The sequence below is a fragment of the Nicotiana sylvestris genome, chromosome 2 (assembly GCF_000393655.2).
Source record: "Nicotiana sylvestris chromosome 2, ASM39365v2, whole genome shotgun sequence".
Taxonomy (NCBI): domain Eukaryota; kingdom Viridiplantae; phylum Streptophyta; class Magnoliopsida; order Solanales; family Solanaceae; genus Nicotiana; species Nicotiana sylvestris.
This window is the reverse complement of record NC_091058.1, coordinates 37,926,751-37,998,839: the sequence shown is the minus strand read 5'-3', so window position 1 is coordinate 37,998,839 and position 72,089 is coordinate 37,926,751. Positions and strand designations below refer to the sequence as shown.

Genomic DNA, 72,089 nt, shown 5'->3' with positions numbered 1-72,089 from the left:
AAAATTTCATGATTTTGATGCTAAATTCATAGTTTTTGATGTTATTGTAGTGATTTGAATCCACGAGCGAGTCCGTATGATATTTTTAGGTTGGTGTGCATGTTTGGTTTGGAGCCCTGAGGGCTCAGGTGAGTTTTGGATAGGCCACAGGGTGGATTTTGGACTTGGGAATATTGCGGGTTTCAGCTGATATGAACAGGTCTGCAGGCTTCGCAATGCAAAGCCTGGCTCGCAAATGTGAGCTCGATTATGCGAGATCTCCATCACAAATGCTAACAAAGACCTGGGCAGGCCTGATCGCAAATGCGGAAGGCCCCAGTCGCAAATGTGATGCCTGCTTCGCAAATACGAAAGTCTCATTTAATGCCATTATCGCAAATGCAAGCCCTTTTCTTCAAAATTTCCAACATAGCAGAGGTTGGGTTTCGTAATTGCGAACCCTGTTCGCGTTTCCCATACCTGCGACCTGTAACTTTTTATACTTAGCCAAAAATCAAGCATTTTTCACATCTTTTCAAAACATAAACTCCCTAGGGTGATTTTTCAAGAACAATTCTTCTTCCAAATCGATTGTAAGTCAATTTTAACTCGTTTTCTTCAATCATTAACATCTTTTTACATGATTTCAACTCAAAGTCAATGATTTCCATTGGGGAAATTGGGTGTTTTGGGTAGAACCTAGGTTTTTAAAAAATTGGGGATTTGGACCTCGATTTAAGGTCTGATTTCAAAATAAATTATATATCTGGGTTCATGGGGGAATGGGTAATAAGGTTTTGGTTCGAACCTCGAGTTTTGACCATGTGGGCCCAGGGCGATTTTTGACTTTTTGCGTAAAACTTTGAAAAACTCATTTTCATGCATTGGAGTTGATTGATTTAGCATTTATTGATGTAATTAAGTAACTTGTGGCTAGATACAAGCGAATTGGTGGTGAAATCAAGGGGTAAAGCGATAATTGAGACGTAAATTGTATTCGTGGCATTGAGGTAAGTGTTTGGTCTAACCTTAGCTTGAGGGATTAGGAGACAAGTCCTATTTGCTATGTAGTATTTGTCGAGTACGATATATAGGCATGGTGACGAGTATCTATACGTTGGTGTCAAGCATGCCCGCGAGTCTTATATTGTGATTATTATGGCTTCGTTGTATTATTCATGCTTTGATGATGATTTCTATTGTTGGGCAAAGTTTGTGGAAGTTATTGTGACATTTGAACATTGAGGAGCGTTGGCTCAAGTTGTACAATGAAATGTGAAAGTATAAGTGGAAATTGAACCTTTTAGAGCATTGGCTCAAAGTGGTGAAGTGAGTTGTTAGGTAAAAGTGAAAAAGAGAAGAGAATCATTATATTACCTCCCTTGCCGGGAAATTGTTGTTTTTTATATTATCTCCCTAGTCGGGATGTTGATGCTTCTTTTGATGTTATTCCCTTTGCCAGAATTCTTATTGTAATTTCATTTATTCTGTTGCCCTATTATTTGTGATTGTTGTTTGGGTGAGGAAGAGTGTTAAAGCACAAAGGGTGATGCCATGTATTGTTTTGGTAAGAGAGTGTTAAAGCACGAAAGGTGATGTCGTGTATGATTAGTGAGGAAAGAGTGTAAAGCACGAAGGGTGATGCCGTACCGCACGATGTACCATTCCGTGCAGATTATATTGATTATATGGTGAGGACGAGAGTAAAAGCACAAAGGGTGATGTGCACATTTTCATAACTTAATTGCTTTGGTGAGGACGAGAGTAAAAGCACGAAGGGTGATGTCGTGCACTTATTGATTTCGGGTTCTTTGTTCATATCCGGGATTTACTGTTTCTTTCAGTTACCTCTTGTCTTTCTATTCTGAATTGATATCTCCCCCACAGCATGCTACCCCTCCCATATTTGACTGTTTATTTTTGTTCCTCTCTTTTGCGGTGTATAGTTGAATTGCACAGGTTTATTTGGTAGTCTGGTCCTAGCCTCGTCACTACTTCGTCGAGGTTAGGCTAGACACTTACCAGCACATGGGGTCGGTTGTGCTGATACTACACTCTGCACTATGTGCAGATCCTGGAGCAGCTTTTGGACTGTAGATTTTGGTGGCTACCTTCAGTTCATGCAGAGATCCAAGGTAGACCTGCAGGAGTCCGCAGGCCCTGGCGTCTCCTCTATCCTTTATTTCCTGTTTCATTTCTTTGATTCGGAAACAGTGTATCTTTATTTTCAGACTTTGTATTTATTACTCTTAGGCCGTATATGGTACTGTGACACCAGTTCTGGGTGATTAAGGCTTAAACAGTTGTATTAGATTCATATTTCAGATATTTTATCGCTTTTCTTCCGCTTATTCTAAATTTTTGTTGTTCACATGTTATTGTTTTATAAATGTCAAAGTGTATAAAATGGGTAAAAAAGGTAATTGGTTCAATAATTTGCTTGCGTAGCTCACATCAGTAGGCGCCATCACGACTCCCGAGGGTGAAAAATCCAGGTCGTGACATAAATCCTCTCATCTCCTCTCTTCTCTCAACCTAACCTTAGCCCATTTTCAACTGCGTCACATCTCAAGTCTTCTCCGGTGACCACCCTTCAACCCCTAAGCCTCCAATGGCTCCTCCATTGCCATGCCCATCATCTCTGAGGCCTTCAAGGGCCCTGGGCTATGCCAACTTATATCTAGGGTTTGTTGTTTTGGCTGTTCATGGATACTCTGGTGTGATTTCGAGCAAATCACACTGCATCTGTTACGATCCTTGAGTTCCTACATAGGTTCCTCCATCTCTACTTGGGTTTCTTCTGAAACCCTAATTTTTGTCTACATCTTCTAGATCTGTGCTATTTTTAAATGATTCGAGTCTGTTCCTTTTATGTTTTACGCTATTCTTGAATCTCTTTTGAAAAAATCATCAATTTTAAGTTGTTTTCACTTTCTTCCAAAGTTAGGATTTTTCGGAACTTCTTCTACACTTTGTTTAAACCGATTTTTATGTTTAAACTTTTATCCTTTGCGCATCTTGACTGATTCTATGTTCTTACTGCTTTTTCAACTCGCCTATGTTTAAATCCCTAATTTTTCTAGATCTTCTTTGTTTGGTTCTATGTGTTAGCATGACTATTCGATTCTTGTTAAATTTCTGTGGTTACCTTGCTTCGAATATGTTTTTATTGAGTTTCTAGCCTAACTTTTACCACCTTTATGTGATTATGTTCATCTTGATTGTTCAAGACTAGCCACTTTCTATCGATATGGTTGACCCTGCCTGTTTGCTACGCCTATTTGTTCCAACTCAATTTATATGTTGAGTATAGAATCATAACTTCCTCTTGATTGATTCTGATTTCCTTATTTTATGGTTTGATTGAAAGATCTTCTTTTAAACCCTAAAATTTCTACATCGTCTGTTTAAATTAATTGATTCTCCTACCTTATTTGCTATGGTACTTTATTCTTACTGAACTATTTCCTTAATAGGAGATTTCTGAACTTAGCCCTAATTGTCTACCCTATACATTAAATATTTCTTTATTAGTTGTATACTGATTTCATTCCTAATTTATCACTTGTTCTTACCGTTTGAGTTAGTTCCCTTAACTTAAGTGGAGTATTTACCCTGATTTCCTGACTGACTGATTCTGAGTTCCTTTATTACTAATGGACTTTGACTTTTACCTTATTTTGCTACCTGCTTTCAAACTATAAATACCTTAGTCTTTCATTAACACAACACACGAACACTCTTTGTTCAAAAATTATCTCTCACACTTAAAAACTTTTTGCTCTTTCTTTTGTGCTACTTGCTACTGCTCTAAGTTAGTCGGTTGTAAGCCAAGTCTAACCATTGTGTTCTCCTGTTCTTTCACTTTACTTACTGTCCTCTTTATTGGTATGTTCTAGTTCCAATTCAAAGTTCCAACAACAATATGATTCTCTTATTGTTTCAGTTCATCATATTTCTAGTTTACTTCTATTTGTGGTTTTGTCATGAAACTTGTAGTGATGTTTACATTATTAGCATGTTATATACTTCCCTTCCTTAAAAATCAGTGTATTACCCCTCTATTTGTTTTTGAGCATGTCTACACCAATCATCTCTTACTTGTTATGTGTTTACCACCATGAATCCCCAAATCCTTATCACCCCTGCATGTGAGTTTGTTCTTTATGTCTGATTTTGTGACTATGTCTGGTCAGCTGCTTCTGAGCATGACTATATCAATTCCTAGATCTTTGCTTAATTATGTGTCCTATGTATCCCCAAACCCCCTTGACCCCTATTTGTGGCTACTAAATATAAACCTGTCCTATGGTGTTGTGTTTGGACGTTTGTTCATTTCTTCAATCTCTTTTCAAACAGTCTCTATGTTTTACTAAATTACATTCAGGCAGACTTCGTTTTATACAGTTTTTCACTAAAACCTTTTGTCAATCACTTTCACTCTACTCCTAGTCAATAAGTTCTGCCCCATCCAGTATGTGTACTGCCTTGGGATCCTCTTGAGAACCCTCTGAACTATAGCATATTGATGTTGGCCTTTCCACACTGCACTTGTTCAATCTTTGGTTACTAAGTCTAGGTGTAAGCACTGCCCGAGATCCTTGAGATCCTTAGGGAACTTTGATGCACCTAGAATCTGACATTGTCTATGGAATTGAGGCCATTGGAGGCTTTGGGCATCTGGGCCTAATTGAAGGCTCCCTATAGAATAGCTTCTTATTTTCTTATTTACTTATGTAATTCATTCATTGGTCTGTAATAACTTGTAAACAAATATTGGGGTATTTAGTGAAAAGGATGGGTAGATACATGTCTATGGGGTAATACGGGTAGAAATCATGTTCATAGGACTTTACATTTAATCTGATTACTTTTCCAAATAGAAATCATGCTTATAGGGCTTTACATTTTGCCATCTCACCATTCTAGAATCTGTGCCTATAGGTTCCAAATAATCATGCCCTCATTGTCTTAAAATCAGATTAACTAATAGATGCCATGCCTATAGGACTTAATCCATATTCTGTTATGATGAGTGTTTATGTATGCCTTCAATGTCTTAAAATCAGATTAACTAATAGATGCCATGCCTATAGGACTTAATCCAGATTCTGTTATGGCATGTTTTTATGTATGTTTTCATGTTTGCATGTCTTCAAATCAGATTAACAAAGTTAGATATCATGCCTATAGGGAACCATATTCGAAATTCTGCCTGTCAATTTCAACTAGTCTAAATGATTCAACCTAGTCCACGCCTAGTTCACTTTTGAATTGGTTCAATTAAGTAGTTTATATTTCTAAAACAAGTTTTTTAAAACTGGCTTAATCTGTTATTAGACATCATGCCTATAGGATTTTCAAAAAGTCTGTTTTAAAATCGACCCTGTCTTACTATACAATGCAGTCATCAATATTCCACGTATAGGCAAGCTTGTAGGGAATTTTCAAAACTGCGATCCTGAAACTGTTTCTATTGCTTAATGTTTTTCTGATCTTAACAGGCTTTTAAAGACTAATAGGAAACTGTTAGGTTCTTTACTTCTGGGTCTAAAAATAAAATGTTTGTCTTTTGCATATTCCCCTGGACATCCTGCTTTAAGATACTGTCTAATAAAAGCCCTTAATTGTGCTTGAGTCGTGCTATTTTTGTGCTTGTTTGAGGAGGAAACTTTGAGCCTCTATTTGCTCCCTTTTATGTGCTGAAAGTCCTAAGTGTTTTGCTTGTCGCCTTAGAATTTTCACCTTTAAAACCTTAGGGGTCCGTCTAGAACCACCTATAGATAGAGGTCCTAACTCCCTCCATGACCATTAAGAAGGGACGGGTAGCAGCACGCAATAGAAATCGTTGACGAAACACTCACTTTTCATGACCACTAAGGGGATGGGAAGGGTAGATATGGGATATGATGACTACGCGCTAATGTCACGTGTAGCCCCTCATCGAGGAGTGTTTACCGGACATTGTTTGGGGTGATCCTATAGGATAACCAACCTAGGACCCCTCATTTACCAAAACTCTCTTTTATTTAAACCTTTGTTTTACAACTTGTCCAAATCTTTATCTTATTACTTGAGTTATCCAACGTGCTTTACTCAACTGTTTATTTGTAATGGACTAATTTGTGAATATAAGTTCGGCCAGGACCCACAGTTGTGGACCAAAAGGGGTGCTTAACACCTTCCCCTCGAGGTTAATTTGAGCCCTTACCCTAATCTCTGGTAATGCAAACCAATGCAAGAGTTTATTACTCTAGGTGCCCTAACGCACCATAATTCGTTAGGTGGCGACTCTTCAAAAACCCAATTCCCAAAAGGAAACGAGTCATTACCCCTATAGAATGTCGAAACCCAGATCTCTCTCCACGAGGATGGAAAAAAGGGGGTGTGACAACATGGCGACTCTACTGCGGATACCTTAGGCTCTTACCATAACGAACTTATCTTTTTATGAATTAGTGCAAGTATGCTTCATCCCGTACCCCTTCCTTTATTTGAATTTAACTGTCTATTTTTCATGCATTTATGATTTCTTTATTGTCCCGAAACTAACTAGTCTCTTTGTTTTCTTTTACCCTGTAATTGTCTTTCAATTATGTAAATGTTGTATTTATTTATCCCTACGTGCAAATACTTGACTAAATGTTATTAGTTGCTGCATAAATCATGCTTCACATCATATTCCACTCGTGCGTATCAAATCCTATAGCAACGCTTTAATGAGTGGTTGTTCTCTTCCTATTTACTACCCTTAAATTCAGAAAGACTTATTTGTTGTAAAACCAGTCGATCAGCGGTGCAATCGACGGTTCTGTACCTTCCCCCTCGAGTTGTCTGCTTGAGGGTACCAGTCTAAAACCCCATAGTAAGCTTACTCTGATAGAAATTATGCATGCATCAAGGTCAGACCTAGTTGGATCAGTTATGTTGTCCACATAATGATCCTTTAAGATGAGCCTTATCCAAAGTCCACCGAGGTTTCCATAATCCCAACGGACACAACCACATTCTATGCATTAATTTGGAGAACTAATTACCAATATGCTAATCATGAATGTATAAATAGTTGAGTCTGGTGGGGGGAAAGGCCTAACCCTTTTATTTTGCAGAAAATGAGGCACGAGGTCCCCAGTTTCGGTATGGTTAGTACACCCTTGCTCTTGCTAGACTGGTGGAGGAATCTTCCATCAGATGACAAAATCAATGAATGGAAAGAGAGGGCCGCCAAATCCAGCGAGAAGTTGGAATATCTGGAATACATCCTGCTGGAATTGGAAGGAAAAGTAAGGAAGAGAGTCACCGATTGCCAGAACGCCGAGGGAAACGAAGGAGGGCATTTGGAAAAGGCGTTCTTACTAGTGAACCTACGCGAACTGGAGGATTTGATCAACGAGAGCATTCAACCTGAGGAAGGTCCTTCCGAGACCAAATTGACTAGATTTACTTGCTTTTCCTAAAATGTAATAAGGCCAAGTGTCATTAGTGATTTGTTTTATTATTATTATATTAGTGTCGTTTTGGTATGCGACTATTTTTATATTATGAAATGAAGCATTTATTGGCATTTAAAATTCTCCAAATCTATTTGTTGCTAGGCCTACCTCGGGCACAATGAGGCTCCCAAATTAAGACGCAAATTTACATTTCGCAATATGTGTTTAAATACTGCAAACATCTCAGACTCACTGATTTGTTACCTTTTTGTTTTTGCTTATTTATATTGTTATTCCCATCCCCTTAGGTTGGTTCACTCATACTAGCCTCATCAGCATATCATACCAGATCTAGAGGCTCTCCCCCTCATCCTCCTCCAAGCAATACAAAAGGCAAAGGAAAAACAATATAGACGACTTAAGTGGAATCCGAAAGGAAAATGTTGAGAACACAGAGACTTCAAATGGCCATAGTACTCCGGCCCCAAATGATCTGGTTTTGAGACTGGAGCAAAAGATACTAGAACTGCAAGGAGAACTTGAGCAGCTCCGCAACTTGTCAAACCTGTCACTCACCCTCAATGTCCCCGACATCCACCAACAAAATACCAAGAACCTGACACCTCCTCAGAACACACAAAATCAACAGCCACAAAATCCTCCCGTACCAAATCAATACGTAACTCCACCCCCAATAAAAACTCCACCACAACATCATCATCAACCAATTTAGTACCCACCAACCACCACTTACCACACTCCCTAAAATACACTACCACCCATTCCCGATCCCCAAAACTCCACCAATGACCATTATTACACTCAAGTCCCCGACACCCATCAGAGCAACCCTATATATGTGGAAATTGTACCTCACTCATATACACCGGAATCTTCCGAGAAGGACCTGCTCAATAAAAACATGGCTGAAGAACTCAAGAAGTTAACAAGCCGAGTTCAAGGTGTTGAGGGAGACAGAGGAATAGAAGGTTTGAACTATGAAGATCATACAGCGGGATGTCGAACAACCAGAGGGGTACAAACCTCCCAAGTTCGAAATGTTCGATGGTACAGGTGATCCCAGGGTTCATCTAAGGACCTATTGTGACAATCTTGTCAAGGTCGGGAAAGATGAAAAGATCTGGATGAAGCTCTTTATGAGGAGCCTTACTAGGGATGTTTTGTCTTGGTATATCAGCCAAAATCCCAAGAAATGGTCCAATTGGGTAAGCATGGCATCGGATTTCATGGACCGGTTCAGGTTAAACACAGAGAATGCACAGTATGTCTTCTACATTCAGAATCTTAAGAAGAAACCTACTGATACGTTCTATGAATACGCTACTAGTTGGAGGTCAGAAGCGGCCAAGGTCAGACCCTCTTTAGACGAAGAATAGATGAATAAATTGGGCATAGGATCCACAATATTATGAGAGGTTGATAGTTATCGAAAACCACAAAATTCACTGACATCATTAAACTCGGAGAAAGAATCGAAGAAGGAATCAAGAGTGGGATGGTAACAAACTTTGAGGCCTTGCAAGCCACGAATAAGGCACTACAATCAGGTGGCATATCGAAGAAGAAAGATGTTGGGGCGGTAATGGTGGCCGAGGACCCAAAATTCCCACTCACATATCAAACACCTCCGCCGACATATCAAACACCTCCACCCACATATCAAACACCTCCGCCTACATATCAGCCTTCATATCCCAAATATTCCCAACTAGCCACTGTCCATCACACCTATAATTCCCAACCATCCCACTTCCAATCACCACAACCTCGCTAAAAGTATCCAAGACCAAGACCCAATTTCGACCGCAAGACACCTAGATAATACACCACTATTGCAGAGCCCATCGACCAACTGTATGAAAGGTTGAAAGTCGTAGGCTACATCACTCATGTTCCCGTTGTGGCACTAGAAAATCCATCCCAATAGGTCAATCCGACCAAAACTTGTGCATACCATTCTGGTATGAAAGGGTACACCACTGCTTAGTGCCGAACATTGAAGGATAAGATCCAGACACTCATTGACAACAAGGTCATACAAGTAAAGGAAGTCGCAGCTAATGTCCGCAACAATCCCCTCCCTGATCACAGAGGTGATGGTATACATGTGATAGAAACAAATGAAGAATGGAACCCTAAAGGGTCAATCGGGCTTATTTGAGAAGGCGATGACTTCAAGGTTATAGTCACACTTACTCCTATTGTGGTTCAAACTCAAGAACCAATCGATGTTGAGGTAACTGCATCAGTTCCATTCGAAGTAGAAGTGGCTCCGTCCGCAGCCACCTCCGCTCCATTTGAAGTAAAAGTGGTCACACCTTTTATTGTGATGGTATCAACCACACCCCCATTAAACTCAAAAGCAATACCCTGGGATTATGTTGTCAAGGCTCGGCGAAAGGGGAAGTCCAAGATAAAGGAATGTGACGCTGCACAAGGAATGACTAAAACTGGAAGAGTCTATACACCCGAACACCTAGGAGGTTCAAGTAAGGATGCCACTGCTAGGCAACCTATCATTGAGACCGGGCCATATGACCTATGGAGGAAAGTACAAGCAAAAGAGTATTATGTTGTTGACCATCTGAACAAAGTCCTTGCTCAAATATCTATCCTATCACTATTGTAGAATTCAGAGGCACACAAGAACGCCTTAATGAAAGTGTTGAGCGAAGCTTATATGCCCAACAACATCACGGGTGGATAAATGGACAACATGGTTAGGAAAGTGCTGGAGAGCTATAAGATTATCTTCCACGAAGATGAGCTGCCACCCGAAGGTCTGAATCACAATCGAGCATTGCATATTATGGTACAATTTGAAGACAAGTTCATTGCTAGGGTCCTGGTTGGTGGAGGTTCGAGCTTAAATATGTCCATTGGACACCCTGAAAAGTTTGGACAAAGGTTTCCATGAAATACGAATAGGAAGCATGAATGTGAAGGCTTTCGATGGGTCCTGAAGGGCCACGATCGAGGAAATCAACCTTTGCTTGCAGATGGGGCCAACTTGGTTCGACGTTGAATTCCAAGTGCTTGACATACCAGCCTCATATAATCTTTTGTTGGGCCGCCCATGGATCTATGCTGCTGGAGCTGTGCCTTCCACACTACATCAAGTCGTAAAGTTTGAATGAAACCGCCAAGAAGTAATCATTCAAGGAAATGGAAGTAACCCCATCTACACTAGCCAAAACATCCCGGCCATTGGACATAGAAGAAGGCTAGGAGGGGAAACCTATCATCACATAGAACGGGTCAATGCCATCGAGAAGGATAAGTGGTGGAGTAACAAGATAGAAAGCATCCTTTGTCGGGTCCAGATATGAACCCGACAAAGGGTTGGGAAAGAAACTCCAAGGTATCACTAAGCCAATATAGCTGAAAAATCATGGTACCACTTTTGGGCTCGGATATCAGTACACATGGCAAGAGTACAAGGAGTGGTTTCGTCCATGGCGTGGATCATATTACCCTCTTGAGCAACCAGTGCCATGCTTGGAACAGGCTTTCCACCACGCTGACACAATATGGGGAACTGTAGAAGAAGAAGCATTAGCTGGGTTGAAGAGTTTATTCTTAGAAGATGAGGTCATGGACTGCGGTGCCATTATTGAGGAAGAGGAGGAAGAAGGTCTCACTATTCAGACTGTGACAAAGGGAGCTGTTACAGAAACTGGACCGCCACACCATCCTGAACCCGCCGAGTCCCTGGGTAGATTGGCAGAATTTACTTCTATAGCCGTTCTAGGCATTTAAGATTTTCAGTATTTTTGTTTTAAAATTTCCTTGTTTAAAAATAAATGCTCGATTCGTCGAGCCAAGCTTTGTTTGAACAATTTTCTCAGTTTTTATCAAATGCATTTGTCCTTTATCATTATTCATTACTATTTTTTACACTTTCCCTTCTACAGTGTTATTATTACTTTTCCTAATGAATCAGCAACTGTGACATGTAATGAGGCAACGCAGCATGAGAATAGTGACTCAGAGGAAGAAGATAAGATACCCGAGGAAATTGTCATAGAATTTGAGAGACCCGAAGCAGTAAATTTGGGATTGTCTATGGAATTGAGGCCATTGGAGGCTTTGGGCATCTGGGCCTAATCGAAGGCTTCCTATAGAATAACTTCTTATTTTCTTATTTACTTATATAATTCATTCATTGGTCTGTAATAACTTGTAAACAAATATTGGGGTAATTAGTGAAAAGGATTGGTAGATATATGTTTATGGGGTAATACGGGTAGAAATCATGTTCAAAGACTTTACATTTAATCTGATTGCTTTATCAAATAGAAATCATGCTTATAGGGCTTTACATTTTGTCATCTCACCATGCTAGAAACCATGCCTATAGGTTCCAAATAATCATGCCCTCAACATCTTAAAATCAGATTAACTAATAGATGTCATGCCTATAGGACTTAATTCAGATTCTGTTATGATGAGTGTTTATGTATGCCTTCAATGTATTAAAATTAGATTAACTAATAGATGTCATGCCTATAGGACTTAATCCAGATTCTGTTATGGCAAGTGTTTATGTATGTTTTCATGTCTACATGTCTTAAAATAAGATTAACAAAGTTAGATATCATGCCTATAGGGAACCATATTCGAAATTCTGCCTGTCAATTTCAACTAGTCTAAATGATTCAACCTAGTCCACGCCTAGTTCACTTCTGAATTGGTTCAATTAAGTAGTTTATATTTCTGAAACAAGTCTTTTAAAACTGCCTTAATATGTTATTAGACATCATGCCCATAGGATTTTCAAAAGTCTGTTTTAAAATCTACCCTGTCTTACTATATAATGCAGTCATCAATATTCCGCGTATAGGTAAGCTTGTAGGGCGTTTTCAAAACTGCAATCCTGAAACAGTTTCTATTGCTTAATGTCTTTCTGATCTTAACAGGCTTTTAAAAACTAATAGGCAATTGTTAGGGTCTTTACTTCTGGGTCTAAAAATAAAATGCTTGTCTTCTGCATATTCACCTAGACCTCCTGCTTTAAGATATTGTCTAATAAAAGCCCTTAATTGTGCTTGAGTCGTGCTGTTTGTGTGCTTGTTTGAGGAGGAAACTTTGAGCCTCTATTTGCTCCCTTTTATGTGCTAAAAGTCCTAAGTGTTTTGCTTGTCCCTTAGAATTTTCACCTTAGAAACCTTAGGGGTCCGTCTAGAACCACCTATAGGTAGAGGTCCTAACTCCCTCCAGAACCATTAAGAAGGGACGGGTAGCAGCACGCAATAGAAATAGTTGACCAAACACTCGCTTTGCATGACCACTAAGGGGATGGAAAGGGTAGATATTGGAGATGATGACTACACGCTAATTTCACGTGTAGACCCTCATCGAGGAGTGTTTACCAAACATTGTGTGGGGTAATCATATAGGATAACCAACCTAAGACCCCTCATTTACCAAAACTCTCTTTTATTTAAACCCTTGTTTTACAACTTGACAAATTTTTTATCTTATTACTTGAGTTATCCAACGTGCTTTAATCAACTGTTTATTTGTAATGCACTAATTTGTGAATATAAGTTCGGCAAAGACCCACAGTTGTGGACCAAGAGGGGTGCCTAACACCTTCCCCTCGAGGTTACTTCGAGCCCTTACCCTAATCTCTGGTAATGTAAACCAATGCAAGAGTTAATTACTCTAGGTGCCCTAACGCACCATAATCCGTTAGGTGGCGACTCTTCAAAAACCCAATTCCCAAAAGGAAACTAGTCATTACACCCATGGAATGTCGAAACCCGAACCTCTCTCCGGGAGGAGGGAAAAGAGGGGGCGCGACAGACCCTCCCCAAGATTTTACACATTTTAGCATAAATATTTAGATTAGGTTTAGTATCGCTATTCTAAATAGTTTTGACTCTTTTACTTTATTTTATCACAAAAATAAAAATTACAAAAATATTTTCTTTATTTAGCTAATTAATATTTTATCTAGTTACTTTTAATTTATCTATCTTACATAAAATTCAAAAATACAAAAATAGTTCCACTTTGTTTTCAGGAATATTATTTTAATTTTAGAATGATTTTCCATTTTTATTTTTTAGTATGATATTTGAAAAATACCAAAAATAGTTTTGTTTTAACGGTTAGTTTTATTTTAATAATTATTTTACTTAAGTAGGATTAATTAGTAAATGGTATAGTATTTTTGGTATTGTTTTAGAAGAAAGAGTATAAAATTTGAGGCTAATTTCATTTGGTCTTAATTGAAAAAGGCTCAATTTCAGATAGCCCAAAACATTGAGCCCATTCTCATTCTCCATTTGACCTAACCTAATTCCTACTCCCTATAAAACTAAGACCTAGCAAAAACCAAAATACCTACACCTAATTTTCAGCCGTTTCGATCATCTTCAACCCCAAAAAAGACCCCCCTGAACCTCTTCTTCTTCGACACACCCTTCAGCAAATACCTAAAAAAAAACACACAGCCGACACACACAAAAGTAAGAAAAGAAAACAGACGCAAAGATTTGAAATGTTGTTGCTAGAAAAGAATTGGTCTCATATCATTTGATGGAAAACCAAAATGTGTTGAATAAGTTTGAGGAACGGACAAAAGGGGTTTCTTTGGAACATAAGTTTTAGAAAACAAAAAAAATAACCAAGAGGAAAAGATAAAAAGATAACAAAAAGATGGCTTTCGCATCATTCTCGATCAGCTCCTCTCGACTCACCCTCTGTTGATATTATTTCAAGTGAAATTACACAAAAAATATTTGCCTCTATTTTGATCTCGGCTCATGGAGTTTGATTGACGTCGAGTTTGGGTTTCAAGTTTTTCGGTGCCGATTCGAGGTTCCGATTTATAATTTCGGTGTTTCTATCCAAGGATTGTTGCTTTGTTTAGCCCGATTGACTTGCAATTTTCAACATTGTTCATCAATAAAAGGTCCATTTCTCTATTTTCATTCTCATTTCATTGTGTTATGATAGCTTGGTGCGCGTGTTGGTTGATTTATGATTTTACGTTGTTTGAGTAGTACGTCTTAGTTTTTATTTAAATTATTTTAATTAGTTTTATATCGATTGTGATGTATGTAGTCTTAGTTCTTGAATAGATACTTTTAATTGGGTAGATAGAAAAATTAGAGTTATTTCTTTCTTGGCAAGGAATAAGAATGGACCGTAAGGTGAGTCTTGAATCATAAGGAATCTGGGCCAAGTAATAGATCATGCTAGCTAGCCTATTTGCTCCCCAATAATATCTTGTCCATAAATTTGGCATCACAACAATATTAAATATTAGAAAAATAATTAAATGCACTAGTCTCTTTAGGTGTGAATAATAAAATCATCGTGGCTATGGGTGCGGTTCCCGTGGCATAGTCATGATACATAAATCCAAATTCGGGTGTGCATTTCATGTGACCCAACCATAACTTCGAATGATAATAAAAATAAACATGTTGTAAAACGTGGGTGCATTTCATATGAGGTGATTCGCAATGTGTACTAAACAGACGAGCACGTGCAATCACGACTCGTTCAAATAATTCCATAAATCCTAAAACGCGATTAAATCAGTTAGAAGCGGTTTTTTTAAAAGGTTAAAAATGCACAATAGGTTTAAAGCATGTAAAATCAGATAATTAAGCCAATTATTAATAGTTAAGCGATCGTGCTAGAACCATGGAACCCGGGAATGCCTAACACCTTCTCCCGAGTTAACAGAATTCCTTACCCTGTCTTCTGTGTTCGCAGACCATAAATAAGAGTCAATTTCCTTGATTTGGGATTTTAAAATAAACCGATGACTTGGGACACCATAAACTATTCCAAGTAGCTACCCTGATTAAATAAATAATCTTATTTTAAATAATGTCACTTTAATTGGAAAAACTCCCGTATATCCCTTTGCGGGTAGAAAAGGAAGTGTGATAGGCACTACCATTTCCGGCATGTCTATCACATGTTACCTAGATGGTTTCACATCATTTTGAGTCTCCACCTCATTATCATGAATATTAATTCTCTTTTCAGCATTCAAATTCTCTTCACTCACTTGCTCATAAACTATAGGAACATCATCATCTTGCACTTCAAGCTCATTACTCGCAACTTCCTTTCGCTTGGAGGTATTCACTTCACCACCTCTACCGCTTCTTGTGATCACCGTCATTGCATGCCCAGTATTGTTCCCACCCTTCAAGTTTACTACCATATCACTAGGTAGAGCCCCCTTAGGGCGGGAATTTAAATATTGCTAAATTTGGCCAAGTTGAACCTCCAAGTTTCAAATTGAAGTATTATGGGATGCCAACTGGGCATCAGAGTCGACATTCTTTTTCATCATTTGTTCAAACATCATCTCGATCCTACCCATCTCATTGTTTGACGAGCTAGGACCTTGGGAATGGAGGCAAGTTGTTTGGTTGTTGATACATCGGAGGTCTTTGAAAGACTTGCCCCCAATTCCCTTGATTGCCATTATTCCAACCCCCTTGGTTGTTGTTTTCTCCCCAATTGTTGTTGTTGCCACTCCAGTTACCCTGGTTATTTTGGTTGTCCCAATTCTGATTATTGTTCCCCAGTTGTTATTTCCTTGTTGGTTTTGATTCCCCCGATTTCCTTGGGATCTCCACTATTGTTGTTGGCTAGGAGCATTGCCCCTTTGTCCTTGATAGTTGTTCACATACTGAACTTCTTCACTTTGTTCATTATACCCATCATCTTGGTTGAAACCACTGCTACCCTGCTCATATTGATCCGGACTTCCTTGACCTTGTTGACCAACATGTTTATCCCTTCTATAGCATTTACTTGTCTCAGTGCTTGAACTTGATGCAATTGAGCTTTTGCCAATTGGTTCATTGTTGTAGTTAACTCTGCTATTGCCTGGCCATGGTCGTGGAGCTTTTTGTGCAGGTGAATGACAGTGGGATCACCTTGTGGCACATTAGCTCGACTTTGCCAAGCTGAGGAAGTATCTGCCATCTCATCCAATATCTCACACGCCTCAGCATAAGGTGTGTTCATAAAATTTCCCCATGCTAATTGGTTCACTACACACTGATTGGTCGTGTTAATGCCACGGTAGAATGTTTGTTGGATCATTGCTTCGGTCATGTCATTGTTCGGACATTCTTTCACCATTGTCTGATACCTCTCCCAGATCTCATGAAGTGGTTCATTAGGTTCTTGTTTGAAGGCCAAGATCTCATCTCTCAATGTCGCCATATGCCCCAGCGAGAACAAACATAGCTATAAACTTGTCGGCCAATTCATCCCACGTAGTGATGGAATGGTGGGAAGTCTTTCGAGCCAGTCCAAAGCTTTCCCTCTAAGTGAAAAAGGGAACAATCTCAATCTCAATGCATCCTCCGACACATTTGTCTGTTTACTTCCCCAGTAGGTATCACAAAGCCTTTAAGATGTTTATATGCATTCTGATGGGGAGCACCTGTGAAGTACCCTCGTTGCTCCAATAAAGTCAACATAACATTTGTAATCTGGAAATTGCCCGCCCGGATCCGAGGTGGGTCAATTGCACTTGTGTACCCTTCATTTGGAAGCACTCGGGGAGCAACTCATGGAAGAGGCGGGGGGGGGGGGGGGTCTCGAACATTGTCATTGGCCTGGCGGCCTATTCTTTGGCCTTGAGGTACTAGAGGCACCTCGTTTTCACCAACTTCATCTACCTCCTCCCCCAGGATAACATTTCCGAGAGGATCATTGTTTACCATTTTGTACCTGAATCGATTAACTCACACAAGTTAGTAAAACAGAAGGAAAGAAAAACAAGACACAAAACTAGTCAGATAGATAGCCAAAACCGTTTAGCTCCGCAGTAACGACGCCAAAAAGTGATCGGATCCAACCCTATACCACTATAGAATGGCAAGAGTGGTCGATGCAGCTTTTACCCGAGGGATCAGAATCGATTTCCATAGAGAGCTAATATTGATTTGGAATTGGGTTTCTATCTAATCTAGCTATGTGCGATGTTCTTAATTGCACTTCCAATCAAGCTTTGTTTTGGTTACTATTCTACTTTTAACACTAATAAAGAATGAAAAATAAACTAAGTATGATATTTTTGTAAGGGTTTTCTCAATTGGTAAAAAGGCACTAGGGAGGTTACTTACACCTAGGTGAGTATCTAACGGGGTCTAAATGTCACGATCCAGATTTTCCACCCTCAGGAGTCGTGATGGCGCCTACTAATGTGAGCTAGGCAAGCCAAACCTTTAATCTAATTACTTCATTAACCAATTATTTCTTTTTAACAAATATAAGATGATAACGTGGTAACAACGAAAATTCAAACTTAAGCGTAAGACAACAATAAGATTTATGAAAACTGCATCTATTACAAATACTTAAGCCTTAACCACCTAATACCTAGTGTCACAGTGTCACAGACTATCTAAGATTGCTACATACAAAGTCTGAAGAAATAACGGTACATTATTTCTGAATAAAAAGAAAATAAAATAGGAAATAGGGACAGAGGGAGACACCAGGGCCTGCGAACGCCTGCAGGTCTACCTTGGGTCTCCGGATGGACTGAAGGAAGCCTCCAAGCTACTATCCAAAAGCTGCTCCGGGATATGCACAGAGTATAGAGTGTAGTATCAGCACAACCGACCCCATGTGCTGGTAAGTGTCCAGCCTAACCCCGATGAAGTAGTGACGAGGCTAGGACCAGACTACCAAATAAACTTGTAACGTTCAAATATATATATACAGCACAAACGAAATACAGAAATAAACAAATAAAAATAGGAGGGGGAAACATGCTTCGGGGAATAACGGGTAAAACAGAATATCAAGAGAATTATAAAGGAGTCAAAATCAACCACTAACAAGAATAAGGAAAACAAAGGCAGATTTTACTTGCTTTTCACATCTTATTGCAGGCGTGCAACCCGATCCCATTTCCTGTGTCTCGTGGCAGGCGTGCCACCTTCTCCCATTTCATGTATCTCATGGCAGGCGTGCCACCCGCTCCTATTTCATTTACCTCGCGGTAGGCGTACCACCCGCTCCAATTTTATTTATCTCGTGGTAGGCGCACCACCCGCTCCTATTTCATTATATCTTGTGGTAGGTGTACCACCCGCTCTCATTTCATTATATTTTGTGGTAGGCGTACCACCCACTCCCATTTCATTATATCTTGTGGTAGGCGTACCACCCGCTCCCAATTACAAGCCAACAAAAATAATAAGGAATCCCGGCAAGGGAACAAGAACAATATAACAACTTCCCGGCAAGGGAACAATGTTATTTCAACAACATCCCAGTAAGGGAACAATAATATCAACAAACATCCCGGCAAGGGAACAATACTATCAAAACAAACATCCCGTCAAGGGATCATTAATATCAAACAAACATCCTGGCAAGGGAACAATGGTGATAATAACATATGAAGTGCAATAAACCACAACGGAGTCATAACACTTATAATAAAAGACTCACGGGCATGCTTGACACCAACGTATAGATACTTGTCACCACGCCTATATGTCGTACTCCACAATTAACATGAAGCAAATAAGACACAACTCCTAATCCCTCAAACTAAGGTTAGACCAAACACTTACCTCGGACTTCCATGGCCAACTCAAGCCTAAAACACCGCATTTCCTTTTGAATTCGGCTCCAAATCAATTGTATCTAGACATAATCAACTTAATAATATCAATAAATGCTAAACAATCCAATTCCAATGCTTAATTATAGCTTTCCCATCAATCTTCCCAAAAAGTCAAAAATCGACCCCCGGCCTGCTTGGTCAAAACGCGAGGTTCGGACCAAAACCTGATCACCCATTCACCCACGAGCCCGAATATATAATTTGTTTTGAAATCCGACCCCAAAACGAGGTCAAATTCCCAAATAATCAAAAAACCCTAACTCTACCCAAATCCCTAATTTTCTACCCTTTATCTCATGTTTTAGGCCTAGAAATCTAGTGGGTGTTGATAAAAATGGAAGACAACAAGGCAAAGATTACTTACCCAAGAGGTTATGGTGAAGAAGTTCTTCAAATAAATTGCCCAAGAGGTGTGGAGAAGAAGAAGTTTGTGAAAAATGGGTAAAATACCGTAATGCATTCTATTTCTGTACTTTTAAAATAACTGGGCGAAATTGGTCTTCACGTTCGCGATAAGCTCAATGCTTTCGCGATGCATTAGGCCTGATAGACCTTCGCGTTCGCAATAATCGTCTCGCATTCACGGAGAAGTAACTCCTCGAGCTTTCGCGTTCGCGCCCTAGTGGTCGCGTTCGCATAGGTATAATACCCCTTCCCCCTAACCAGGCCACAAGCCTTCGCGTTCGCGATACCAGGCCCCCGTTCGAGAAGGGTAGACCCCCCAAAGCTTTGCATTCGAGACCTAGGTCTCACGTTCGCCTAGAAGGAAATTTTCCTTCAGTACTATTAACTCATCACGTTCACGAGGGTCCTCCCGCGAACGCAAAGAAGAAAATACCAAAATACCAGCAACTAAAAACCTGTAACTTTTTAAGATTTTAAAACCTTCTGAAACTCACCCGAGCCCTCGGGGCTCCAAACCAAACATACGTACTAACTCAAGAACATCATGTGAACTTATCCTTGCGATCGAATTGCCAAAATAACAACATTAACTTCGAATTAAACCTTAAAATCAATGAATTATTTCAAAACTTCTTAAAACATCAAGTTTTGCTTTTAAGGTCTGAATCCCGTCAAACGGATTCCATTTCTTACCAAACTTCACAAAATTATCTTAAATCACATATAAGACCTGTACCGGGCGCCGGAACTAAAATACGAACCCGATACCAACATGTTCTAATCAAAATTCATTTCCAATTCCTTTAAACAATTTCAAAAAACAATTTTCTTCAAAAATTCATTTTTCAGGCTTGGGACCCCGGAATTCGATTCCGGGCATACGCCCAAGTCCCATATTTTCCTTCGGACCCTCTGGGACAGTTAAATCATGGGTCTGGGCCCGTTTCTCCAAAACGTTGACCGAAGTCAAATTAATTTATTTTTATAGTCAAAATTTATCATTTTTCAAAGATTTTCACATATAAGCTTTCCGGTTACGTGCCCGAACTGCACACGCAAATCGAGATGATGCTAAAAGAGGTTTTTAAGGCCTTGGAATGCAGAATTTCATTTAAAAACAATTGTTCATCCCAGGTCAATGCCTCATTCTCCACCTCTAAAACAATCGTTCGTCCTCGAACGGACAGAAGAAGGAAGTACTTGAGTCGGGGAAAAGATGGGGATAACGACTCTGCATATCGGACTCGGACTCCCAGGTCGATGCCTCAGGAGGTTGACCTCTCCACTGAACACGAACAGAAGGAAAACTCTTCGATCTTAACTGACAAACTTGCCGGTCTAGAAAAGCTACTGGATCCTTCTCATAAGACAATTCTTTGTCCAATTGGACACTGCTGAAATCTAACACGTGGGATGGATCGTTGTGATACTTCCGAAGCATGGACACATGAAACACTGGATGCAAGGTTGACAAGCTCGGCAACAATGCAAGTCTATAAGCCACCTCTCCTACTCGATCGAGAATCTCAAACGGGCCAATGAACCTAGGGCTAAGCTTGCCCTTCTTCCCAAATCTCATTATGCCCTTCATAGGCGACACTCGAAGCAATACCCGCTCACCAACCATGAATGTCAAATCACGAACCTTGCGGCCGGCATAGCTTTTTTGCCTGGACTGAGCTGTACGAAGCCTATCCTGAATAATCCTGACCTTGTCCAAGGCATCCTGAACCAGATCTGTACCCAACAACCAAGCCTCTCCTAGCTCAAACCATCCAACCGGAGACCGACACCACCTACCATATAAAGCCTCGTAAGGAGCCATCTGAATTCTCGACTGGTAGCTGTTGTTGTAGGCAAACTATGCTAATGGCAAAAACTGATCCCACGAGCCTCCAAAGTCAATGACACAACCTCAGAGCATATCCTCCAAAATCTGAATAGTCCGCTCGGACTGCCTGTCCGTCTGAGGATGAAATGCTGTGCTCAACTCAACCCGTGTTCCTAACTCTCGCTGAACTGCTCTCCAGAAATGTGAGATAAACTGTGTACCTCGGTCCGAAATAATAGACCCGGGCACACCAGATCTCAGCTAACCTCTCAGAAGAATAGGAGACTGCCACAGGAATGAAATGCGTTGACTTGGTCAGCCTATCAACAATAACCCACACTGCATTGAACTTCCTCTGAGTCTGTGGGAGACCAACAACAAAGTCCATAGTGATACGCTCCCACTTCCACTCGGGAAGCTCAATCCTCTTAAATGAACCACCGAGCCTCTGATGCTCGTACTTAACCTACTGACAATTCAAACACCGAGCCACATATGCAACAATATCCTTCTTCATTCTCCGCCACGAATAATGTTGCCGCAAATCCTGATACATCTTTACGGCGTCCGGATGAATAGAGTATCGGGAACTATGGGCCTCCTCTAAAATCAACTCTCGGAGCCCATCCACATTAGGCACACAAACTCGACCCTGCAATCTCAAAACTCCATCATCACCTAAAGTAACCTGCTTGGCACCTCCGTGATGCACTGTGTCTCTAATGACACACAAATGGGGATCATCATACTGTCGATCACGGATACGCTCCAATAAAAGAAGAACGAGCGACTGTGCAAGCTAAAACCCGACTAGGCTTAGAAACATCCAACCTCACGAACTAATTGGCCAAAGCCTGAACACCCAAAGCAAGTGGTCTCTCACCGACCAGAATAGAAGCAAGACTGCCCATACTGGCTGACTTCCTACTCAAAGCATCGTCCACCACATTAGCTTTTCACAGATGATATAAGATGGTGATATCAAAATCTTTCAACAACTCCAACCACCTCCTCTGCCTCAGATTCAACTCCTTTTTCTTGAACAAATACTGAAGACTCTTGTGGTCCATGAGCACCTCACATGCCACACCATACAGATAATGCCTCCAAATCTTCAATGCATGAACAATGGCAGACAATTCCAAATCATGAACTAGATAGTTCTTCTCATGAATCTTCAACTACCGCGAAGCATAGGCAATGACCTTGCCATCCTGCATCAACACTGCACCAAGTCCAATACGAGATGCATCACAATAAACTGTATAGGGCCCTGAACCTATGGGCAAAACCAACACTGGTGTCGTAGTCAGACCTATCTTGAGCTTCTAAAAGATCGCCTCACACTCATCCGACCATCTGAACTGGGCACCCTTCTAGGTCAATCTGGTCATCGGGGTTGCGATAGATGAGAACCCCTCCACGAACCAACGATTGTAGCCTGCCAATCCCACGAAACTCCAAATCTCTGTAGCTGATGCTGGTCTAGGCCAGTTCTTGACTGCCTCAATCTTCTTCGGATCAACCTAAATATCCTCTGCTCATACAACATGACACAGAAATGCAACTGAACTCAACCAGAACTCACACTTCGAAAACTTAGCATATAACTGACTATCCTTGAAGGTCTGAAGAACCACTCTAAGATATTGCTCATGCTCCTCCCGGGTGCGGGAATAAATCGAAATATCATCAATGAAGACTATCACGAACGAATCCAGATAAGGCCTGAACACTCGGTTCATCAAATCCATAAAAGCTTCTAGGGCATTTGTTAACCCGAATGACATCACTAAGAACTCATAATGCCCGTACTGAGTTCGGAAAGCTATATTAAGGACATCAGATGCCCTAATCCTCAACTGATGGTAGCCAGATCTTAAGTCAATCTTTGAAAATAACTTGGCACCCTGAAGTTGATCAAACAAATCATCAATCCTCGCCAATGGATACTTATTCTTGATTTTAACCTTATTCAACTGCCAGTAATCAATACACATTCTCATCGACCCATACTTCTTCTTAACAAACAACATCGGTGCACCCCAAGGCGAAACACTGTGTCTAATGAAACCCTTCTCAAGCAAGTCTTCCAACTGATCCTTCAACTCTTTCAACTCAGGCGGGGCCATATGATACAGCAGCATAGAAATAGGCTGTGTTCCCGGAGACAAATCAATGCAAAAATCAATATCCCTATCGGGTGGCATACCCGACAGGTCTGAAAGGAAAACCTCAGGAAATACACGAACAACGGGCATAGAATCGATAGAAGGAACCTTAGCACTAGAATCACGAACATATGCCAAATAGGCCAAACACCCCTTTTCGATCATACGTCGAGCCTTCACATAAGAAATAACATTATGGGTAGAATGACAAGGAGTCCCTCTCTACTCTAAACAAGGCAAACCGGGAAGGTTAAAGTCACAGTCTTGGCATGATAGTCCAAGATAGCGTGGTAAGGAGATAACCAGTCCATCCCTAATATGACATCAAAATCGACCATATCCAGAAGTAACAAATCTACATGCATTTCAAGAACCCCAATCACGACTATTCAAGAGCGATGGACTCGATCTACCACAATAGAATTACCCACCGATGTAGACACATAAATAGGATCACTCAAAGAATCACTAGGCATAACCAGATACGGTGCAAAATAGGATGACATATACGAGTACGTAGACCATGGATCAAATAACACTGAAGCATCTCTATCACAAATCAGAACCGTACCTGTAATAACTGCATCTAAAGCCTCAGCCTTGGGCATGGATAGAAGAGCATAACATTGGGGTTGGGCCCTACCACCCTGAGCTACATCTCTGGGACAGCCTGCTGCTGGCTGGCATCCACCTCTAGCGGCCTGAGCTCCACCTCTAATACCTCTACCTCCACCTCTAGCACCTCTACCCCCACCTCTAGCTGGCTGGGTGGTCTGTGGAACACCTGGTGCCTGAACCATGGCACGAGAACCCTGATGTTGAGAGCTAATCAGTGCTCGAGGGCAATACCTAGCAATGTGCCTCGTCTCGCCACAAGTAAAATAAGCCCTCGGCTGCTGGGGCTGACGACCTTGGAAACTTTAAAGTGGCGGTGCAATGATAGGAGTTGATGGTGCATTGTAGGACTGCTGATCAGAATACTATATTTGAGAATCACGGCCACCTGAAGCACCGTGAGAAACCTGAAGTGCTGACTGAAAAGTACTGAGATGATGGCCCTTACCATATGAATCCCTACCTCCAGACGAGGTACCACTAAATTTACCTGAATGACAAGGCCTCTTGTTCGACCCATGACTACCTCCTTGTGAAAGAACAATCTCAACTCTCCTGGCCACATTGGCCGCCTCCTAGAAAGATATCTCACTGCTAGTCTCCCTAGCCATCTGAAGACAAATCGGTTGAATAAGTTTGTCAATGAACCTCCTTACCCTCTCTCTCTCGGTGGAAAGTATGATAAGATCATGACGAGCCAAGTTGATGAATGTGGTCTCATATTGGGTAACAGTCATAGAACCCTATCAGAGACGCTCAAACTACCTCCGATAGGCCTCTCTCTGCGTGATGGGGAGAAATATATCCAGAAATAGCTGAGTGAACTGCTCCCAAGTCAAAGCTGGTGATCCGGCTAGTCTAGCCAAACATTAATCCCTCCAGCAAGTCTTGGTGGATCCAGACAGGCGAAAAGAAGCAAAATCGACCCCATTGGTCTCAACTATCCCCATGTTCCTGAGAACCTCGTGATAGCTGTCTAGATAATCCCGTGGATCCTCAGAAGATGTACCGCTGAAAGTAGTAGTGAATAGATTGGTGAACCTATCCAACCTCCACAAAGTATCGGCAGATATAGCTTCTCCATCACTCGTCTAACCTACCACACCCGGCTGAACTGCTCCGACTAGCTGAACTACTGGAGTCTGGAACTGGGGAGCTACGTGCTCCGGAGTGCGAGTAGCAGGATTCTGAGCTCCTCCTCCAGCCTAAGAGACGATTGGTGATATAAAAAGCAAGTCTGCCCGGGTGACACTCTCCATAAGGCCCACTAGGCGGACCAGAGCATCCAGGAGTACTGGGGTAGCAATAAACCCATCTTGGACTTGAGCTGGGCCCAGCGGAACTATCTGGGCTAGAACCTCATCAGCAAAGTCAACCTAAGGCTTTGCCACTGGTGCTGCTGCTTTCGACTGAGCTCTGTCCTACCTCGGCCTCTAGCATGGCCCCGGCCTCGCTCTCTGCCCCTCGTGGGAGCTACTGCTGTGGGCTCAGGCTGCTGGTCAGTGGATGAGGAAGTGAGTGTTCTCACCATCTGCGAAAGAATAGAGGAGAAATTCAATTAGCATTGAGAAACCAAACCGCATGACAGGAAAGAATAAATGTGAATTTTTTCCTAACTCTATAGCCTTTGGGGGATAAATACAAACGTCTCCGTACCGATCCCTCAGACTCTACTAAGCTTGTCTGTGAACTGTGAGACCCATTCAACCTAGAGCTCTGATACCAACTTGTCACGACCTGGATTTTCCACCCTCGGGAGTCATGATGGTGCCTACTGATGTGAGTTAGGCAAGCCAATTATTGAACAAATTACCCTTTTTACCCATTTTATACACTTTGACATTTATAAAACAATAACGTGTGAACAACGGAAATTTAGAATAAGTGGAAGAAAAGCGATAAAATATCTGAAATATAAATCTAATACAATTGTTTAAGCCTTAATCACCTAGAACTGGTGTCACAGTACCACAAACGGTCTAAGAGTGCTATATATAAAGTCTGAAAATAAAGATACACTATTTCCGAATCAAAAAAATGAAACAGGAAATAAAGGATAGAGGAGACGCCAGGGCCTGCGGACACCTGCAGGTCTACCTTGGATCTCCGTGTAGACTGAAGGTAGCCACCCAAATCTACCGTCCAAAAATTGCTCCGGGATATGCACATGTGCAGAGTGTAGTATCAGCACAACCGACCCCATGTGCCTGTAAGTGTCCAGCCTAACCCCAGCGAAGTAATGACGAAGCTAGGACCAGACTACCAAATAAAGCTGTGTAGTTCCAATATATATATATATATATATATAGCGCAAAAGAAATATAGAAATAAACAAATAAAGATAGGAGGGGGAAACATGCTTCGGGGAATAACGGGTAAAACAGAATATCAAGAGAATTATAAAGGAGTCAAAATCAACCACTAACAAGAATAAAGAAGGCAGATTTCACTTTCTTTTCACATCTTGTTGTAGGCGTGCAACCCGATCCCATTTCCTGTGTCTCGTGGCAGGCGTGCCACCCGCTCCCATTTCATGTATCTCGTGGCAGGTGTGCCACCCACTCCCACTTCATTTACCTCGTGGTAGGCGTACCACCATCTCCCATTTCATTTATCTCGTGGTAGGCGTACCACCCGCTCCCATTTCATTATATCTTGTGGTAGGCGTACCACCTGCTTCCATTTCATTATATCTTGTTGTAGGCGTACCACCCGCTTCAATTTCATTATATCTTGTGGTGGGCGTACCACCCGCACCCAATTACAAGCCAACAAAAATCAAAGGAATCCCGGTAAGGGAACAAGAACAATATAAAAACTACCCGACAAGGGAACAATGATATTTCAATAACATCCCGGCAAGGGAAAAATACTATCAAAACAAACATCACGACAAGGGATCATTAATATCAAACAAACATCCCGGCAAGGGAACAATGGTGATAATAACATATGAACTGCAATAAACTACAACGGAGTCATAACACTTATAATACAAGACTCACGGGAATGCTTGACACCAACATATAGATACTCGTCACCATGCCTATACATCGTACTCCATAATTAACATGTAGCAAATAAGACACAACTCCTAATCCCTTAAGCTAAGGTTAGACCAAACACTTACCTCAGACTTCCATTGCCAACTCAAGCCTCAAACACCGCATTTTCTTTTGAATTCGGCTCCAAATCAATTGTATCTAGACATAATTGACTTAATAACATCAATAAATGCTAATCAATCCAATTCCAATGCTTAACTATATCTTTCCCTTCATTCTTCCCAAAAAGTCAAAAATCAACCCTGGGCCCGCTTGGTCAAAACACGAGGTTCGGACCAAAACCCGATCACTCATTCACCCACGAGCCCGAATATATAATTTGTTTTGAAATCCGACCCCAAAATGAGGTCAAATTCCCAAATAATTAAAAAGCCCTAACTCTACCCAAATCCCTAATTTTCTACCCTTAATCTCATGTTTTAGGCCTAAAATCTAGTTGGTGTTGATAAAAATGGAAGAAAACAAGTCAAAGATTACTTACCCAAGAGGTTATGGTGAAGAAGTTCTTCAGAAAAATCGCCCAAGAGGTGTGGAGAAGAAGAAGTTTGTGAAAAATGTGTTAAATCCCGTAATGCATTCTGTTTCTAGACTTTTAAAATAACTGGACGAAATTGGTCTTCGCGTTCACGATAAGCTCAACGCATTCGCGATGCGTTAGGCCTGACAGACCTTTGCGTTCGCGATAATCGGCTCACGTTCGTGGATAAGTAACTCCTCGAGCCTTCGCATTCATGCCCTAGTGGTCGCGTTCGCGTAGTTATAATACCCCTTCCCCCTGACCAGGCCACAAGCCTTCGCGTTCGCGATACCAGGACCACGTTCACGAAGGGTAGACCCCCTAAAGCTTTGCGTTCGCGTAGAAGGAAATTTTCCTTCAGCACTATTAACTCATCGTGTTCACGAGGGTCCTCCCCCGAACACGAAGACGAAAATACCAGAATACCAGCAACTGAAAACATTAAACTTTTTAAGAGTTTAAAACCTAGCGAAACACATCCGAAACTCACCCGAGCCCTTGGGGATCTAAACCAAACATACATACTAACTCAAGAACATCATATGAACTTATCCGGGTGATAAAATCACTAAAATAACATCATTAACATCGAATTAAACCTCAAAATCAATGAATTATTTCAAAACTTCTTAAAACATCAAGTTTAGCTTTTAAGGTCCGAATCCCGTCAAACGGATTCCATTTCTTACCAAACTTCACAAAATTATCTTAAATCACATATAAGACCTGTACCGGGTGCCGGAACCAAAATACGGGCCCAATACCAATATGTTCTAATCAAAATTCATTTCCAATTCCTTTAAATAATTTCAGAAAACAATTTTCTTCAAAAATTCATTTCTCGGGCTTGGGACCTCGGAATTCGATTCCGGGCATATGCCCAAGTACCATATTTTCCTACGGACCCTCCGGCATTGTCAAATCACGGGTTCGGGTCCGGATCCATTTACCCAAAACGTTGACCGAAGTCAAATTAATTCATTTTTATAGTCAAAATTTATCATTTTCACAGATTTTCGCATATAAGCTTTCCGGCTACGCGCTCAGACTGTTCACACAAATCGAGGTGATGCTAAAAGAGGTTTTTAAGGCCTCAAAATGCAGAATTTCATTTAAGAACAAGTGATGACCTCTTGGGTCAAGTGTCATCACACTAAAACTTAGGGCAAACTTGTTGTAATTGGGATCATGATATAACTATTGCACATAATTACTCACTCTATACTTCTCGGTAGTTTGAGTGAGTTTCCCCTAATTGGCTTTCACAAGCCCAATTGGGTGTTTAAATAATGCAAGAAAATTGGCTCAATTCGGGTATTACTATCTCTAGGTTTAATCCTTTATTTGGGGCTATCAATCTCTTGAATGCACCCCAATTACTTGTTAGCCTGAATTTTCTAGAATTACTCTCTCTTTCTTAAGAAGAGCCTAAGTCAAAAAGGCACAAATCAGTGTTTGCAACCACCAATTCAACAATTAAAGCATGAATCAAGCTAAATATCATTAACCCATAAACATTTAAGCCCTAAAATTGAAGACCCATTAAATAGCCACACTAGGGTTGAGTCCTAGCTAATGGATTTAGCTACTCATAATCAAAAAAGAAATCAAAGATGGAGATGAAATATAATACATAAAAAGTAATTACAAGAGTAAAATATAAGATTAATTGCTAAAGATGTTCTAAAATTACTATAAAAAGCAAAAAATGGTTGTTCACGTGCTCCACAAAACAACAGATACCCTAAAAATCTGAAAAAGAACTATTTATACACAGCTAAATTTTTCGAACAAAATTTGCCCCTACAGATATTCCGCTGACAGCAGAAAACAGGTCGCCTCAGTGCTAGGATTACCGCGTCTGTGCAAAAGCAAGCGCGGACCGCGTTTATTCTCTTTTGAGTTGGATCTGAACTTGAGTCCGCTGGGAGCGAAAAATCAACCGCATCAGCGCTCCTTCAACTGCGGCCGCAAAATATGTTCGCGGACCGCGCCTTTCAATTTGAGCTCCAAACTATAGTTCTTTGATTCTTAATTTCGCTGAGGGTGAGAATTGGACTGCGGTCGCGTCAAATGATATCGCTGCCGTGCAATTTCACCGTGGGCAGCAGTGACTGTTAAGCTCAAAAAATGATTCTCTGAAACTTAATACTGCTTAGAGTGTAGTTAAGACCGCCTCAACGGTGGACCCTCCGCGTCCGCTACTATTTCTTCGCTGTCAGTGCCTTTTTGACTCAGTTTTGAACTTGTGGAGGTTTCACTCCTTTATGAGCCGGTTATGACTTTCTTGTCTCTTTTTGACCATACACTGCAAAAAAGCATAATAAGTTAGCTTTTGGGAATACTTGTACACACTTTTAATCCAAAACCTAAGCAACAAGGAGCATGGAATAGGCTAGAATCCCTAGTTATCACGTAGCCCCCACAGTTAGAAGCACATACTATTTCAATTCACCTATGGAGTTAATTCCCTCTTACAAGGGTAGAAAAGAGACTTACCTCGCTCCGAAGTTCCATAGCCGGCTCCCAAGCCTTTCCAACAACTCAAACCGATGCCTAACGCTCCAAAATTAGACAATAAATGTGCAAATCCATAAATATATACTCCAATAGTTATTAAAATCCAATTTGCAATAATTTCCAACTCCGTTCGAAAAGTCGATAAAATCAACCCTCGGGCACACGAGCCCGGATTCTGAAAATTTTCTAAGATAAACATTATCCATAACATCACGAACTCAAATATATACTTTATTCTCAATTCCATGCCCAAATTCGTGGTCAAAATAAACACAAAATTCCTATTAATTTTCCATGAATTTCCATGTTAAAATCTATATATAATCCATGAATTTAACTTGAAATAGGTGAGAATCACTTACCTTGACATAGATGATGAAGACGAAGCTCCAAAATTCCTCCTAAGTCATCTCCCATGGAGGAAATTAGATGAGATGAGCCAAACCCATTTTTGCAAACTTATACCTCCCATCGCGTTCGCGATGAACAAAATTATCAAAAGCGATTTCCAAACTTTTCTCAAATAGCCTCTAGTATAATTGTTATAATACTTTGTACAAAACTACAAATGACAAATGATTTAACTTTCTGAAAACTAGACACCAAGATCTACAACTTTCATGTTTTGGTCATCTCCTAATTCCTTATATATTTGTCGATATAAGCTGTCGAAGTCAGCCTTGCGCAACACAAATTTCTTCTTCATCTTCCCGGACAACCTGTAGTATACTAGCCATAACTTTTTGTACACAAATCCAAATGCTAAATGACTTGCCTTTCTGAAAACTAGGCACAAAGGAATATAATTTTTTTTTTTGGATCATCTTCTAATTCCTTATAAATTGCGAGATATGAGCCTCCGAAGTCAGACCTGTGCAACAGAGATTTCCTTCTTCGCGAACGTAAAGAACAAAATACCAGAAGCCAAATCCTTCTTTACGAACGTGAGAGGATCCTCGCCAATGCGAAGACCAACACAAGACATCAGAAAATTAGCATCCGAAGTAGCCCAAAATGATCTAAAACACACCCCAGGCTCCCGGGACCCCGTCCAATCACACCAACCTGTCCCAAAACAATGCATGAACTTGCTCGAGGCCTCAAATCACATCAAGCAACATCGAAATCATGAATTGCACCCCAATTCAAGCTTAAGGAACTTTAGAACTTCAAACTTCTACATTCGATGCCGAAACCTATCAAATCACGTTTGATTAACCTCAAATTTTGCGCACAAGTCACATTCGATATTACGCACCTACTCCAACTTCCGGAATTGGAATCCGACCCTGATATCAAGAAGTCCACTTTCGGTCAAACTTCTCAAAAACCTTCAAATTTCTAACTTTCGCCAAGTAACCCCAAAATGTCCTACAGACCTCCGAATCTACATCCGGACGCGCTCTCAATACCAGAATCACCATACAGAGCTATTTCCAAACTCATAAGTCTAAACGGACATCGATAACATTGAAATGCACTTCAACCCAAATTTATGAAATTCTTTCAAAATGCCAACTTCCATAATAGGCTCCAAAACGCTCTCGGATCATCCAAAATCCGATCCGTACATACGAACAAGTCAAAAATCATCATACGAACCTGTTGGAACCTTCAAATCCCGATTCTGAGGCTTTTAATCAAAAATCATACCTTAGTCAATTTTCTAACTTAAAGCTTCCGAAATGAGAATTTTCTTTCCAAATTAACTCCGATCTTCCCAAAATTTAATTTCGGACATACGTACAAGTCATAATACCTGAAGTGAAGCTACTCATGGCCTCAAACTTCCAAACGATACGCTAGTGTTCAAAATGACCGATCGGGTCGTTATAATTCTATTCTTCATGCTGCTGTAATTTTGCTTAAGGTATATGCACAAGAACTTTTATTCTCATACTTCCTCCATTTATTAAACTATATCCCATGCACAACCTTTTAATCTTTGGTGTAGACAAAATTCAAACAAGAGAATAAAAATAATTAAGACTATACTAGATTCAAACCTACAATTTAAAGCAATTTATTTTGAGACCGCCTTTGTCACTATACTAGATGATTCAATTATTACAATGATTCAACAAGTTATATACATAATTATTTTGTCAACATTCGAGTATCTAATTAACCATATTTTGAAATTGGCGGAACACTTGTGCAAATTAAGTCAAGTCGATACGATTGCACATAAATGTTATGTTGATTTTGCAGCATGTATTGCACAGTTGAAGAGATGAGGATTGTGTCGAGCTACTGAAGACATGCAAGAAGCTATTGCGCAGATCAAAGAGGGAAGAAAAGGGAAGGTCCTTATCATTGACATGTTGTTAGACACAAATGAGAAGTCTAGGGAGTGCGGGGAAAGAGAGATTTAGAAGTCAAAAGGTGCTTTGGGGTCGCACATTTGCCCCTAATGTCTTGGAGGAAGCTGATATAAGATAGTTGGTTGATATTTGTAAGTTCCAACAATGGATCCACTTGTTCACAAGTGATGCTGCTAAGGTATATGAGGAGGAAGTTAAACGTTTTTATGCCGACTTGTTCAAGGTTGAGAATGATCACATTTGTGCCTTGATGAATAGAGTTGATATGGTAATGGACTCTGCCTTGTTGGGATGTATTCTTGGTGTGCCTGCTGAAGGGATGTCTAGTATTCAGGGAGCTTGTACTCAAAACTTCAGAAACACAATCTTGAAGGACAAAGCAGTTCAGCAGGGGGTACAAGTTCGGAAGAAGGTCCTCCTTCCTATATACCAACTGCTATTTGAGATGGTGAACAAAGTATTGCTGCCTCGAGCTGAGAGAAGATTTATCACTTCTCGTGTAGACCTGGTCCTCATGGAAGCACTAGATAACTTCACTACTATCAATTTGCCTGGGATTATGATAGAGCACATGAATAAAGTGACAGAATTTAAAGATGGTAATCATGGGCTGCCATGTGGGTTCTTTCTCACCAAGGTCTTTGAGCACTTCAAGGTTCCTCTCGGACCAGCTAAAGTGGGCACTAAGAAGCAAACTATTTCAAATGTCACTCTTGAAGAATGTGAGTGTATAGAGAAAGTTGGAGGGGTTGGAAGCACTTCTACCATATCTCAGTTGATAAATGCCCAAACAGTGCTACTGCTGAGATAAGGCAATTGAAAGCAAGGAATGCTATCCTTGAGACTCAGTTAAGTCAGCTGCAAAAGGCACCTAGTTCCTGTAGCTCTCAAAGTGAAGAGGTTGCTCGTCTGACAAAGAAGAACGCTGAGCACAAGAAATAAGTGGAGGACCTGAAAGAGAGACAACTCAATGAGAAAATGTCAACAAATTCTCGAATGAATTTAGTCCTCCAAACCATTGCCTCAGCCTCCAAGACTTCTCCTTCCAGTGATCCTTAAATATTGTCCCCTCCGTGTCAAGTCTATAATCCAGTTTGTGGTCAAGTCCCTCAGTGTCAGTTCTTATGATGATAATTTGTGGTATTTTTGTTGATTTTTCTAAATTGTGGATGTGTTAGTAATATTGACTATGCTCCTGCTTTAAAATCCAAATTATGTTAATGCAAGCTTTTCCCTTTTTGTTGTTTAAACCTTGCTTTTATGCTCTGTTTTTGGTCATGACTGTGTGCACATAAGTGGCATGAGCTAACTTAAAGCTAGACTTCCTTCTTGCTTAAATACATGTTACTACTTTTTTTATGATGCCAAAAGGGGGAAGAATATTTGCATTTATGATCTGCACTGATTAAGGGGGAAATACAGATTCAGGGGGAACTCTTTGAGGTTCCGTGATGTGCACTGATTAAGGGGGGAACGATAGATTCAGGGGGAAACTTAAGCTCTTTCTGGTTTGCTGTCTGGTTCTATGTGGCTCTTTATGGGATTTTCAATTATGAGTTTGTCATCATCAAAAAGGGAAAAATGGATAGGTTACAAGTATCTTTTTCATAAGTACTTTGTTTTATGCTTTGATGATCTAACAAACTTACTATTAAGAATCAGATAAGGAACTTGTTAAACATTCTCAAGACCTTAAGATCACAAGGTTCCAGGTTGGGATCCAGTTTGGGATATGGCTCAACTCTTCAGAGTCGAAGGAACAGCTGAGGGAACGAGTCCCTACCAGTTCCCGAGATGACTGTACAAAGTCAACTCTCCAATTGGAAAGTTGCTACCTGCACACGCTACAGTACATGAATAGTGCAGCAGTCAACTTTCTGTGGAAGGCTTTTTACCTACCTTGCTTGCATCATTATAAGTGATGTCACTCATGTATTATTAACATCAAGGAAGGTAAAACAATCACTTAAACACTTAGACATTTCACTCAAGCTCTCATGTGATCATCCAGCAAGCAACTCTCAAGTGCTTCAAGAACAAAGAACAAAACAACTACGGACCAGTTCCCACATCAAGTTATTGTATGTCCTTAGTTGAGTTGTAACTTTGTTAATATTCTTACTTGTAATTCCTACTTTAGCTTACTAAGAATCAGTGTGTAGGAAACCCTTTGTAAATCTTAAACATTTGTATTTGAGTCTTGGCTAGAGTTAGTCGAGTGGTAAAATCTTTGTAATAGAAGTATTACAAAGTGTCTTGCAATAGGTGTGTTACAAGTTAGTGAGGGAATAGGAGGTTAATTTCTAGGTTGCATATGTTGTAATCTAAAAGTTGCTCAGTAGTGAAGTTGAAATCCTACAAGGGTAGGTCGTGGTTTTTAATCCCGTTGAGCTAGGAATTTTTCACGTAAAATTCCTCTTATCATTTATTTACTGTAGTGTGCGCATGTTTTGTTGAACCTGATAGAGAATCTGGTTCTCTATAGAGTTTGGTGGACCCTTATATTCTATCAACTCCATTAGTGGAAGGCCTGTAATATAGTTATATATTATATATAGAGAGAGAGATATAGATAGGCTAAAATACGGCTTGCTGTCTTCATTATGTCCACTATCAATAGATAAAGTGCTAAGGATATCAACTAAAGTCATGCAGGTTATATTTTTGTCCACCCCACAAGTTTATCTTCATTGAACTTTCTTTGTAACAAATCATAGCTAGTTCATATCAATACCGATTTACGAAAGAAAAAGGCAGGGAAATTCTGATCAATATGGAAGCCAGTGACGTGCCAACAGCTAGCGAAATATTCCGAGCTCAGGCTCATATCTACAAGCATACCTTCCATTTTGTAAATTCCATGGTTCTTCGTTGTGCTATTCAGATAGGCATACCAGATATAATTCATAGTCATAAGCAACCAATGACTCTCTCTGAGTTAGTTTCAGAGCTGAAACTTCCACCTGCAAAATCAAATGGTATTTATCGACTAATGCGCCTATTGGTACGCTCCGGCTTTTTCGCTACTAAAAGTCTTGACGAAATCTCAGAAACTCAAGAAGGTTATGTTCTTACTGTTAAGTTTGGCAGAAATCTTTTGTCCCACATCGGTGGGAAAAGAATGGTTGGGGGGATTTTCCCCCTATAAAAGAAGGCTTAATGTTTAGGATTTAAAATACTTCTCATTTGCCTTCTCATCTGTTTAAGGCATTTGTATTTCTCTCTTTAGTATTATTTCACTTGTATTTTTGGAGTGAAATAAAATATTGGTTGTGTCCGAGGAGTAGGCAAAATTAGCCGAACCTCGTAAATTCTGGTGTTCCCTTTATTGTTGCTTTATTGTCTTATTTATTATTTGGTGGCTGTCATAATTTTTGGTATAGTAGTTGTGACTTATTCACACTATATACATTTGGCTTCCGCAACAATTGGTATCAGAGCCAAGGTACTGTCTAAGTATGCTCTGTGGTTGCAGCATAGTCTGATCTTCCACATCAGAAAAGATTTATCTTGGTAACTGAGTCAAGGTTCTGTCTGAGTATGCTCTGTGGTTGCAGCTTAGTCTGATCTTCTACATCAGAAAGGAATAATCTTGATTTGTGTCGTCAGCTATTAAATAATATTTGTGTCAAATATGGGAGACAATAAACAAGAAGAATCTACATCAAGTGTCAACAATACGTCATCATTGGCATCTTCGCTTATGACAAGAATTGTGTCAAATGCGAAATTTGCGGTAGAAATTTTTGACGGGTCCGGGCATTTTGGGATGTGGCAAGGCGAGGTTCTAGATGTCCTTTTTCAACAAGGGCTAGATCTGGCCATTGAAGAAAAGAAACCAGATGTTATTGGAGAAGAAGATTGGAAGATTCTCAACCGTGTTGCTTGCGGTACCATTCGATCCTACCTTGCTAGAGAGCAGAAATATCCATACACAAAGGAAACTTCTGCAAGTAAATTATGGAAAGCACTGGAGGATAAATTTTTGAAGAAAAACAGTCAAAATAAATTGTACATGAAGAAGAGACTGTTTCACTTCACCTATGTTCCTGGTACCACGATGAATGAACATATCACCAGTTTCAATAAGTTGGTCACAGATTTGCAAAATATGGATACAACTTATGATGATGGTGACTTGGCCTTAATGTTGTTGGCGTCACTTCCTGATGAGTACGAGCACCTTGAAACTACTCTACTCCATGGAAATGACGAAATTTCTCTCAGAGAAGTTTGTTCGGCTTTGTACAGCTATGAACAAAGAAAGCGAGAAAAACAGAAGGGCGGAGAAGGAGAAGCACTATTTGTGAGGGGTCGTCCTCAAAATCAAACGAGGACAAAGAAGGGAAGATCCAAGTCAAGATCCAGACCCAGCAAAGATGAATGTGCCTTTTGTCGAGAAAAAGGGCACTGGAAGAAAGACTGTCCGAAGTTGAAGAATAAGGCCAAACATAACAATGGAAAGGCCATTATGGATTCAAATGTAGCTGATTGTGATGATTCAGACTTCTCATTAGTTACAACAGAGTCATCAACATCATCAGACATATGGTTGATGGACTCGGCTTGTAGCTATCATATGTGTCCCAACAGGGACTGGTTCGTGGAATTTCAAGAAGGAGAATATGGAGTCGTCCACACAGCGGATAACAGCCCTCTTACCTCATATGGCATTGGTTCAATACGATTAAGGAACCATGATGGAATGATCAGAACATTAACAGATGTTCGATATGTACCGGATTTGAAGAAGAATCTCATCTCTGTGGGAGCCCTGGAATCAAAAGGGTTTAAAATCATTGCAGAAAATGGAGTGATGAGAGTATGCTCCGGTGCACTAGTGGTAATGAAGGCTAATCGGAAGAATAATAATATGTACCGCTATTGTGGCAGTACAGTTATTGGGACAGCGACAGTGACATCCAGTGACGACAAAGAGGCAGAAGCAACCAAGCTATGGCACATGCGCTTGGGACATGCTGGAGGAAAATCCTTGAAAACTCTATCAGATCAAGGATTGTTAAAAGGAGTAAAGGCTTGCAACTTGGAGTTTTGTGAGCATTGTGTTAAAGGGAAACAGACAAGGGTTAAATTTGGTACAGCGATCCATAATACTAAAGGCATTTTGGATTATGTACACTCTGATGTTTGGGGTCCTTCCAAAACACCTTCATTGGGTGGGAAGCACTATTTTGTAACCTTTGTTGATGATTTTTCTCGAAGAGTGTGGGTGTATACAATGAAAAACAAAGATGAAGTGCTGGGAATTTTTCTCAAATGGAAGACGATGGTGGAGAATCAAACAGGCAAGAGGATCAAGTGTATTCGCACAGACAATGGAGGTGAATACAAAAATGATCATTTCAATAAGGTCTGTCAAAATGATGGCATCGTCCGACACTTAACTGTCAGACATACACCACAACAGAATGGAGTGGCTGAACGTATGAACCGGACCTTGCTGGAGAAGGTACGGTGTATGTTGTCCAATGCTGGCTTGGGCAAAGAATTTTGGGCTGAGGCAGTTACATATGCATGCCACCTCATTAATCGCTTACCATCTGCTGCTATTGATGGCAAGACACCATTTGAAAAATGGTATGGAAAACCTGCTGTAGATTATAACTCTTTGCACGTGTTTGGCTCAACTGCATATTATCATGTGACGGAGTCAAAATTGGATCCAAGGGCAAAGAAGGCTATTTTTATGGGAATTACTTCTGGAGTCAAAGGATATCGCTTATGGTGTCCTATGACAAAGAAAGTAATATTCAGCAGGGATGTTACCTTTGATGAATCTGCTATGGTAAATAAGGTAACAGAAGACACCAAACAAAATAAAGGTGCTTCTAAGCAGGTGGAGTTTGAGGGAAAATTTATTTTTCCTACACAAGAAGCAGAGGAGGAAACAAATGAAGATTACCCTCTGGAAGAAGAGCCAGTAGAGGAGATTCCAACTCAGGAACCTCAACAACAACTTGAATCAATAGCAACCAGCAGGCCAAAAAGAACAATAACGAAACCTGTTCGTCTCATAGAGACGGTTGCTTGTGCAACCTCAATTGTAGCTGATGATGTTCCTACCACTTATAAAGACGCTGTCCAAAGTTCAGAAGAAGATAAGTGGAGGATTGCCATGAATGATGAAATACAGTCCCTTCATCAGAATCATACATGGAGATTGGCCAATCTCCCGAAGGGAAAGAAAGCAATTGGGTGCAAATGGGTATTTGCAAAGAAGGAAGGATTTCCTAACCAAGTAGATGTTCGCTACAAAGCAAGATTGGTGGCCAAAGGATATGCTCAAAAGGAGGGAATTGATTACAATGAAGTGTTTTCTCCAGTTGTAAAACATTCCTCCATTAGAATTATGTTGGCTTTGGTAGCACAATTGGATTTGGAACTAGTTCAGATGGATGTAAAAACTGCGTTTTTACATGGAAACTTGGAGGAGGAAATCTACATGACTCAGCCAGAAGGATTCAAAGTTGCTGGAAAAGAAAATATGGTGTGCAAACTTGAAAAATCGTTGTACGGATTGAAACAATCTTCTAGACAATGGTACAAGCGATTTGACGAGTTTATGTTGCGGCAAGGGTACAAGAGAAGCAAATACGATCATTGTGTGTATTTGCACAAGCTTAAAGATGGTTCCTTTGTATATCTTCTCCTATATGTTGATGATATGTTGATAGCTTCCAAGAATTCGGAAGAATTGATAAGTTGAAGATTCAACTGAAGAAGGAGTTCGAGATGAAGGATCTGGGTGAGGCAAAGAAAATTCTTGGCATGGAGATAATTAGAGATAGACGTTCAAAGAAACTCTGTTTATCTCAGAAAGAATATTTGAAGAGAGTACTACAACGTTTTGGCATAGATGACAAGACTAAGCCAGTTAGTACTCCACTTGCTCCCCATTTTAAGCTAAGTACTACTATGTCGCCAATGGATGAAGCTGAACGAGAGTATATGTCAAAGGTACCATACGCAAATGTTGTTGGTAGCTTGATGTATGCAATGGTTTGCACAAGGCCTGACATTTCACAAGCTGTTGGAGTTATTAGCAGATATATGCACAATCCAGGGAAGGAGCATTGGCAAGCTGTGAAGTGGATTCTACGGTATATTCATAATACTGTAGATGTCGGGTTAGTTTTTGAGCAGGAAGACAATCAGTCTGTAGTTGGATATTGTGACTCAGATTTTGCGGGTGATCTGGACAAACGAAGATCAACTACTGGTTATGTGTTTACTTTTGCAAAGGCACCAGTTAGTTGGAAGACTACTTTGCAATCAACAGTTGCTTTGTCTACAACAGAGGCAGAGTATATGGCTATTACAGAGGCTGTGAAGGAGGCAATTTGGCTTCAAGGATTGCTAAAGGAGCTTGGTGTTGAACAAAAAGGTATCACAATTTTTTGTGATAGTCAAAGTGCTATTCAATTAGCGAAGAACCAAGTTTATCATGCAAGGACGAAGCATATTGATGTTCGGTATCATTTCGTACGAGAAATCATAGAAGAAGGAGGAGTCACAGTGAAGAAAATTCATACTACGGAGAATCCTGCTGATATGCTAACTAAGGTGGTGACTGCGATCAAGTTTCAACATTGTTTGGATTTGATCAACATTGTTGAACACTGAAGATTGAAGATGAAGACACAACCAAAATTTGTTATTGAGAGAGAATTGAAAATGTGGAATTTTGCCAAGGTGGAGATTTGTTGAAGTTTGGCAGAAATCTTTTGTCCCACATCGGTGGGAAAAGAATGGTTGGGGGGATTTTCCCCCTATAAAAGAAGGCTTAATGTTTAGGATTTAAAACACCTCTCATTTGCCTTCTCATCTGTTTAAGGCATTTGTATTTCTCTCTTTAGTATTATTTCACTTGTATTTTTGGAGTGAAATAAAATATTGGTTGTGTCCGAGGAGAAGGCAAAATTAGCCGAACCTCGTAAATTCTGACGTTCCCTTTATTGTTGCTTTATTGTCTTATTTATTATTTGGTGGCTGTCATAATTTTTGGTATAGTAGTTGTGACGTATTCACACTATATAACATTTGGCTTCCGCAACACTTACAGCTTCTTCTAAGCTGCTTCTGAAGAGTGAAATCCCAAATTTGTCACCTTTTGTTAGAGCAATGGTTGATCCTGTTATGGTGAATCCATAGCAATCTTTAGGGGATTGGTTTCTTAGAATTGAAACCACCCCATTTGAAACAGCACAAGGTGCATCCATGTGGGAATATTGTGATCAAAATCCAAGATTCAACAAAGTTTTCAATGAAGCAATGGCTAGTGATTCCCAAATGATGAGTTTGGTTGTGAAGGACTGCAAACAAATTTTTGAAGAGCTGGATTCCTTGGTTGATGTTGGAGGAGGCACTGGTGTTGTTGCTAAGACTATTTTGGCTGCATTTCGTCATATAAAATGCACTGTTTTAGACCTTCCTCATGTTGTTGCTAACATGCCAGAGACAGAAAATTTGAAATATGTGGGAGGTGACATTGTTTCAGTCAATTCCGTCTGTTGATGCCATTTTGTTTAAGGTAAGAAGATGCTAACTTTTGTTATTCTTTTGTTTACAAGTTGACATGTACTTTGTGGTCCAATTTATGTAATGGTGGTTGACTGGGTATGATGTTATAAAGATAGAAAGATAATTGACACCGTGACCTAAAATAAACAATAGATATTTAGCCGTAAATCTTCCTACTAAGGATAAAATGAGCAATTTAAAGTTAAATTGTATAAAACTTTTTGGAGATGACTAAAAAAAAAAGAGTTCACATAAAATATTATACTTGATCTATATGTCACTACTGAGTAATCTTGAGTGGGTCATCATTTGTGAGAATGACATAATGTTAATCCATGTTCAGTTTTTACGAAATTCCCTTTGCACTTCACTGTTCATACTTTATTATGTAGTCTTTCAATTACTACATAATTTCTGTATTAAATGTTATAGGTCATTGATTGTGAATTTGTGATTCTTATGAAGGGTCTGTTCAGCTGTCCAACGGGCCGAGCCCCCATCCCATCCCGGCCCACTTAGTTCTAAACGGGATGGGCTCATATTAAACAGTACACAAGGTGGGACGGGCTGCCTATTTCGTTCCATTTATCCCGTCTCATCCCCCGTGTTTTTTTTTGGAAATAGAGTCGTTGGGCGGCCTTGTTTGCAAATTTAGCCGTTCCCAACGGCTATAAACGGCCATATTTGACCCCCTCCCCCCTCCCCCCCCCCCAAAAAAACACCCCCTACCCCCCAAACTTTTAATTTAATCCCTAAAAAAAATTACACTTTGGCACTATTTTTAACTATAAATACCCCAATTCTTTTTCATTTTTTCCCACAAAAATTCTCTCAAATCTCTTACATCTATTTAGTTTATTCTCTCAATTTTCTCACAATCAACTACGTTTTAAGTATTTAGGCAAACTTTTGGAGCAACTTTCAAGCTTCAAATTAAATTCTCAAGTATTTGGAGTAAATTTTTGAGCAATTTCTTCAAATTTCAATATTTAATTCGTGAGAACCTTTCCTAGAAGGTTATTGCGTAGATTAGGTGCTTTTCAAAAGAATTGTATTTGTATGTGAAATTTGAAAGTTCTATTAATAAAATAAAAGGCTTTAAGCCTTGAATTTTTTGAATGGATTGTCTTACACTCTTACTTAGTTACTTTAGGGCTTGAAATTATATTAAATAAATTACAACTCTATTATAATTATTAAAATATTTTATTACAAGTCTTTTGTTTGAATATTTAATTATTTACTTAGTTTCTTTAGGGTCTGTTTGGAAAGCCACCATGTAATTGGAATTGATGTAATTACTAGGGTAGTAATTACACAGCCTAGTAATTACATAGTTGTATAATTACGACAACCTCTTTGTTTGTCATAATGTAATTACAGTGTAATTATAAATTTACTGTTTGGTTGCACAAGTGTAATTACACAGTTAGATTAAATTTTAAATAAAATAATTATCAAAAATTAAAAGTTAATATAATAAATATATGTCTATAAAGTTTTATAAGTATAAATAATATTATATTTGGTATGTAAGATGTATATTTTTTCGTGAATATATGTTAATTAGTAATCATATATTTATAACCAATATTATAAAAATAATACATATATATTTTTTAGATTAATAATATTTAGTTTAGATACTTACAAAAACTAAAAATATACGGCTTGTAAGAACATCATGGAATTCATGTTTGATAAAATAAATTAATATTTATAAATATAATGTCATAACATTATTCAAATGTTTGACAAAACTAATCTATTAATTCTAACTAAAAAAATGAACAACATGCAATGTGAGCCAATACTACTAAAACAAGCAAATTGGAACCATGAATATAACACAATTTCAAAATTTTAAAAAACAAAAAGGTTTAACATATGTTAAATTCCAACATAAAGATAATAAGTTCCACTACAACTTAAGATTAGGAAACATAATAAGTTTATAATTCAACAACAAAATTTAACTTTAATTGCATCACTCATTATATGCCAAGTTTTTTAATGACTATTATTTCTAATATTAGGAGATGTAGTTTCAAAAAAGAGAACAATAAAATAAATAAAAAATAAAATATAAGAAATTACATTGAATCACAAGAGTGGTAGAAAAATAAAAGATAAATAATGTACAAAGAAAAATATATTTTAAAATTTCAAAAGAAATTAAAAATTAAAAATAAAATTAAAAAATTAAAATAATAGAAATAAATTTTTTTAAGAAAATAAATTAAAATAAAATTAAAAAATAAACTAAAAAGCAATCTTGTAATTACACAGTGTAATTACCACCAATTCTCACCTCCCCCTTGAGAATTAGAGAGTGTAATTACACCTCTCCAATTACACTCAATTTCATGCTGACCAAGTAATTACTTGGCCAAACAAACATGTCAAACTGTGTAAGTACATCTAATTATACCCAAATCTATTTCCAAGGTGGCTTTCCAAACAGGCTCTTATAATTTATTAAGTTTTAAGTTTATTAAATAAGTCAAAAAAATTAGCTCTTGCAAGCTTTAAAAACTCAGTCATTATCAAAAAACTAGTCGTTGCCAAATTTAATGCTTAAATAATTATTTTTTAAAAAAAAATAAAGGCCCACTTAGTCGGATGGGATGGGCCTACCGTTTGGTCCCGTTTATCCCGTTCCACTTAGGCCCATCAGCCATCGTCCCGGTTAAATGTCGTCCCGTCCTATTGGACAACCTTAGTTCAGTTCGGTTATTAATTTTTTTTGTTAGAATCGAAAAAATAGCCGATTTGAATCCCCACTCTTCTCGTTTCCTCGTCTTGCTTTCTTGCTCATACCAATGTCAAACAAAACAGTTAAAATTTTTTATCCTATGCTTGAAATTGAAAATATGTTTTTTTTTTTTGTTTGTTTGCAGATTGTTATGCATAATTGGAGTGATGAGGATTGTGTGAAGATGCTAAAGAGATGCAGAGAAGCTATCGAGGATAAAGATGAAGGAAGAAAAGGGAAGGTCATTATTAGTCCTGAATAGAGAAGAAGAAGAAGACATGACTGAACTGAAGCTCATTTTTGATGTATTGATGATGGTTTTACTCACCGGAAGAGAGAGAACTGAGAAAGAATGGGAAAAGTTGTTCCTTGAAGCTGGATTCAGGAGCTACAAGATTACCCCCGTCTTTGGCCTAAGGTCCCTTATTGAAGCTTTTCCTTAAATATATTAGTATGTAAGAATTATGATGAACATACGTGCAGTATTAAATGCAGAGAAGGACAAGCCTCACAATTTAATCAAAGATCTTATCAAATTAATCAAAATACAAGAATAGCAAATGCCATATATATTTTATATCAAATAACGTTCACAATTTTTTTTCAAGTCATATTGAATCTAGGCATAACTACTATATTCCTAACAGGTTGTGCCGTTGTGACAGAACCACAACTTATACATTTACAAACTTCGAGTTAATTAGCTTTCTTGGGGATGAATAAGTTTTTTCAGGAAAGCTAATTTTCCTGTACCTTATAGCAACTAATCAAAATTTGAGAGGTTATTTTAAAGCTAAAACAAAGCTAGCTAGTAGAGCTTTCAAAGTTGTATTTTTCTTTCTTGTTAATTAATCAGTCAGTCTGTTTCCTCAGCAAAGAAGATTAAATGACAAATGAATACGATCACTTTCAAAACCAAAATTGGCTGTAACATTGCGTGTTTCTCTCGCCTTCCTCTTCTTTTTTGCCCTCTCAAGGATAAAATGCACTTCCACTTCACTGAAGGCCTCTAATTAACACAGCAACAAGAAGTACGACGCAGCATTAATATCCTAAAACAACAATTTATGATGTTTAGCTTCTTAGTTTCTCTTGAAAGTGAAACTGGAATATATCACATAGTACATCCAGTTTTAGTTTTTAAAAAACTGAAATAATAATCCACAAAATTGAATTATAAAGTAGTCTAACATTCTATTCCTAGTAGACGAAACGTCTCACAAATGCTCCTGATTCATGTCGTTAACACCACGCACCAACCGAATCAAAGAGCTTCTTGTTATTTAGGATACAGGGTGTGATCGGCATTACCTATAGGAGATGAAGACTTAAAAGGCAAAAGTGAGAAAAAAGTGAAGGAATATCAGGATATCCTTTGATCAATTCTCAGTTGCTTTCAAGTATCTGAAATAGGAACTATATTAACGTAAAGAATTTTCTTGTAATTTAAGTTACCGATTTTTGTGAAGAATGTTTCTCTTTATCTATTTTCTGTTTGCTCCTTTGAAGACAATTCTTCAGTGCTGCATATGTTCTAGTTTCCTGAATTACCATTTCTTTGAAGTTTTGTGCATTCTAAAATATAAATATCATTAGGCACAGTATTTTCAATTACGTAACCATATTGCACTAAAATTTCCCAATAGTCAGAGGTGTTAGTCCACAAGCATAGGCAAGGAAGAGGCAACTCTTATATTGAAAAGTTTCACTCCAACCAAGTAATAAGCACTAAACTCTATAATAGACAGGGCGCTTTTACTATGATAACAAAGACTGAGTATTTAAAATGGATTGAAAGAAATCCAATCTAAGCAAATCAAACATAGTGAAGGGAATTTTTTTTATAAACGTTGGCAAGTGAATGTATTAATACTTGTTAATATTGGTTGGTGTTGCTTATCATACAAAAGAATGTAACAAGCAACAGAAAGTCAAGTTAAATTAAGTTATAAAAATCATCATAAACGAGTTGAATAAAAAAATTCAGAAAAGAATTTGTTAGCTTTCCGCATGAATAACTGATCAAGAATAAAGGTCTAACCCACACTCAAGGGGCATCGTCAAAAAAGTTGAATGAAAATCATGGGAGGATTGTGTTTGGTGCAAAAAATATTTTCAAATCAATCAAACTCAAAAAAAGTATCTTCTATATTTACTTAAAAGGAAGAAGGCCAGCCCTGAAATTTTGCCAAATATCGTGTGCATAAAATGACATGTAGCAATTTTAGGACAAATCAGTTAATTTAGGTAAAATTAGTTTTTTTTTTAAAATTTGAATTTGAAATCAATTAAATAGGTATATTATTTTTTTTTTTTAAAAAAGAGACAGTAGTTTCTACACTTTATCTACCGTCTTTAAGGAACACGGTAATTTCTACAGTCTATTTTTTCCCCTAAAAATATCAGATTCGGTTCTTCAATCCTCACCACGATTTCAACTCCCACGATCCCCACCACGATTCCATCATGATTCCCACGATCTCACATTACAATTTCAACTCCTCACCCACAAACTCTTCTGCGCTCCATTGTCAGTAACATGCTTTTACAGTTTTGTCAAATCAGTTTTCTATTTTTACAATATATAAGTCTATTCTTTCTTCCTCGTGTGCATATCAAACAATAATTCGGGACTACAAAAGGTATTGGTATGATTGTATTTCATGAACAATCTTTCAATTTCTGTAACAAATAATTAAATACATCTCTCTTTATTATTTCAGTTGAGATTATATTTTTGTAACAAATATTTTCTGTGAAGTTTATTGACGGCATATGTAATATAAAAAAGATCAAATTTTCATAATTTATATGCGTATTTGCGTATTGGTTATCACTGATCTTTGGATAGTGTTGAAATCTTGTATAGGAGGTTAAAGTGTTCACTATGTATATGGTACTATATTTATTTGCTAAAATATCTATCTATATTTGCAGGCAATTACTCTATTTAAATTGTACAGTTACGAAAGATGGACTATCAAACATCATTTCACTTTTCATTACTTGGTTAAAGGTATGACACAGTAGTTAGAATAAGTTTTATTAGTAAAGATATAATTGAACTATTTGAATAGAAAACTCAGATTGTTATGGTGTTAAATTTTCATATTAATTTCATGGCATATGATTCTGCTGCAATTAAATTTATAGGACCGGATGCAAATAACAATTTTAATGTCTGTGATTACCATGTAGATCTAAAGCACATGTCGATAATTAATTATTGAACCACCTAAGTTTTAGTATTTTTTTAAAAATTAGGTAACTCATTTGGCTCACTGTTATTGTCTTGTGACTTAGGTAAGTATATGTCTAATTTCAGAAAGGGAGAGTTTGTGCACATACTTTGTCATCTAAGCATTGGGTTCTCTAGAGACTGTACTAAACATGGAACTAGCAGAACGCAATCTCAGCTTGGATAGAGGAGCGGCTGTTCAGTTTCTGCTAGCATACCTGTAAGTTGAACATGCTGTATGATTGTAGTTCTGAAGTTCTTCAAATGATCGTGGATGATGTTAAAGACGACGAAGAAGAAGATAGCAAGTAACTCGAATTGAACTCTATCTGCAACCGATGATGTAGAGAGAAATAGGTGTTGGGAATAAACCCCGTAAAAATAGTATTCACGGTATTAGTGATAAACGCAGAACACTAAGTTATGGTTAACTCAGCAAGAATAGAAATGCAGCAATAATGACACCAAGATTTTTATGTGGAAACCCTTCTGAATAAGGGAAAAAAACACGGCCAAGAAGAGCAACTGATATCACTATAGCGAGGAATTTTACACTGTGTAGTAACGAGTAAAAAATACTCCTAAGACCACTACACCCTCAAAAGAAATAAACACTCTTTTGTTTTTTCCACCTCACTACAATATCTCTCACACTCTATTTTTCTTCACAAACTATTTTCTTATAGTTTATGGAATACCTTGCTCTCTCTTTTCTCTCTTTGTTGGTGTGTAGAAATGAGAGTTAAAGCTCTCCTTTTATAGCCAAAACCTCACTCTCTAAAGCCTACAATATTTGACAATTTACACACCCTTTTCACAATTTCAACAAGGTTGGCTACCAAACCAAACCAAGTCAATAAAATTGGCTACCAAATTATACAAATTCAACAAGGTTGGCTACCAAACCAAACCAAGTCAACAAAATTGGCTACCAAATCATTTGAATGAGATGGACACCATATCAATCTCCCCCTCCAGTCTCATTCATCTAGAGGAGGTAGCACTATCTTCTAGTTTGAGTGCATGCCCACAAGTTCTTTGCATAGCTCGAACTTGTCTCTTGGTACCACCTTGGTCAACATATCTGCAGGATTTTCACTCGTATGAATCTTTTTGACTTGAAGTGATTCGTTCTCTACTTGCTCAGGAATCCAATGATATCTGACGTCAATGTGTTTTGTTCTCGCATGGTACATGGAGTTTTTGCTCAGGTCTATTGCACTCTGACTGTCGCAATAGACAACATACTCCATCTGTCGCAATCCAAGTTCTTGAAGAAATCTCTTGAGCCATATCATCTCTTTGCCAGCTTCAGTAACCGCAATATACTCCGCTTTAGTTGTAGATAGTGCGACACACTTCTGCAACTTCGACTGCCATGATATAGCTCCCCCTGAAAAAGTAAACAAATATCCAGTAGTGGATTTTTCTGCTATCAAGGTCACCTGCCATATCAGAATCTATATAGCCCTTCAAAATTGGATTTGATGCTCCAAAACATAAGCATTCACGTGACCTTCCTCTTAGATACCTGAGTATCCACTTTACAGCATCCCAATGCTCTTTTCCTGGATTTTCGAGAAATCTGCTAACAACACCGACTGCATGAGCAATATCTGGTCGAGTGCATACCATTGCATATATCAAACTTCCAACGGCAGAGGAATAAGGAATCTTGGTCATTCTCTCTTTTTCCTCCGTTGTTGTTGGACACATCTTCTTGCTCAACTTCAGATGACCAGGAAGAGGTGTGCGAACCAACTTAGCACTTTTCATATTGAAGCGCTCCAGTACACGTTCTATGTACTTCTCCTCTGACAAGTAAAGCATCCTTTCGTTTCTCGAACGACTAATTCTCATGCCCAAAATCTGCTTAGCATGACCCAAGTCTTTCATTGCAAAAGACTTATTCAACTGTTTCTTCAACTCGTCAATCTTAGAAGAATTCCTGCCCACAATCAACATATCATCCACATATAGCAAGAGGATGATAAAATCGTCATCAGAAAATCTTTGTACAAACACACAGTGATCTGAAGAAGTCTTCTTGTAGCCTTGCTCCCCCATAACAGACTCAAACTTCTTGTACCACTGTCTGGGAGCTTGCTTCAATCCATATAGACTCTTCTTAAGTTTGCATACAAGATTTTCTTTACCTTTTGCCTTGAAGCCTTCAGGTTGTTCCATATAAATCTCCTCTTCTAAGTCACCGTGAAGAAAAGCAGTCTTCACATCCATCTGCTCAATCTCCAAATCAAGACTGGCAGTCAAACCAAGAACTGCCCGAATGGAGGACATTTTTACGATAGGAGAAAATATTTCGTCAAAGTCAATACATTTCCTTTGACCAAATCCCTTGACAACCAATCTAGCTTTGTATTTGGGCTTCAAACTATGTTCTTCAGCTTTAACTTTGAACACCCACTTGTTCTTCAAAGCTCTCATGCCCTTAGGCAATTTCACCAACTCATAAGTATGGTTCTCATGCAGAGATTTCATCTCATCTTGCATGGCTTCAATCCATTGATCCTCGTGCTCATCTTCTATGGCCTCCGCATAACGTTCAGGCTCTCCCCCATCAGTGAGTAATACATATTCATTGGGTGAATAACGGGAGGAAGGAGTACGAGGTCTAGAAGACGTCCTGAGTGGAATATCTAACTCGTCCACAGCTTCGTGAGTAGGAGCATCTACCTCATCAACATTAGCATTGTTATCCCCATCACCATCAATATGTTGATCTGGAATATGGTTCTGGGCATCACCATCATCATTGAGCCCACCAGTGTCATCCCCATTTGTATGAGGAACTTGATCAAGATGAACTAAACCTTCAGAACTTGAAGATTTTAACTTCTCTGCTTTGTTAATATCTTCAATGGTTTGATCCTCCACGAAGATAACATCACGGCTTCTCACAACCTTCTTCTCAATTGGATCATATAGCCTGTAACCAAACTCATCAAGGCCATAACCAATGAAGATGCACTACCTTGTCTTGGCAGTTAACTTTGACCTCTCATCTTTAGGCACATGTACAAAAGCTTTGCAACCAAACACTTTCAAGTGGTCATAGGAGACATCCTTGCCATACCAAACTTTGTTTGGAACATCACTTTGCAAAGCAACCGCAGGGGATAGATTAATAACATGTGCGGCGGTCAACAAAGCCTCACCCCAAAAGGAATTCGGCAACTTTGCTTCAGAAAGCAAACATCTGACTCTTTCCATCAATGTCCTGTTCATCCTTTCTGCTAAACCATTAAGCTGAGGAGTCTTAGGAGGAGTCTTCTCGTGTCTGATACTCTGTTGTTTGCAGTATTCGTCAAACGGTCCACAATATTCACCACCGTTATCAGTACGAATACAATTCAGCTTCTTTCCAGTTTCTCTTTAAACTGAAGCCTGAAACTGCTTAAAGACACCCAACACTTGGTCTTTAGTCTTCAAGATATAGACCCAAAGTTTCCTTGAACAATCATCAATAAAGGTAGGAAAATAAAGTGCACCACCCAAAGTTTTTGTCTTCATTGGACCACATAAATCTGAATGCACCAACTCAAGCAACTCTGTCTTTCTTGAAGGAGGATGAGACAGGAAAGAAACTCTTTTTTGTTTTCCAGCCAAGCAGTGCTCACATTTTTCTAATTTTGCACGTTCAAAATTTGACAACAATTTCTTCTTGGCCAGAACATTTAGTCCTTTCTCGCTAATGTGGCTAAGCCTCTTATGCCATAACGTTGAAGAGTTATGACTCTCAACGGCATTCACCATATCAATGCAGGTAGATGTCGTAGTCCAGTATAGACCACGACGCTTTTCCCCACGAGCCACAATCATGGAGCCCTTAGTGAGCTTCCACTTTCCAGCACCATTGGTACTGACATATCCCTCATCATCCAAAACACCAACAGAGATCAAGTGCAAACGAACATCAGGTGCATGCTTTACATTGTTTAAAACTAGTTTAGTTCCAATACTAGTTTCCAAACAAATCGTTCCAACACCAGCCACCCTAGATACAGTCTCATTACCCATACTCAGAGTTCCAAAGTCACCCTGAGTATAGGATGAGAAAAATTCCTTCCTTGATGTCACATGAGATGCGGCACCACTGTCCACAACCCAGCTTGACTCATCACAAGCAATATTTATCAGATCCGCATCAAGGACTGTAACAAGATCTTCTGTAGTGACGATGGCCACACGATTGCCATCTTCTTTCTGTTCTTCCTTGTCTCTATTCTCCTTTTTCAAAATCCGGCAGAACTTCTTTGTGTGCCATTTCTTCCCGCAATGATAGCATTCAATATCTTTAAGTCTGCTTCTGGATTTGCTTCTATTATGTTCTCTATTTTGAGAACCCCGATTCTTGTTTCTCCCCCTAAAGTCAGTCACCAAGACATCTGATGAGGAGGAACCCTGAGATTTTCTTCTCATCTCTTCATTTAGAAGGCTGCTCTTGGCAAGATCCATAGAGATCACACCATCCGGAGCAGAATTTGATAATGAAGTTCTAAGAATTTCCCAAGAATCTGGTAGGGAACCAAGTAGAAACAAGCCTTGAATTTCTTCATCAAATTTAATGCCCATAGCAGATAACTGGTTCATGATCCCCTGAAAATTATTCAGATGATCTGTCATCGCGGAACCATCGTGGTATTTTAAACCCAACATCTGCTTTATCAGAAACATCTTGTTGTTTCCAGTTTTCCGAGCATACAAACTTTCAAGGTGCTCCCATAGGGTCCGAGCATGTGTCTCCCCAGAAATATGGTTCAAAACATTATCGTCAACCCACTGTCTAATAAAGCCGCAAACCTGCCTGTGTAACAGATTCCACTCTTCATCTGATTTATTATCAGGCTTTACAGTGGCGAAGACAGGTTGATGAAAATTCTTGACATAGAGCAAATCTTCCATTTTGCCCTTCCAAATGGCATAATTTGTGCCATTCAAGGTAACCATTCTACTAGTATTGGCTTCCATCGTTTATCACAAATACAAATACTATTTATTAGGAGACCAAAGTAATTCTTTTCTGATGTGGAAGTTCAGACTGTGCTGCAACCACAGAGCATACTCAGATAGAACCTTGGCTCTGATACCACTTGTTGGGAATAAACCCCGTAAAAATAGTATTCACGGTATTAGTGATAAACGCAAAACACTAAGTTATGGTTAACTCAGCAAGAATAGAAATGCAGTAATAATGACACCAAGATTTTCACGTGAAAACCCTTCTGAATAAGGGAAAAAACCACGGCCAAGAAGAGCAACTGATATCACTATAGCGAGGAATTTTACACTGTATAGTAACGAGTAAAAAATACTCCTAAGACCACTACACCCTCAAAAGAAATAAACACTCTTTTGCTTTTTCCACCTCACTACAATATCTCTCACACTCTATTTTTCTTCACAAACTATTTTCTTATAGTTTATGGAATACCTTGCTCTCTCTTTTCTCTCTTTGTTGGTGTGTAGAAATGAGAGTTAAAGTTCTCCTTTTATAGCTAAAACCTCACTCTCTAAAGCCTACAATATTTGACAATTTACACACCATTTTCACAATTTCAACAAGGTTGGCTACCAAACCAAACCAAGTCAATAAAATTGGCTACCAAATTATACAAATTCAACAAGGTTGGCTACCAAACCAAACCAAGTCAACAAAATTGGCTACCAAATCATTTGAATGAGATGGACACCATATCAATAGGAAACTGTCTCCTTTTTCTCTTGCTCCTCCAGTTCCTTTAGAGGGAGGGATAGCCGCGAGAAATCTCTTGATGAATTCTCTGCAGCATTCTTTCCCATCACATATTATTTCTTCCTTAGCCTTAGTATCATTTTTCTGTGTCTTCTCCTCCGCGTTAACCTTCTCATAGATCGTACTGTTGTCGTCAAACTTTAAAATGTATGCTTTATTGCAACCCTCAAATAGCCTTTCTCCCAATGTATCAATAACGTAATACGCGTTAGCTTCCACCTTCAACACGAAGAAATGATCGTTCCAACTTTTAATATATACTCTAGGTTCAAGTGCCGTGTCTTCTGCAATGCTGCTAATCTTGTCCCATATTTGATCGAATGACATTACCCTTTGCAATGATTCAAACTTCTCGGGGCTGAAGAATCCAACGAAGGATTGATCGTGCGATATGGCTATAGGTCGTGCGATATGGCTATAGCACTGCCAACTTAAAATCTGGCCTTGACTAAAAAGCGCACAATTATGTACCAAAGATTCCATTTTATCAACTCAAATTGATGACATAACTGAATTAACATATATATTTTAAAAGATAAACATTGGACATTATCATAAATAGCCTCACTATACCATTTAGTATTAGCAGTAAAGAAATAGTAACTCCAACACTCTGCTTGAATTGATCCAAGCACTAATTCTTCAAGTTAAAAGTTGAACTCGAATTAAAGGGCAGTTCGGTGTACTAAGTTCCCGCTATGTGCTAAATTTGGAGATAGGCCGGATCACAAGGGTCTATTGTACGCAGCCTTACTCTGCCAAAGGCTATTTCCACAGCTTGAACCGGTGACCTCCTGGTCACATGACAGTAACTTTACCAGTTACGCCAAAGTCCCCTTTAAACTCAAACTAACAGGCTAAAAAAAGAAGAAAACTTTAGCAAATTTCATGTAATCCAAGAAATCCAAACAGAGTCATAAGTAGAAGAAAGGAAAATAGATATCTGTTCAGGCTCAAATCCTTTTACTTTCCTTTGAACTCTGGGATCAGTGTCTGGCAAATCAACAACATGTCCTCTAAAACTTTGGTCCAAAGGATTAGTCACGGGCTTAAAAGGTCCATCAAGTGTGGTTGGAATTTGACCCTCATTGACCTCAACAAGGCTAACAAAAATCAAACCAAGAATGACACAACAACAACCCCAGAATACTTCATATCTTATTCAAGAATTTGCATGCCCCAAAATAACAAACTCCAAACCTCAAGAAATCAAAAGGGTCCACAACAAATATATCAAAGATTAAAACTTTAGCTCCAAAACCCCAAGAAAATTAAAAAGGGGTCGTATAATTATAGCAAACAAATTTGCTTACCCCAAAATAATCAATGGGAAGCTCAGATTTTGCACTTTCTCAGTAAGAAGTAACTAACCACTTATTTCACCATAGCTTAGGAATGTCATAATATCAGCGACATAACTGTTAGAAAGCTTACTTAACATATTATCATATCATTATACAGATTTTAGAAAGAACAAAGAATATCGTGTAATTGGATATATGCTGCAGTATATTTATCTAGGACTGATTGACAACGATATGAAAGTTGCAAGGTCTAATGATCATAACTTGACTCTCCCCCTCCCTTTTATGTTATGTCGTTGATGCTTTCAACATTGACATGACGATTTTGGCCCAGGGTGTCCGATAAGACTGCTATAAAGTGCAACAGGAGGGAGGCAATACTAATTTTAACCTAAGCACATATGAGGGAGAATTAAGTTCGAATGCTGATAATGGAGGTAGTATAAATAAGGCTTTACCACAAATTTTATTTATAATTGTTTACCATTTTTAGTTCTGTAATTATCATGTTTAACGAATACGTTGGTTTTCCTTGAAGTCTGATCCAAGCTAACTAATTTAAGACTCAAATGCATAAAATGAGTTTGAGTTCATCTAATCCAAAAGCTTACAAGTAAATGATTATCAAATTGGCTACTTGATACAATCGGTAAATAATATAGGGAATAATCGATACATCAATTTGTAAGTTATACTAAACAACATGCATGCTTTACCATTTTGTCATACTGGCCCACAAAACAGAGATGTATTTCGCAATGGTCAATTAAGGTTGCAAATGAGTTTGGTTTACCTTTATATCTGCGGAATTCTATGAAGTCTATGTACTCTCTTAATCAATTAAATAAGGACAAATTATTGTTACCTTTTTAAAAAAAAATAGATAAGGACAAATTGTAAATATAAAGTGTTGAGCAATATAGCTATTTGATACAAAAATCTGCTTTCAAGGATTTTTTCAGAGAAAGTTCATGTGTGGTTTCATTGTAGTTCAGAGGGAATGTTTCCCTAGGAATGTTGATGTTTAGAATGTTCACTTAATTCCACAATTTCATGGAGGTATGTATCACTCTCAGTAAAGAAAGAAGTGACTAAATGTTCATGGACGTATATGCACTCTTTGATGTGTGACTGCTCCTCCAATGTCAAGTTTCAAATCTATTATCTGCTTTTCTGCTATGAGTCATATGTCTAGAACTTTTCTCCTTTCCCATCAGAAAGTCTGTGCTCTTTTACATGTATATGCATTACTGTTTAAGCTCAGTTCATTAGCATATTTATCAATATGATGATAATATGACTGCTAGCTGTTCATGGAAACTATGATTATTCCACATGTCCTTTTTTATTTGTGGAGTAATCTGTTGAATGTTGCTTACCTTTAGGTGTCCTTTGGGAATCTCTTTGGTGTTTTAGCTTGCATTATTATTATGGAGTAATCTGTTGAATGTTGCTTACCTTTAGGTGTCTTTGGGAATCTCTTTGGTGTTTTAGCTTGCATTATTATTATTAGTAAGTACAATAGTACAAAAAAGGGTTGCTCTTTTTCCTCTTTTTTTCTTTCTTTTTTCTTGTGATCTGTAGAATCAATACAAAAATGTTTATAGCAGCCATTACACATAATTCTCCTAACTAGCTTTTATAAGCAAAGTTGCAGCGTTCTTTATCATTCTCTTTATCTTCTTAGAAACATATATAAGGATGTTTTAGTTTGCAAATTCACTTTACTACAATCAAGTGTGGCATTTTATTGCAGCTACTTTGAAAACACTTGTGTATAGTACAATCCTTTATCTGGATAGGTACTAAAAATATTACCTTTTCATTCTGAAACTATTTTATTTCTAGACTAGATTGCAAATTGCGGTCTTATATTATTTGTCCTTTAATCACTTTTTTTGTTGTTCACAAATTACTGAGTATTTCTTGCAAACAAGTACTATTCTTTCAGAGTTAGTCGATATCCTTGATGAAGAATGGATCGGAAAGACAATTATAAATGTTGATGATTTACTGGAATTCATCTTCTCCAGTAAATCACATATATTCTTTGACGTTGGATAGACTCCATATGCTACTACCAACTTTTGTGGTACAAGATTTTAAGCAGACTATAGCCTTCAATAGAGCAGACTACAATGAAGTAGTTCTTATCCAATTTAACCCCTAATAATTGAGGTACTTAAAAACTTTATTGATGGTATTCAAGTAAGTTCATCGATTTATGTGATCAATTAATGTAGAAGCATACTTTAAGTCCTTGTGAATTAGTAGGAGTATTTTTTTGGTCTATCTTTAATTTTCTTTTGGTTATCAAGTAATTTATTAAAAGAAAGTGGCAAGCCTAAATAAATTAGCTGGTTTTTCGCCTAATCAGGAAATTAAACTTTTTGAGTTTAATTCTTCTTCTTGCTGCTAAGTTTTTGACTCATATTGAGGAACAAATCCTTTACCGATCAACAAGAAGACAAAATATTTCATGGTCAGACCCCTTTTTAACAAGTCGATTGGTGGTCCTTGGCAACAATAATATAGAGACAACATGATGAAATTCTTATATTTATTTTTTGTTTTAATTATTTTGATTGTGATTGATAAATTTAATCTGCAATATATATGCATTTTTATTATCTCTCTCCGCTCTTTTTTTTTTTTTTGAATCGATCAGCGCATCGCGCAGGAACGTATACTAATTTTCTATTAAAAGGAGAAAAACGATTTCTTCACTTATAGTTTCCTATGCTAATCCATTTGAAATAGTTTCTAGATTTTAAGAAGCGTTGGATAATGGATAATAATTTCCGTAAAATATTTTTTGGAAAAGTATTTTTCTTAATACTAAGCACAGCTAAAGATTCAAATCTCAATAGAAAAAAATAAAATAAAAATAGTTGATATTTTTCTCATGTGTCTAAACTTTGTCGAATTATTCGATACCAGTACAACGTGGAATTAACGAAATGCATTACAAGTCGTGTCCTCGTAATTCTAAAAATAGGATAATATTGTACAGCTTTGCTGTCCTCATTATGTCCACTATCAACAGATAGTTGGCTAAGGCTATGATCTTTTTCATATCTTGATCAACAAAAGTCGTGTCCGAGTTTATATTTTTGTCGGCCCTACAAGTTTATCTTATTTGAACTGAACTTTCTTTGTAACAAATCGTAGCTAGTTCATTTCAATACCGATTTACGAAAGAAAAAGGCAGGGAAATTCTGATCAATATGGAAGCCAAAGATGTGCCAACAGCTAGTGAAATGTTCCGAATTCAGGCTCATATCTACAAGCATACCTTCCATTTTGCAAATTCCATGGTTCTTCGTTGTGCTATTCAGTTAGGCATACCGGATATAGTTCATACTCATAAGCAGCCAATGACTCTCTCTCAGTTAGTTTCAGAGCTGAAACTTCCTTCTGCAAAATCAAATGGAATTCATCGACTGATGCGCCTGTTGGTATACTCTGGTTTTTTTGCTACTAAAAAGCTTGATGAAAACTCAGAAACACAAGAAGGGTATGTTCTTACTGCTTCTTCTAAGCTGCTTTTGAAGAGTGAAATCCCAAATTTGTCACCTTTTGCCAGAGTAATGGTTGATCCCATTATGGTGAATCCATGGCAATCTTTTGGCGATTGGTTTCTTGGAAATGAAGCCACCCCATTCGAAACAGCATATGGCACACCCTTGTGGAAATATTGTGACCAAAATCCAGGATTCAACAAAGCTATCAATGAAGCAATGGCTAGTGATTCCGAAATGATGAGTTTGGTAGTGAAGGACTGCAAACAAGTTTTTGAAGAGATGGATTCCTTGGTTGATGTTGGAGGTGGCACTGGTGTTATCGCTAAGACTATTTTGGGTGCATTTCCTCATCTAAAATGCACAGTTTTAGACCTCCCTCATGTTGTTGCTAACATTCCAGATACAGAAAATTTGAAATATGTGGGAGGTGACATGTTTCAGTCCATTCCCCCTGCTGATGCCTTTTTGTTTAAGGTAAGAAGATGCTAACTTATGTTTCTTTTGTTTACAAACTGACATGTATGATACTAAGTTCGTAAACAGTAATCTTGGGTAGCTCATCACGTATAGCAATGATATAATGCTAATTTATGTTCCACATGGTCGTATGGTTCAAAAAATATTACTTTTAATTTGCAGCTTGTCATGCATGATTGGAGTGATGAGGATTGTGTGAAGATGCTAAAGAGATGCAGAGAAGCTATGAGGGACAAAAATGAAGGAAGAAAACGTAAGGTCATTATCATTGACATAGTGCTGAATGGAGATGAAGAAGAAGCAGACATGACTGAACTGAAGCTCATTTTTGATGTATTGATGATGGTATACCTCCCTGGAAGAGAGAGAACTGAGAAAGAATGGGAAAAGTTATTCCTTGAGGCTGGATTCATGAGTAACGACCCGACCGGTTGTTTCATGAGTTACTGTCCCGCTGTCACGCCCCAAAACCGAGGGGCGCGACCAGCGCTCGACCGGGTAGCCCCAATCAAGCGGACCTGGGTGCCTTTCCTATCCCACGTGTTACCCCGCATTTTCCTTTATTCGTCAACCAAGTGAAATAGCCATTTGTAAATTTGAACTCATTCTTACGAGATTTACATAACATACATAGTTACTTAGCGTGGTTTACATGTTAAACTGCCCAAATACAAAATACATAAGTGCATAACCCACATTTCCTGTCTACGGAGCCTCTAGGGATACAAAAGAGTGTTACAATACTTGCCGGTAACAAGGCTCCGCCATACCTTACGCAAATACCAAAATAAGATTTTCGGGAGGAAAAGCGGCATGAGTCACGCAAGGCCCCGAGAGGAAAAAGGGGCTCACCAATACAACTGACAGAAAGTGAAGGAGTTCTACTGTCGATGGACTGGAGTACCTGCTATAGAACAACCTACAATCATAACATGAATGTAGCGCCCCCGGCAAAGGAGACGTCAGTACATTTGAATTGTAATGGTATGTATGAACAAACTTTACCCTAAGTAAAATCAAGAAATACACAGGTAACAAATAGTAATAGAATCAACAATCCAATGCACATGAAAGGAACAACCAAAGCCAAACAAGTTCCACAATCTCTCCTTTTCCCCTTTCAACATTATTTCATCACATCAATGGTTTCACAACTTTCACATATTTTCATTTCAATAGTGATTTCGATCACTTTTCCACCCTTATTACCTCGGCCACCCTTATTACCTCGACCACCCTTATCACCACAACCCACACCTTATAACTTCGTGTTGCGGTGCGCAACCCGATCCCACCGGACAATTACATTTCACACAACAACACAATAACCCACAAAGAATTTTCATAGACATCAATACCATTTCCATCATATGCAACAGTCCGTATACAATTTAAGTCACAACGATAATTGCCGCGATAAGTCACGTATGATATTACTACAGTTGTTTCAATTGCATCAATTACGATTTATTTCCATCATTTGTTACACAGCTCTTACCACATAAGCACCTTCACACACACACACACACACACTTGGCTTGTTGCCATTTACTTACACCATTATATCAGGAAACTTAACCAACAACATTCAAGGCATATTAAACACAAAAATTCACAAATGGTCCACATAAATAACACATACCAATTACTCGTACAAGGCATATTAAACACAAGAATTCACAAATAGTACACATAAATAACACATACCAATTACTCATACACCAAATAAGGTGACTTTACAAAGGTTAAAGATAGCCATACATACCTCAAAGAGCTTTTCCTTAAGTGTCTATAACGTTCCGGAAATTCTAGCAATGTCAATCTTAAGGATGAAGGCCTAGTGTAGTTTTCCTTGTTAATCCTTTAAGATTTGAGCAAGAGTTGTAGAAGAATTGATGAGGGGTACTTTCTCACTCTAGGTCACTCTCTTACTCTAAAAATATCTAATTTTTGCTCAAGAAACGGTCCCTTGAATCTATTTGACAAAATGAGGTCGTTTTATAACCAAAAATCCCGATTTTTGCATAGCCGTGCCGCATGGGGAGCCGCATGGGGCGGCGTGGTAATGAAATATGTGTTTAGAAACGAAACTAGAGGTGCTCTGATAATTTACACAGTCGCGCCGCATGGGGCGGCGCGGTAGTGTAAAATTCTGCGTTGCTTTTGGTAATTTGGTCATAACTTTTGGTAGGAGTGTCCGAATGATGAACGGTTTGAAGCGTTGGAAACTAGAATCAAAGAACTTTTATTTGATAGGTTGTGAATCACACAAATACTTATATAACTAGAGATATGATTGTCCAAAGTGAGGTCTTCTGCGCACTCATTTGCAACTTTCGTCTCTTATTAAATTTTCCAACTTGGCTTAGACTTAGGCCTCTCCTTAGACCCCAATTCACTTATACTATGACTTATACACTTATTAACATATCCAATTGATATCCATAATCTTCTTAATCCTCATTCGCACACAAGATAAAATATTCGGCCTACCTTGGCACCACGAATTCTTAAATTACTAAGCAAAATTTTCTGGGGCTTTACACCCGCTCTCCCTATTTCTGCTTCTTTATATGTTTTTCTACTGTATTACATCGTATCGTATTGGTTTTTCTGTGTTCCAAATAGTCATGGAGTGAAATGAGACACTTAGTCTCTTATTTGGAAGTTTAGGTTGGAAAAGCCAATTAGATGTTGACTTATGTGTAGAAGTTCTCGGATGTAAATTCTGATGGTTGGAATAGCTTCGTTAGGTGATTTTGGACTTAGGAGTGTGTTCATAATGTAATTTGGACGTTCGTGGTAGATTTAGGCTTGAATTGGCGAAATTGGAAATTTGGTATTTTCCGTTCGGTAGTGGAAATCTTGATATCGGGGTCGGAATGGAATTCCGGAAATTGGAGTAGGTCCAGTGTGTCATTTGTGATGTGTATGCAAAATTTCAGATAATTCGAATGAGGTTTGATAGGTTTTTGGATTGGTTGCGAAATTCAAAAGTTTCGAAATCCTTAGGCTTGAATCCGAAGGTGATTTGGTGTTTCGACGTTGTTTTGAGTGTTCCGAAGGTTTGTATAAGTTTGAATGATGATATGTGACTTGTTCATATTTTTGGCTGAGGCCCCGGGGGCCTCGGGATGAATTCGGAAGGTTGTCGGAAAGATTGGACTTGAAATTGAGCAGCTTTAGTTGCTGCTTCTGTCATATCCGCACCTGCGGATTGGGGACCACAGGTGCGAGGTCGCAGGTGCGTGGAGGAGACCGCAGATGCGGAAGTTAGCCATCAAAAGAAGAACCGCAGGTGCAGTGTGTTTGGCGCATCTACAGGACCACAGATGTGGAGCATGGGCGTAGACGCGGCCTGAGGAATTAATGAAAAATCGCAAATGCGGTTATTTTGACCGCAGATGCGGTCCACAAAAGCGTGATTTGGGCCGCAGGTGCGGAGATGCCTGGGCAGAAGGTATAAATTAAACACTTCACGAATTTTTGTCCATTTCCACCATTTTTGAGACGGAATTAAAGCTTTTGGAGGTTTTGAAGAGGGATTCAAGGGGAAACTTATTGAGGTAAGATTTTTGAACTTAATACTCGTATTTATGGTGAATTTCAGTTGATTAAACTTGGAAATTGAAGAGATTAGGGGTGAAAAATTGAGAAACTAGGGCTTGAAATTGGATAGTTTAAATTGGGGATTTGAGGTCCGATTTTGATGATTTTGGTATGTATAGACTCGTGAGAGGTTAAGATATCTAGTGTGGTAATTTTTATCAGATTCCAAGACGTGGGCCCGGGGGTCAGGTTTGACCAATTTCGGGATTTTTGAGCTAATTTGATAATTTTCGCGTGGGCTTTATTCCTTTGGCATGTATTGATGTTATGATTTTGATTTTGGATAGATTCAGGACGATTTGAGACCGGGTCGAGAGGCAAGGGAATTGCGTAGTACATTTTCATCCGGTTTGAGGTAAGTAACGATTGTAAATCTAGACTCGACGGTATGAAACCTTGAGAATTCGTACTATTTTGATAAATTAGGTGACACACATGCTAGGTGACGGACGTTTTGGCATGCACCCGTAAAGATTGTGACTTGGTCCGTCCCGTGGCAACTGTACAGTTGCATATTTTGATATACTCTATATGAAACCCATGTGTTTAGAATTGATTCTGTTAACTTGGGATAAATGCTATATTTGGGGCCTTGTGTCGTACTGTTTGGACCCTCAGGGGGTATTTTACTATTATCCTCACACTGTTTTGATTTGAAAGCATATCCTCAATCATGATTTTTACTTGTTTATCGTTTGATTCAGTTTCATTACTCTACTTTCAAATATATGAAAACTGTTTGGGCTAAGTTCCCTGATTATTCACTGAAATGCCTGAGTGGCTGTGAGGTTGATGACTGAGAGAGGCCGAGGGCCGGATAATAAGAATTATATATTTATGGATTGGGCTGCTCGCCCTCTAGAGTCTGCACACCCCCAGTGAGTGCAATCGACTATATATATTTATGGATCGGGCTGCACGCTTCAACGGTTATCATTATGAGATATCTATTGAGTGGGAGTGCTGAGTGTGAGTGCTGATTGATGAGATTTGAGTCACGAGTGACTGGGAGGCTTACTCGAGGGACCATATATATGAGTGATACTTTACCCGAGGGGCTTGTTTATGAAATTACTGCTTTCACTCTTCTTTTATACTGAGTCTATTGAAAAATGTTGAATAAGTGTTTTAAATAACTTTCATTGAAAAATGGAGTTTTTACGAGATGTTCGAAAATTGAATTACGGATTTGACTTTGTTATTTCTATTGAGATTTTATGTTAAACTATGTATATGATTTAAATGCTCGTCACTGCACTCAGCCTTTATTTACATTGGTTACTTACTGAGTTGGTATACTTACATTACTCCTTGCATATTGTGTGCAGATCCAGGTGCCAGAACATCCGAGTGAGAGCATTCAGCGGCTTCTGAGTATTTTCCGGAGATAGCAAGGTAAATTCACGGCGTCCGTAGCCCTGCCTTTCTCCTTCCTATCCTTAGTATTATCTATTTCAGTCTTATCTCGTATTGAGTAGACAGTATTGGACAGTATCTTAATGACTCATGACTAGTGACACCAGGATTGGGCAGTGTGGGTGTAATTGCATATTTGTTTTTTCCACGTATTTTTTTATATTAAAATGAAAGACTTATGATCATAATTGATTTGGAAATGAATTTACAAAAGACCTTAATGTTATTAGTGTTGAGTCGGCTAGCCTAGTACTGTGATAGACGCCATCACGACCAGGGTGGTTTGGGGTCGTGACAAGTTGGTATCAGAGCCTAGGTTATATAGGTCTCACGGGTCATGATCCGGTTTAGTAGAGTCTCGCAGATCGGTACGGAGACGTCTGTACTTATCCTCGGGAAGTTGCAGAACTGATAACTAGGGATTTTGATACATTTTATACTCCTTCTTGCTTAAGTTTTGATTAAAAATGTGTGCAAAATAGTCTCAAAGGCTCACAAGTTGTGCTTGATTGCAGGTTTGATCAACAAGGTGACAAGATATCGAAGATCAACTCAAAAGGAGTGAAACTTGCACAAGTATCAAGACAAGACAAAGCTCAGACAAAACAAGGCTAGTGCGGCCGCACACTATTCTATGCAGTCCGCACAAGTGAGGTTCAGAGAGTATAATATTCAGGAAAAAAGAGCAATGCGGCCGCAGTAGATTTAGTGCGGTCCGCACTCGATTTAGTGCGGTCTGCAATAAGAAGGATCAGAGAGTTGCCAGTTCCGATTTTCAAGCCAATGCGGTCCGCACTCCATTTCATGTTGACCGCACTAGAAGCCTCTGCGGTCTCACTCCATTCTATGCGGTCCGTATTGCCTGAGTTCAGAGAGATGGATTTTTATGTCAAGAGCCTTAGTGTGGCCGCACGTGATTTTGTGCGGTCTGCACTAGCCCCGCAGGGGTATTTTTGTCCAGATTTTTCAGCTTGGTATAAATAACTTCTTTTCCCATTTTTAGGTCATCATATAGTTTTAGCTAAGAGTTGCGCTCATGGGTTCAAATATTTTAGCTATTTTGGGCAATTGTATCTACATTTCAACATTGAATCTTCTTATTTATCCTAATAATTAATTAATATGAGTTGTTCTTCATCTATTTCTTGCTTTTATTCTTTAATTATGAGTAGCTAAACCCATAATCTAGGGTTGTGGCTCAACAATAGTGTGGGTAATTGATGGGTCTTGTGTTTTAGAGCTATATTGACTATGGGTGTTTGATATTTGGGCTAATTTCATGTTTAATTGCTGAATTAGTGGTTGCAAACACTAGTTTGTGTTTAGTTGACTTGATCTCTTCTTGAGAAAGAGAGCTTGAGTCTCTGAAATTAGTCCAATAAGGAATTGGGACGTACTCAAGATATTGATAGCCTCAATTAAATGGTTAAACCTCGAGAGAGTAATACCCGACTTGAACCTTGATTGCTTGTGCAAATTTGCATACCCAATTGGTCTTGAGAAAGTCAATTTGGGCAAAATCACTTGAACCACCGAGAGGTGTAGAGTGGGTAAAATCGTGCAACGATTATATCATACTCCCCAAATATGTCAATCATGCCTTAGACTCAAGTATCCGTCAATTGACCACCTAGGCGAAAGTCACTACCCTAGTGCCTTTTAAACCATTTGAACAACCTGCAACATTTTACTCTTAGCTTATTCTAGTTTAATTTACCATTGTAGTTTGATAAAAGTAGAAGTAAAATAAAAACTCAAAAATGTTTAGAAGTGTAATTTGGAACAGATACACGACTCCAAATTAGATAGATACCTGACTCCAACTTCTAGCCTTCTATGGAAATCAATCCCGACCCTAAATCGGGTAAAAGCTGCTTCGACCCTCTCTCACTACTCAATAGTAGTGCAGGGTAGGCTACGATCACTTTTTGCCGTCGTTGCCGGGGAGCTAACGGTTTTGGCTATCTATTTAAATAGTTTTGTGTATTGTTCTTCTTTCCTTCTTTCTTACTAATTTGTTTGTGTCACAACTCAGGTACCAAATGGCAGCGAACAACGCCAATGACCCTCTTGGAAATATGATTGCGGGGGAGGAGTTAGATGATGTCAGAGATGATGAGGTGTCTCTTGTACCTCAAGGACAACGTAGAGGCCGCCAGGCTAATGCTAATGTTAATGACAATATCACATACCCTCCTCCGCCACCTCCAATAGTGGCTCCTAGAGTACTTCTGAACCAAGGCTATGCAAGTGCTATTGTCCCATCCCGAATTCGGGCAGGCAATTTTCAAATAACCAATGTGATATTGACCTTACTAGAGCAACGTGGGTATTTCACGGGCGCTGCAAATCAAAATGCTTACAAACATCTCAAGGGGTTCATGGAGATATGTTGGGGGAGCAAGCAAACTAATGTGTCCGAGGATGCTCTTAGGTTGAGACTCTTCCCATTCTCACTTAGAGGGAAGGCATTGGATTGGCTCGAGCGACTTCCCAACAATTCCATCACTACTTGGGATGAGTTGGCAGACAAGTTCATTACAAAATATTTCTCACTGGGGCATATGGCTGCATTGAGAGATGAGATCTTGGCGTTCAAGCAAGAGCCCACGGAACCTTTGCATGAGATTTGGGAGCGTTATAGAACAATGGTGAAGGAATGCCCCAACAATGATATGACTGAGGCGATGATCCAACAAACCTTCTACCAGGGCATTAATACAACAAACCAATGCATAGTGAACCAACTTGCTAGGGGCAACTTCATGAAGCTGTCATTGATGAGGCTTGTGACATTCTTGACGAGATGGCTGACACTTCTTCCGTTTGGCAAAGTAGATCCAATGTGCCCTAGGGTGACCCCACGGTTATCCATTTGCACAAGGAATTACATAATCATGTGCAACCTATAGCTAAGTTGACAACTACAATGAACCAACTAGCAAAGGCACAGTTTCAACAAGTTCAAAATCCGTGCCAAGTGAATGCCATGGAGGGTGTTAACATGTTTGTCAACAAAAGAAGACAAAGAGGGCAGTAGAACTAAGGGAATTTGGAGCAATTTGATAATGATTGTGGTGGATTTCAAAATGATGGTTATGATGAACAAAGTGAAGAGGTGCAATAAGTGAATAATTATCAAGGCCAAAGAGGCAATTCTTCCAACTAACAACAATATAAACCCCAAGGAAATTGGGGCAATCAACAACAAGGCAATGGTAATTGAGGGAACAACAACCAAAACAACAACTGAGGAAATCAGAACAACAATTAAAACAACCAAGGAAATTGGAATGGTAATAACAACAATTGGGGTAGTAATAACAATCAAGGTGGATGGAACAATGGAAACCAAGGAAACCGGGGGCAAGACTTTCAAAGGCCCCCAATGTACCAACAACCGAACAATACGCCCCCATTTCCATCTCAATGTCCTAGTTCTTCTAGCAATGATATGGGTAGAATTGAAATGATGTTCGAACAGATGATGAAGAAGAATGCGGACTTGGATGCTCAATTGGCTTCCCACAATACCTCTATCAGGAACTTGGAGGTGCAGTTAGGCCAATTCTCACAGTCTTTAAATACTCACCCTAAGGGTGCGCTACCAAGTGATACAGTAGTGAACCCGAAGGGTGGGAACAATCATGTTATGGTGGTAACAATAAGAAGTGGGAGAGGCGGTGATGTACATGCCTCCAAACAAAAGCAGATTGTGGATGATAATGTTGATTTGCAAGAATATGAAGTTCCTTTGGTAGTTGAAATGTGATTGATGAAAATTTGAATGAAGAAGTGAGGATTGATATTCAAGATGTCGAGGTGGAAACTCAAAATGATGTGAACCCATCTAGGGAACACATAATAGACATGCTGGAGCCGGTTGTGTAAAAAGCCAAAGCTCCTTTTCCAAGGCCACCTCCGCCTTATCCTCAAAGGTTCGCGAAGCAGAAAAATGAAAATCAGTTTAAAAAGTTCATTGACATGATTAAGAGCTTATCCATCAATGTGTCTTTGGTGGAGGCTCTTGAACAAATGCTGGAATATGCTAAATTCATGAAGGACTTTGTAACAAAGAAGCGGTCTATGGATTATGAAACTATAAAGATGACTCACCAAGTTAGTGCAATAGTGCATTCAATGGCCCCAAAGCGTGAAGATCCTGGTGCTTTCACCATTCCTTGCACCATTGGGAGTGCAGATTTTGCTAAAGTTCTATGTGATTTGGGGGCTAGTATCAATTTGATGCCCTATTCCATTTTCAAGACTTTGGGTATTGGGCAACCGAGGCCGACTTCCATGAGATTACAAATGGCAGATAGAACGATGAAGAGATCATTGGGTATTATTGATGATGTGCTTGTCCGGGTGGACAAATTTATCTTGTCGGCTGACTTTGTGATCTTGGATTGTAAGGTAGATTATGAAGTTCCTATCATTTTGGGGAGACCTTTCCTTGATACGGGGAAGGCCTTAGTTGATGTGGAAGCAGGGAACTCACCTTCCAGGTGGGTGAAGAGAAAGTGGTCTTTCATGTGTGCAAATCAATGAAGCAGCCCAACACTACCGAGGTGTGCTCTTTTGTGGACCTCATTACAGTAGTGATAATTGATGACACCAGTGCAATGATCAATGTGGAGGGCCCACTGGAGGCCGTATTATTGAATCTTGATGTCAGTGAGGATGCAAGCCGAGTGGAGTGCGTGAATGCTTTACATAAAATGGGCTCTTACTCTTATGAGCCTAGAAAATTATCTTTGGACCTCGAGAATAGAAAGACTCCACCAACAAAATCTTCAATTGAGGAGCTTCTGGTGTTGGAGTTGAAACCACCGCCTCCGCACCTTAGGTATGAGTTCTTAGGCTCAAATTCTACTTTGCCAGTTATTCTTTTCTCTTATCTTACTAACATGCAGGTTGATGCCATATTGGCAGTACTTCAAAAGCGGAAAAAGGCAATTGGATGGACTTTAACTAATATTTTGGAGATAATCCCCACATTCTGTATGCACAAGATTATTCTGGAAGATGATGCAAAGCCTTCCTTGGAGCATCAAAGGAGGTTAAACGAGGCAATGCAAGAAGTTTTGAAAAAGGAGGTAATCAAGTGGTTGGATGCCGGGGTTGTGTACCCATCTCTGATAGCTCTTGAACTTCACCGGTGCAATGTGTACCGAAGAAGAGTGGCATGACCGTGGTTTTAAATTCACAAAATGAGTTTATTCCTACAAGAACCGTCACCGGTTGGAGGGTATGCATGGACTACAGCAAGTTCAATAAGTGACCCGCAAGGATCACTTTCCTTTGCCTTTTCTTGATCAGATGTTAGATCGACTTGCTGGGCGCGCCTTCTACTGTTTCTTGGATGGGTATTCAGGGTACAACCAAATATTAATTTCTCCAAAAGATCAGGAGAATACCACATTCACTTATCTATATGGCACCTTTGCTTTTTCTAGGATGCCTTTTAGGTTGTGTAATGTACCGGCTACGTTTCAGCGGTGTATGAAGGCCATTTTCACTGATATGGTGGAAGATATTTTGGAGGTATTCATGGACGACTTTAGTGTTGTGTGGGATTCATTTGATGAGTGCTTTAAAAATCTTGATAGGGTCTTGTCCCGTTGTGAAGAAACTAATCTTGTTCTTAATTGGGAGAAATTCCACTTTATGGTGGAAGAGGGCATAATTCTTGGGCATAAAATTTCAAAGCATGGTATTGGGTGTAGACAAAGCAAAAATTGATGTGATTTCTAGTCTCCCTTCCCCTTCATCTATCAAGGCATTCCGAAGTCTTCTTGGGCATGCAGGGTTTTACCGGAGATTTATTAAAGACTTTTCGAAGGTAGTGAATCCCTTGTGCAAGTTATTGGAAAAAGATGCTAAGTTCGTGTTTGATGAAAAATGTATGCAAGCCTTTGAACTTCTCAAGCATAAGTTGACCACCACTCTTATCATTACCGCACCTAATTGGAGCTTTCCCTTTGAGCTCATGTGTGATGCGAGCGATGTTACGGTTGGGGCGGTTTTGGGTCAAAGAGTGAACAAAATATTTCATCTGGTGTACTATGCGAGCAAGACAATGAATGATGCTCAAGTGAACTACATGGTGATCGAGAAAGAACTTTTGGCTATTGTGTTTGTAATGGAAAAATTTGGACCGTATCTTATGGATGCTAAGGTTATTATTTATACCGACCATGCCGCACTCCGGTACTTGATGATGAAGACGGATTCTAAAGCTAGACTGATGCGATGGGTCTTGTTACTTCAAGAGTTTGATTTGGAGATTGTGGACCGGAAGGGTAGTGAGAACCAAGTGGCGGACCACTTGTCCCGCTTGGAGTAGGAGGGGAGGCCTCGTGACGGCCTAGAGAATAATGATTCATTTCCCGACAAACAACTCCTTTCGGTGTCGATGAATGATATGCCATGGTTTGGCGATGTTGCTAATTTCCTTATGACTGGTATAATCCCATGTGAGCTATCTTCTAACCAAAGAAGAAGCTCAAGTGGGATAGTTTGGATTTCTATTGGGATAAGCCATACTTGTTCAAGATTTGCATGGATGGTATGATCCGAAGGTGTGTCCCAGAGGAAGAGCAATTGAGTATCTTGGAGGCTTGTCATTCCTCTCCCTATGGTGGCCATCATGGTGGGGTGAGGACAACCTCCAAAGTTCTTAGTTGTGGGTTTTATTGGCCAACTTTGTACAAAGATGCAAGTGAACTTGTGAAGAGGTGTGATGAATGTCAAAGAGCGAGTGGAATTTCGAAGAAAGATGACATGACTCTCAATACTATCCTTGAGGTTGATATTTTTGACGTATGGGGCATTGACTTTATGGGCCCGTTTGTTAGCTCGTATAGGAACACATACATTCTTGTGGCGGTGGACTATGTTTCAAAGTGGGTCGAAGCCGTGGCTTTACCCAACAATGAGGCCCGGAGTGTTGTTGCATTTCTCAAGAAGAGCATATTTACAAGGTTTGGTACTCCTCGTGCAATTATAAGTGATGGGGGGTCTCATTTTTGCAATAGAGCTTTTGACACTTTGCTTTCAAAGTATGGTGTCAATCACAAAGTTTCTACTCCCTATCATCATCAAGCAAATGGTCAAGTTGAAGTCTCCAACAGGGAAACCAAAAGCATATTGCCAAAGACGGTCAATGCAAATAGGACTGATTGGTCAAAGAAGTTGGATGACGCTCTATGGGCTTATAGGACTGCTTACAAGACTCTGATTGGTATGTCTCCGTATCGGTTGGTGTTTGGGAAAGCTTGTCATCTACCGGCCGAGTTAAAGCACAAGGCCATGTGGGCTTGAGGAAGCTAAATCTTGAATGGGATGTTGCAGCTAATCTTCGTGTGGAGCAGCTTAATGAACTTGATGAATTCCGATTCCATGCCTACTTCAGTTCATCCTTATACAACGACAAGATGAAGTACCTTCATGATAAATATGCTCATAGCAAGGATTTCAAAGTTGGTGATTTGGTTCTCTTGTTCAACTCTCGGTTACGTCTGTTTCCGGGAAAGCTTAAATCAAAATGGAGTGGACCTTTTGAAGTGGTGTGTGTGACGCCGTTTGGTGCTCTTGATTTAAAGAACAAAAATGGGGAAGTTTTTAGAGTGAATGAGCATAGGGTCAAGCACTACTTGGGAAAAATTGATGAAAGTCATGTAGTGACACTTCTTCATCTCAAATGATTTGATGGTAACTTACGTCGTGCCGCGATGTTAAATCAGGCGCTTCTTGGGAGACAACCCATGTGTTTTTCTTCTTGTTTTTCTTTTATTTTCATGGTAGTATATGATTTATTTTTGGACTAACTGATTGTGAGATGCTACAGGATTGTGTTGATGCAGTGCAAGACATAATGGAAAAAGTGTCAGGTCTCTGAAGTTTTCAATGCGGATGCACTACATTTATAGAAGACCGCACTAATGAAGGATGAAATGTCCAACTCTCTAAAATTTGCCACCGCGGCTGCATTACATTTTGTGCAGTCCGCGGTGGACCACTGCGCCTGCATGACATTTTGTGCGGACCGCAGTGAGTTGCCTTCTCAAACTTGAAGCATGCTGTGTAGTGCGGACCGTAGTTCATTTTGTGCGGTACGCACAGGGTTGGTAAGCTGGGCCCCAGGTCCTTTTCTATAAATAGGGCTTGAGACCCTCCTTTTACATTTTTCGATCTTTGAACTCTCAGAACTCTTAAAGCACTGTTCCTCACCCCTGTTGCTCGTAATTAATTGTTTGGATTCATTAATCTTCATTTCATCTCACAACTAGTAACTTAACTTCTTTTTAATTGCTTTAATTTTGTTATTCTCCTTTACTTTTTGTTTTTCTTGTCTCTTATTCTAGTATTCCCGTATTTTCTTCAGTTGGTTAGGTTAGGGTAATTAATTCTTCAATTAAAGTAGAATTAGGTGGTTAAAAACAATGGGCAAATCACTTAGGAACCTTACTAAGGTGAAATATTGAACTTAAAAGCAAATGATTTTGAGCCTTAAGTTAGTGCCGCAACTGGGCACTCAGTGCGGATCGTAGTGGTTTTTGTGCGGTCCGCAGTGCCCTTGTGCAGTTCGCAATAACATTTTGTGCGGACCGCATTACTGAAAATCATGAAGCCTGATCTTCGAGGATCGCGGCCGCATTGCATTTTGTGCGGTCCGCGGTGCCTCAATGCGGACTGCATTGCCTTTTTGTGCGGTCCGCAGAACAATTGTTCAGAGAGTGGATAGTCTGAACCCCACCTCTGTGCAGACCGCATTGACATTTTGTGCGGACCGCATTGGCCTCTGTGCGGCCGCACACCATTTTGTACGGTCCGCACTGTGTGATTTCTGCAACTCTCTGCAACCTTTATTCTTCTGCAACTGTGAACTTAATTGAATCTACTGATACTAACAGAGAATACCTGAACTTGTT

The 72,089-nt window shown here is 39.1% G+C and overlaps 1 protein-coding gene and 1 pseudogene across 1 annotated transcript; both read left to right on the top strand.

Moving 5' to 3' along the window:
- The first annotated feature begins 35,289 nt into the window (after positions 1–35,289).
- On the top strand, positions 35,290–44,255 carry LOC104230764 (trans-resveratrol di-O-methyltransferase-like; annotated as a pseudogene).
- A 13,003-nt stretch (positions 44,256–57,258) lies between these two features.
- Positions 57,259–59,715, top strand: LOC104238383 (trans-resveratrol di-O-methyltransferase-like). Its single transcript, XM_009792720.2, has 2 exons — positions 57,259–58,125; positions 58,291–59,715. The coding sequence occupies exons 1-2, from the start codon at positions 57,355–57,357 to the stop codon at positions 58,705–58,707; spliced, it is 1,188 nt and encodes a 395-aa protein (XP_009791022.1). The 5' UTR covers positions 57,259–57,354; the 3' UTR covers positions 58,708–59,715.
- The last annotated feature ends 12,374 nt before the right edge of the window (positions 59,716–72,089 follow it).

What these genes read in the sequence shown, in the direction of transcription:
- LOC104238383 (XM_009792720.2), top strand. Translation starts at nt 57,355, where the DNA reads ATGGAAGCCAAAGATGTGCCAACAGCTAGTGAAATGTTCCGAATTCAG. An exon ending in CTGATGCCTTTTTGTTTAAG is followed by an intron (nt 58,126 to 58,290) that starts GTAAGAAGATGC and finishes TTTAATTTGCAG; the next exon opens with CTTGTCATGCATGATTGGAG.